General features: G+C 43.1%; 3 protein-coding genes across 4 annotated transcripts in view; all 3 read left to right on the top strand.

Annotated features, from left to right (window-relative positions):
* Positions 1-12,458, top strand: part of ercc3 (excision repair cross-complementation group 3) — a 21,281-nt gene extending 8,823 nt beyond the window's left edge. The window contains exons 8-15 of the mRNA XM_056278719.1: positions 1,452-1,766; positions 2,178-2,362; positions 4,657-4,859; positions 4,963-5,059; positions 5,486-5,603; positions 5,711-5,829; positions 8,354-8,503; positions 9,056-12,458. Of these exons, the coding sequence (XP_056134694.1) occupies positions 1,452-1,766; positions 2,178-2,362; positions 4,657-4,859; positions 4,963-5,059; positions 5,486-5,603; positions 5,711-5,829; positions 8,354-8,503; positions 9,056-9,193 (1,325 nt within the window). The 3' untranslated portion in view covers positions 9,194-12,458. The remainder of the gene's footprint in view (positions 1-1,451; positions 1,767-2,177; positions 2,363-4,656; positions 4,860-4,962; positions 5,060-5,485; positions 5,604-5,710; positions 5,830-8,353; positions 8,504-9,055) is intronic.
* Positions 12,459-14,961: 2,503 nt separating this feature from the next.
* LOC130111516 (cytochrome P450 27C1) lies at positions 14,962-28,370 on the top strand. The gene is made up of 9 exons (XM_056278738.1): positions 14,962-15,301; positions 19,422-19,612; positions 20,084-20,283; positions 21,167-21,376; positions 22,308-22,471; positions 26,373-26,539; positions 26,918-26,996; positions 27,349-27,552; positions 27,817-28,370. Exons 1-9 carry the CDS (start codon positions 15,008-15,010, stop codon positions 27,934-27,936), a joined length of 1,629 nt encoding a protein of 542 aa, XP_056134713.1. The 5' UTR covers positions 14,962-15,007; the 3' UTR covers positions 27,937-28,370.
* A 6,792-nt stretch (positions 28,371-35,162) lies between these two features.
* On the top strand, positions 35,163-60,608 carry rbm26 (RNA binding motif protein 26). 2 transcript variants are annotated; one of them, XM_056278300.1, is made up of 22 exons: positions 35,163-35,592; positions 35,860-35,978; positions 36,249-36,382; positions 36,568-36,659; positions 36,829-37,115; positions 39,755-40,033; positions 40,222-40,464; positions 42,280-42,420; positions 42,556-42,696; positions 45,870-45,972; positions 46,067-46,226; positions 47,379-47,582; positions 47,691-47,789; positions 47,867-47,935; positions 50,934-51,032; positions 51,170-51,244; positions 52,517-52,684; positions 54,669-54,773; positions 55,089-55,292; positions 55,531-55,617; positions 56,376-56,489; positions 59,110-60,608. In XM_056278300.1, exons 1-22 carry the CDS (start codon positions 35,534-35,536, stop codon positions 59,197-59,199), a joined length of 3,072 nt encoding a protein of 1,023 aa, XP_056134275.1. In that variant the 5' UTR covers positions 35,163-35,533; the 3' UTR covers positions 59,200-60,608. The 2 variants fall into 2 exon arrangements, with proteins under 2 accessions (XP_056134275.1, XP_056134274.1); XM_056278299.1 differs by having other exon boundaries at positions 59,033-60,608.
* Positions 60,609-71,461: the final 10,853 nt, after the last annotated feature.

Raw genomic sequence — 71,461 nt, 5'->3', positions numbered from 1 at the left:
TTGACTGCTGGGATAGGCTCCAGCATCCCCGTGACCCTGAGAGCAGGATAAGCGGTCTGGGTGATGGATGGATGGATCTTGTTACAATAATCTCTGTCAAGGGTCGGGATATATTAGGCAGCGAGTGAACAGTCAGTTCAAGTTGATCAAGTTGATGTGTCGGAAGCAGGAAAAATGGGCAAGCGTAAGGATCTGAGTTACTTTGACAAGGGCCAAATTGTCATGGCTTAGATAACTGGGTCAGAGCATCTCCAAAATGGCAGGTCTTGTGGGGTGTTGCCGGTATGCAGTGGTCAGTACCTACCAAAAGTGGTCCAAGGAAGGACAGCCGGAGAACCAGCAACAGGGTCATGGGCACCCAAGGCTCATTGATGCACGTGCGGAGTGAAGGCTAGCCCATCTGGTCCGATTTCACAGAAGAGCTACTGTTGCTCAAAGTTCTGAAAAAAAATTAATGCTGGCTATGATAGACAGAGATGCACACAGTGCATCGCAGCTTGCTGCGTTTGGGGCTGTGTAGCTGCAGACTGGTCAGATTGCCCATGATGACCCCTGTCCACTGTCGAAAGCGCCTGCAATGAGCCCATGAATGTCAGAACTGAGCCATGGAGCAAGGGAAGAAGGTTGCCTGGTCTGATAAATCATGTTTTCATTTACATCATGGGGATGACCAGGTGCATGTGTGTCATTTACCTGGGGAGGAGATGGTGCCAGGATGCACCATGGCAAGAGGGCATGCCGGTGGAGGCAGTGTGATTCTCTGGACAATGTTCTGCTGGGAAACCTTGAGTCCTGGCATTCATGTGGCTCTTACATGTACCACCTACCTAAGCATTGTTGCAGACCAAGTACACCCCTTCATGGCAACAGTATTCCCTGATGGCAGTGGCCTCTTTCAGCAGGATAATGTGCCCTGCCATACTGCAAAAATTGTTCAGGAACGGTGAGACATGACAAAAAGAGTTCAAGATGTTACATTGGCTTCCAAATTGCCCAGAACTCAAGCCAATCTAGCATCTGTGGGATGTGCTGGAAGAACAAGTCCGATCCATGGAGGCCCCACCTCGCAACTTATAGGATTTAAAGGATCTGCTGCTAATATCTTGGTGCCAGATACCAGAAGACCGCTTCAGAGGTCTTGTGGAGTCCATGCGTCGATGGATCAGAGCTGTTTTGGCGGCATGAGAGGAACCTACACAATATTAGGCAGGTGGTTTTAATGTTTTGGCTGATTGGTTTAATTATATTAGATATGAAAACTGAATATTGCACTCATTCTATTTTTTTGTTTTATTTCCTTAAAGGCCTTAAATGAAAACCTGTTGAAATTTTTTTTCAGTTGTATTTGAATATATTGACCTGCAATAAGGAGATCATGTTGTATTTTGTGGTGTAAGAAAATGTTCCAAAAGCTTGTCCTCCTCTGTGATTAAATTCTTTTTCTTTTCCAGGAGCGGGCAAGTCTCTAGTTGGTGTTACAGCTGCATGCACAGTGCGGAAACGCTGCTTGGTACTGGGTAACTCCTCGGTGTCAGTGGAGCAGTGGAAGTCCCAGTTCAAAATGTGGTCCACCATCGATGATTCCCAGATCTGCCGCTTCACCTCCGATGCCAAGGACAAGCCAATCGGCTGCTCAGTGGCCATAAGCACCTACTCTATGCTGGGCCATACCACCAAGCGCTCTTGGGAGGCAGAGAAAGTTATGGAGTGGATGCGTAGTCAGGAATGGGGACTAATTATACTGGATGAGGTCCACACCATCCCTGGTGAGCGGTTGTACCTGATTGCTCTTTTTTCTCTTTTTCTTTTTTTTTCTCTCCTTCTCATACTTAGATGTGTTATTTTTGTAAAATAGTGTTACGTTTTTCTGTTTTATTTGGACAACCCATCAAGTCAAATTCCTTGTTTGTTTAAATGTGGCAAGTAACGTTCTGATTCTGATTTCATACAACCAAATAATATTTACCCATATAACTTCTGAGCTGTGAAAAGTATTTTAAAGATGCATGGTTATTTCCTGCATCTCGTAACTGAGGACCTCCTATTCTCTTTTTTAAATGTTATTCAGGCTGGGTTTATTAAAAAAAAAAAGTCAAAATACCAAGATCATGCTTCTGTAGAATGATATGACTGTGGATATATGGGGGTAGTATAACTGTTCTTTGGTGTCTTTCTAGCTAAGATGTTCCGCCGTGTTCTGACCATTGTCCAGGCTCATTGCAAACTGGGACTTACTGCCACACTGGTCAGGGAAGATGACAAGATTGTAGACCTCAACTTTTTGATTGGGCCTAAACTGTATGAGGCCAACTGGATGGAGCTGCAAAACAATGGCTACATTGCGAAGGTCCAGTGTGCAGAGGTGAGTCCTGCTTTTACAGCCAAAATTTGGTACTAGACAGTTAATAAGACAAACAAAGGAGTTAAATTAATCTTTAACCTACTTTGATGGGTTGAAAATCCATTTTATTTCATAAGTCACATCAGAAAATTGTAATAATAATATAATACGTTAAACTTATATAACGCTTTTCTAACACCCAAAGTTGCTTTACAATAAACGGGGTGAAACAAGACAACAGATAAACGTAACACAGATATACAGGGGTGGATGGGATGGGAAAGGGCTACGAGAGGGAGAAGGGCAGCCACACACAACGCCAGCAGTACTCTGACTTAGACAGATACAAAAGGGGAAGAAACACATCATAAGTCATAGATAAAAGCAAGTCCTGATTAATGACTTGAATGTGGGTAGATTGCAGCAGTGTCTGATGTGCTTGGGGAGCAGAGTTGTAAAAACTAGGTCCAGAAAGTAAATGTCAAAACCGTGTATTTGCTCCAACCATGTTACTAAACCAGCTGATTTCATTAGCTAGTTTTCCCTACCTAGTTGAGGAGTGGTGTTGACTAGAATCTGCTGGTGTAGTGCATTAGTGGAGCAAATACATGGTTTGGACTTTTACTTTCTGGACCTGGTTTTTACACATCTGTTGGGGAGGGAGTTCCAAGAGGAGGGGGCAGCAGGTCGAATGCTCGGTCCTTAGTCTGCCTCAGATAAGGGTTGGATGAGAGGACAGGGGGGGCACAAGAGGCAATGGGGAAGAGGTGTATCTTGAGATGGGATTGGAAGAGTGGGAGGGATTCTGAGTCTCTAATGATTTGGGGGAGTGAGTTCCAGAGCCTGGGAGCTGTCCTGGAGAAGGCTCGGTCACCAAAGCCACGGTTTTTGGACCTGGGGGTAGAGAGAAGGGAGGCTGAGGTGGATCTGAGGGACCGAGAGGGTTGGTAGGGTGAGAGGAGGTTGGTGAGGTATGGGGGAGCCAGTTTATGAAGGGCTTTTTATGTAAGAACCAGGGTTTTGTAATTAATCCAGTGGGAGATGGGTAGCCAGTGGAGGTCTTTTAGGACTGGGGTGATCTGGTGCCAGGATTTGGTGAAAGTTAAAAGTCAGGTGGATGCATTCTGGACCAATTGGAGTCTCTTGATAGAGCTAGCACTGATGCCATAGAGGAATGAGTTGCAGTAATCAAGGTGGGAGAAGATGAAGGCATGAATCAGTGTCTTAGCAGCAGGGCGTGCGAGAGAGGGTCTTATTTTCGCAATGTTGCAGAGGTGGTAGAAGGAGGGTTTGACCATTTGGCGGATATGGGGCTCAAGTGGGAGAGGGTATAGTTTAGATTTCTTATCTCCCAAGTATTTCTCATTTTTGTTGATGACTAAGAATTTTTGAAAACTGCAGACAAGGTTCAAATGATACCTGATAGATGTTGTAACCCATGTATTTTCCACATTGTTTAATCCTATTAAACCCTATCATCATGCAGAGTTTTGCTGAGCAATGCTCATATTGTTCGACTGTCAGTTCAGTTTACACTAGTCTAATGTCTACAGTTTATCAGACTTGAACCCGGAGATATTATCAACGGTCTATGAACAAGTGATGTCTTTGTACTGAGAGAGTTATTTAGGAAGTGTAGAAATGAGATGTGATGACTGAAACCAGCTTAACATTACTAATTTGTGGAGCTATTGACCAAGTATGAACCAGTGATCTATGGCTTTAGCTGCGATTTAGGCTCATGCTAAAAGTGATTTGGGTTTTGTCATCCGGGCCCCTAGATTCTCGCATCTCATGCCAGAGGACTTAAGGTTTGCAAGGTCATGAGCTTTTATATCTCCATTTCAAACTCTTCTTATAGGTTTGCTTTCAAGATTTGCTGAAGATTTTCATAGATTTGTTTAAATTGGGATATTATTGAATTCATTTATTGTTTGATTTAGATACTTTATATATTTTTATATTAGTTTCCTGCTGCAGTCCCTTAGCATTTGGTCTTTACTTATAGTGATTGACCAAGTTAAGTTTACTGATACACGTGACATTTATCAGAACAATCAAGTTTAATTGTAATACCATAATTATTTTAATGTGCCCGCCGACAAGATGGTTGACCATCCGTTACTTAAACTCAGGTACATAGAATTAGGGGATAGGGGGTACTGAAAAAGTTCATAATAATTTTTCCATCACAGCATATTTGGATAATGCTTTTGGGTACCCTTTGTTCAATGCATATGATGATCACTCACAGTTTGAATATTGTACAACTACTTTGTGTATCTGATGATGAGAACTATGTATCTATTCCCTAGGTGTGGTGCCCGATGTCTCCTGAGTTTTACAGGGAGTATGTGGCCATTAAAACCAAGAAACGCATCCTGCTTTACACCATGAACCCAAATAAGTTCCGTGCCTGCCAGTTTCTCATTCGCTTCCATGAGCGTCGCAATGACAAGATCATCGTCTTTGCCGATAATGTCTTTGCCCTGAAAGAATATGCTATACGCCTTAACAAGTAAGTCATTTTGAAATGTGAAATCACTTTGTTGCTGTCTAACACCAAACTATAGTAACTCAATTAACTTGTGTAAAATTGCCTCTCTCGCTGTCCTCCCAAGGCCTTACATCTATGGCCCTACCTCTCAGGGGGAACGCATGCAGATCTTGCAGAACTTCAAGCACAACCCCAAGATCAACACCATTTTCATCTCCAAGGTAAAAAGACTAATGTGTGGTATTTTCCTTCAATTCTATTCCCAGTGTCTCTATAGCCTAGTATTTATTCAGTTTTGTTTCATTGCTTAATATTCCTACCCAAAATGACTTCCAAAAGGTAGATTTTTTTTTTAATTTTTTTTTTTAGTGTCAGTTTTTCCAACACATGGGGGAAATAAATATTCAAACAAAATGAAGGAAAGGAAAAGTGATAAAGTTTGGGATTTGCTGACATGGAAGGTAATGAGAGATTCTGTCTGACATTAACCATGGCTTGAAGGCCCAGAGGTCTCGTTTGAGGGACATCACAGCATATTTTTTTTCTCAGATTTAAGGGAAAAAAAACCACAAACATGTAAAACAGGTTTTTAATTTTCAGAGACATTATAAACTGATTTTTTTTTTCTAATATTGTGTCACCATTAGGTTGGAGACACCTCATTTGACTTGCCAGAGGCCAATGTTCTGATCCAGATCTCCTCTCATGGTGGATCACGGCGACAGGAAGCTCAGAGGCTTGGCAGAGTACTACGAGCCAAGAAAGGTTAGTTAACAAATAATTATGTCTAAAGAAGACCAAGTCTGCTGGTAAGGATATTTTCCATCATGCTCATGCATAAAGATATTCAAACTTGTTCCTCCCCTGTTTAGGAATGATAGCAGAGGAGTACAATGCCTACTTCTATTCTCTGGTGTCTCAGGACACCCAGGAGATGGCTTATTCCACCAAGAGACAGAGATTCCTGGTGGACCAGGGCTATAGTTTCAAGGTATGTTAACCCCTGCAACTTTTAAATTACAATCCTGAAATTTCAAATGCAAACAAATGTCCTTTGTGAGAGTTTCTGTTGCCGGCATATTTAACACAATAATGAATCCACAAATATCCAAATCATGAACGGTGTTAGGGTTGATCATTTTACTCGTAACTGGACCTTCCCAGAAAAAAAATGAAATGACGCAGTAGGGTTGGGCGAGATGTCAAATTTTTCCTACCGGCCACCATCAGCTCAATGATCAGTGATTACTGATATATTTGCGCACCGGCCATTTTCAGCGAATGCACTCACGGAGGAGCTCATTGCGAAAAAGAATACAAAATCCTGTATTTGGGATTATTTTGGTTTAAACCAGACACAGCCAGCAAGCTGAAGGACCTAAATGAAGTAATTTGGCATCTTTCCAAATGGGTAGAGCTGGCATAATATTCTAACACTACCAGTTTGCACAATCATTAATGTGAAAATCTAATTTTACTGAAACATCACAGCCTATAGGCTACTTTTCTCCACTTGCAGCCTCCAGATGAACAAACAGGTGGGGGTAAAAATAACTTTGCTATTAAATGATGAGGTTGCACAACTGCACATACAGTTTTTGGTCTAGTTCTCAAATAAATTGACATTGCTTTTCATCGATTGGACGGCAAACGCTAAAGATGGCTTGATTTGTCATTTAATAACTGCCCTGTTTTGTGAAAGTCTCATCGGAAATCAGTGCAACAAGAACATGCATATGGCCCAACTCCCAACTGCCTGTTCCTTTTCAGGCACGCTTCGAATTGCGCTTTACAGGTTAATTCAATGGTTGCCTCCTTGAGAATTAATCTCTATGAATAATTAACAAAATAAAAGGACAAAAATCACTTAAGAAATTGCCCCTCCCCCCCAAAAAAAATCACTGATTACTGATATATTCATCCATTTGCCCCAGCCTAGTGCATAGTGTGTTACGTCTTCACCATAGCAGCCAGATTCAGAAGAAGAAGGCAGGTAGTGATGAATTTATGTGCAGTCGTTGAGGCTAACACATAGATATGGCAGACCAAGCCCGCAGACGGCCTTTACCAACAAATACTACAGCAGCAGTAGCTAAAACTCAGGTTCTGCTGTGGTGTTTTAACTGAAGGTGCAGACAAAACAGCACTGTTGCAGCCATGGGGACTTTTTTTTTTTTTATTTTGAATGAACCACTGGGGATTTAAAATAGTTCAGTTTCAATCCAGTTACCAGAATCACCATAGTTGTCTGTACATTAAACAAAAATAATCTTAATGATTGTCGCTGTGTAGTGTCGGTATACCCTTCGATGAAATGCAGTTCAACTGTTTTTTTTAACAGGCAAGACAATGCATTATTCTTAAAGCAGCATTGCATTAACTTTCAGCCCATCAGACTGAATGGGTTTGCTAGCTGGCTAGCTGCCTGGGATCTTAGGCCCCATGAAAAGCTATCACATTGCTGAATAACAAGTTTAGGATGATTCCAGTTGGAACATAACTTCCCCCCATACGGCGTCACTTCACCAGCCCCCAGTTTACAATTATCTGTCGTAAGTTTAGTGTGTCATAAAGTTGGTTGTATTCATTTTTCTATACTTAGCATAAAAAGCAAGGAAAATTGTGTTTGGTAGATTATTTCTTTGTGGTAACAATGCTTCTTGGCAATAAATCTTATACCATTGGAAAGCCTGTTTATTTCCCTTTTAAATGGTGCCACATTTGTAAGGAACATGCATTTGTGGGATGAGCAGCAGAGCTGAGTATGTGGGTCGCGCCCATGAAAAGTTTAGCAAATCTTCTCTGCCAATGCCAAACAGCTTATTTTGCTGTTGCTATTGACTCTTGTTCTGAGCTTCTGGTATCCCAGGTGCTAACAATCAGGTGTCTGATATAAGATATATTGCCAAAAAGCATTGTTACAACAAAGAAATAATCTACCGAACACACATTTCCTTACTTTTTGTTCTAAGTTTAGTTCATTGCCTTTGTTTGCATGTCTGTGCTAACGTGATACCAAGCCACAGCAAGTATGCACGTATTTCCGTTTAACTCGAGATAACGTTTTATTTCGCGGCAAGTATACTTGGCACCCTTAGTGAGGGAGCGATATTTCTTTAGGCCCCAACACAATTCAGCATCCCCTTGCCAGGTCAAACCGGCTCAGATGTTTTACCTTACCAATCACCTCCATGAAGTTTAGACTCTTCATCTTCTAATAGGTCTCACAGTTTCACATCTCTACTCACCTACTTCACATACCAACTCACACCTTTGTGTCACAGGGCTTTGTGTAATCTCCAGCAGCCCCGTTTTATTTACTTTATTTCTGTGAATTTACACATGCATGACATTCCCTCCTGTGCTTCACAGTTGGGTACATTCACCCTGGACAACAAAGTCTCTTGAAATATTCACATCAGCCATGTCATGCAATTACTTTTCATTCATATGTATGGTCACATGTATCGTCCCATTTCCTGCTCACCTTGCTCTGTTGCTGTGTTTCCTTGTAGGTGATCACTAAGATGGCAGGTATGGAAGAAGACGATCTGATGTTTTCCACTAGAGATGAACAGCACCAATTGCTCCAGAAGGTCCTGGCTGCCTCTGACCTGGATGCCGAAGAGGAGGTGGTGGCGGGGGAGTTGGGCACACGTCCACAGGTGAGAGTGTGTGTGTGTGTGTGTGTGTGTGTGTGTGTGTGTGTGTGTGTGTATATACTATATATAGAGCGTTTTTTTCTGAAACCGTCAATGGTGTTGAGTGCTTGACTAATGAGGAGTAGAATATCAACACGGATACAGGAAAAAAGATTTTAATGCATAGCAGTACAGGCCTGTTTCGTGCATCTCGCACTCATCAGCTGCTAAAGTGCGAGTGCGAGACGCACGAAACAGGCCTGCACTGCTATGCATTAACATCTTTTTTCCTGTATCCGTGTTGATATATATATATATATATATATATATGTGTGTGTGTGTGTATGTATGTGTGTGTATCTTTTAATTTTATATCTGTATCGTTTAAAGTGCATTGCATTTTTACCTACAACCGTGCTATATAGAAAAAGATTGATTGATCAATTATGAATATACACTCGGAAAACAAAAGCAGTTTTTTCTTCTTTTTTCTTTTTTTTGGTTTATATTACTCATACTGTATTTTGTTTTTCTCTCTCCCTCTTTCCATCGCTATCTTCCATGCCACCAAATCAGTTTTCAAAGCGAATGGGCACTATGAGCTCCATGTCGGGAGCAGATGACACCGTCTACATGGAGTATCACAGTCGCGGCAGCAAAGCCTCCACACTAGGCAAGAACATCCACCCGCTCTTTAAACGCTTCCGGAAGTAGAAGCACCAACTGCAATTTGCACCCCTACTGGATTACTCAGGAACTGCAGCAAATTCTAGCCTGAGACAGTTGGTATAGTATGGACAAGAAGCAATACGTACCAAGGAGCAGGCTAACATCAGCATATATGTTAGTCCAGTCCGCTCTTAAGAGATGACTTAACACTGAACATTGTTCGAAGTTGGCAATAGGGTACATTGTTTTCTTCTTGAAATGATATTGACAATGGTAGCCGCTTAAGAAAACAGGTATTGGAGGCTCTGTGTAAAGACAAGTTCAGGATCTCTCTCATTACAGTGCCTTGCAGAAGTATTCAACCCCCTTGACAGTTATCACTAATTTCTGGATTATAAAAGATACTCACACATTTGTTCCTGAACGATATTATTTTTGTGACCCCGTAAGCTCTAACAGCATGTTTCCAAAGACAAAATAAGTTATGTTTCATTGACTTCTTATTAATAAATTGAAAACTGAAATACAGTGCTTGCATAAGTATTCAACCCCTTAAGCTCTGAAAGCTCCAAGTTTACAGAAATGACTAAAACTAAAATGAATAAATAAAAAACTAAACTGAAATGAATTACTCCTAAAACAAACTTGGGTGAACACAGTTGGACATAATTAGTGTGCACCTGTAAGATATTAAAGTAACGGTCTCATTTATGGGTATAAAAAGCACTCTGTGTAAAGTTCATTAGCTGGGCGTGAACTCCATCAGAAAATGAAGACAAGGGAGCATAATACTGAAGTAAGACAAAGTGATTAAAATGCTGAAGGTGGGAAAGGGATACACAATAATATCCAAGTGTTTGGATGTCCCACGGAACACTGTTTGATCCATTGTCAGAAAGTGGAAGCTGTATCACACCACCCAGACGCTTTGCAGGACAGGCTGTCCCTCACAGCTAAGTGTCCGAGCAAGATGTAGGCTGGTGAGGAAAGCCACAGATAATCCTGCAATCACTTTGAAGGATGTCCAGAGGTCAGTGGCTGAAACTGGAGTAAATGTGCATGAGTCAACCATATCACGGGCTATCCATAAGTCTGGCCTGTATGCGAGGGTGGCAAGAAAGAAGCCATTGCTCAAAATTATGCATATAAAAACATGCTTGGAGTTTGCTACCAAACACGAGAGAGACCCAGTTAGGATGTGGGTAAAGGTTTTGTGGTCAGATGAGGCAAAAGTTGAGCTTTTTGGCCAAAACTCAAAAGCGTTGTGTGTTGCAAACCTAACATTGCTCATGCCCTAAAAACACCCTCCCTACAGTGAAGCATGGTGGCGGCATAATGCTATGGGGTTGCTTTTCATCTGCAGGCACTGGAAACCTTGTTCAGATTGAGGGAAGAATGGATGGAGCTAAATACAGGGAAATATTGGAGGAAAACCTGCTGCAGTCTGCCATAAAACTGAAGCTTGGGAGAAGGTTCACCTTCCAGCAGGACAATGATCCTAAGCACAAGGCAAAAGCAACAATGGCATGGCTCAGCAACAAAAAGGTGAACGTTTTGGAGTGGCCAAGTCAAAGTCTGGACCTCAACCCCACTGAAAATCTGCGGCACTGACTGAAAATCGCAGTCCAGAGGCGCTATCCGACCAGCCTGCAAGACCTGAAAAAATTCTGCCAAGAAGAATGGGCAAAAATTATTCCAGAGGAATGTGCAAAGCTTGTACATACTTACCCCAAGAGAATCATGGCCGTTATTGCCACAAAAGGGTACTCTACAGTGTGTCTGGATGGCGTAGCAGTCTATTCTGTTGCCTACCAATATGGAGATAACCGGTTCCAATCCCTGTGTTACCTCCTGCTTGGTCGGGCGTCCCTACAGACACAATTGGCCGTGTTTGTGGGTGGGAAGCCAGATGGGGGTATGTGGTCGCTGCACTAGCGCTTCCTCTGGTTGTTCGGGGCGCCTGTTCAGGGGGGAGGGGGAACTGGGGGGAATAGCGTGATGCTCCCACGTGCTATGTACCCCTGGCAAAACTCCTCACTGTCAGGTGAAAAGAAGTGGCTGGCGACTCCACGTGTATTGGAGGAGGCATGTGGGAGTCTGAAGCCCTCCTCGGATCGGGAGAGGGGGTGGAGCAGAGATCAGGACGGCTTGGAAGAGTGGGGTAATTGGCCGCATACAATGGGGGAGAAAAACGGGGGGGAGCAGTCATAAAAACATAACTTATTTTGACTTTGGGAACATGCTGTTAGAGGTTATGGGTTCACAAAAATAACGTCGTTCGGGAACTGATGTGTGAGTATCTTTTATAACCCAGAAATAAGTGATGACTGTCAAGGAGGTTGAATACTTTTTCAAGACACTGTAGTTGTTCTTTGACAACTCTTATATCCCGTGTGTACCCTATGCCTTTCAAAAGGGACACCAAATGACAGAGGATGAGTGTTACAGTTTGATGTAAAAATTATACTGACCTTGAATGGAGTACTAAGGATTGGCTATAATTCTCATTATCTTTGTTAGCCTTTTGGGAGGGAATGGAATAACATGGCTGTATCTCAAATATTTGGGAAATCTCTGCTCATCCATTAAGAGCAAAACGGCAACAAAGTGTGTAAGAACTAGTGATGTGTAAATTAGAGCATCATCACCATAGACAGACACACCTCTTTTGTAAACGTTGCCATTTTTACAGATCAAAACAGCACAAAAACATTGTACACATAATTGTGCTCCATACTAACAACGCTCGGCAAAACAATTGTTTTTTTCTGTTCAGGAATTTTGTTTTGTGAATTGTCAGTGTTCAAGAATATTTCCCATTTGTGAGGGAGAAATCGTATTAACGTTGTTTTGCCAACTGTGCAAAAGCAGTGATGTTGTTGCCTTGAGATTCTCCAAACAATGTGAATCTGTACGCAAGTAACTTGTATCAACTGCTTTGACAAGTAGAGACCACTGATCTCTAAAAATAGAAATAAAATAATCGAAGCTGTGAATAAATTTCCCTCTAAATAGATAATGGTGTAAAAAAAACAAGCTTCTTGAAAGCTTTTTAGTAGTAATTAAAAGTGGCTTGAAGAATCGATACCTTCTGGGTTATAGCAGTAGTAAACTCACATGGAGTGCAGTACATCTGTATGTAGTGCACTATTCCACCAATGCAGATCCATTTTTGAGACCATGCTGTAAACTGGACTGCATTGGAGTCATCTTCATTAGCAAATTCTGCATTTAGTAAACATTTTTTTTAACAATGTATTAGTGTTTCCTATAATGCAGAACATATTTTAAATAAGATTTCCTTTGTTTGCCAGTCCACTGCTTCCTTTTCTTTAGCTGAGAAGAGAGGTTATACAGTTCGGCACAAGATGTGTTTTCCATGGTAGGAAAAATAAAGGAGTTTGGAGACACGGTGGCCTAGTGGTTAGCACTGTTGCCTCACAGCAAGAAGGTTCTGGGTTCGAACCCCGGGCCGTCCCAGGACCTTTCTGTGAGGAGTTTGCATGTTCTCCCCGTGTCTGCGTGGGTTTCCTCCGGGTGCTCCGGTTTCCTCCCACCATCAAAAAGACATGTATGTTAGGGTTAATACTCCTGTCTGTTCTCCTGACCGAGGCAGTGGAAAGAAGAACTGGAGTTGGTCCCCCGGCGCGGCAGCTGCCCACTGCTCCTATATAATAGGATGGGTTAAATGCAGAAAATGAATTTCATTGTATGTATGTGCAATGACATAAAGTGTCTTCCCAAGTGTCTTCTTTGAGCAGAGACTGGAGGTGGTGGTGGGGGGCTTCACCCTTTCCTCATTTTGTAGAGTTGAAGATTTTCCAGAAGAAACATCCGCAGCTTGGTGCCTTGTGCCAGCTGCTAAGAGGGTGAGCGTGGGATAATGCCCGCCTTTGCCCAGCCGCCCCATCCCTGAACCACAGTGTGACAAGAAGTGAGTAGGAAATCCTGAATAGCCTCTCTGCTGCCGGGCCCCCTTCAATTCAATTCCTGTTATGTGCCCCATGGAGACTTCAGAGGGGCTTGTTGGTTCTGGGGGAGGCTTGTTTTACACACACTGAGCTTATTGGATGAGAGAGAGAGAAGTGGTGTGGTCGGTGTGAATAAAAGCATCGCACAAGACGACGAGAGTGGGGCCGCTGAGTAAAGTACACGTGTCAGTGAATAGAAGGGAAGGCAGCCTACACTGGCCACGGTTTCTCAGAATACCCAGACTGGATTCATTTCCAAGTATTTTAATTCGTATTTATTCTGGGGGGGTTTTTTCTCCTTTTTTTTTGTCTTTCGAGTGCATCCTGGATCAAACCCAAAATGAAGTCCTGTCTTTAACTTGCATTTGATCAAACATGGCAATAAAAGCAAGCCATAGGTTTTTAAAGTGGCACTGAGGGCTAGACCAGCTAAATTTAGAGCTGATCAAGACCACATGCAAGGCTTGAAAGAACCGACTCGTGAGTCCAAAGTTAAGTGCGTCCGTCAATTTTCTAAACGGGCTTAATCCGATTTCATGGCGCATGTGGGCCTATCCCAGCACACACTGGGCCAAAGGCAGTGGACGCCCCGGACAGGTTTTCAGGACATCACGGGGCGGAAATTTACCATCGCTCCTACACCGTTTACACCCAATGGTAAACCAGGAGGTTCCAGTTAATTTGACATGTCTTTGTCCTGAGGAAACCCATGAAAAGTCCTGCAACATGCAAACTCCAGTCAAAAGCAAGACCTGCTTCCTGTGAGACCACAGTAGTGACCGTTCAACCACCATGCTCCCCTAAAGATGGACAGGTTTGTCGATTGTTTGACAACTAAATTTTCAAATATCGCAAATGTTAAAGCAGTGTGGTGGGTTGCTTAAAGGACTCAAACATGCAGTCATACACAATGAGATTTGGAGGCCCTGCATATCGCCAGATGCTCAGGACTGAATCCTGTTCCCTCAAAGTGTGCATGAAGTGTGTATTTCTCTAATGGGAGTCGAGTGTTTCAGCATGTGGCAAACTGAAAGAACGACTGAGTTGAATCTGAGTTGCATCCCGGCCCCTCCAGTGTGCGGTCTTCTGGAGAATGGGTCATGCAGTGTTTTCCAGAGCAGGTGTGCTGCAGTTCACATTTCTCTTGAGTAGCAGCCCGAGTTTTTGACAGGCCTTTTTGCAGAGACTTGCAAACCTGGTTTGATTATCTCTGAGAAAAACTGGAGCATTGTCATAATGCCAAACATCAGCCAGCCATTTCAAACATCAATCTTTTTTTCCCCATATCTTTGCAACGTCAATTCATGACTGAGTGCAAGGACGCAGTGGGGGAGAGGGAAACATTTTCTGTTTTTTTTCCTCGAAAGAGAGAAACCTGTTGGCGTTACAACACTTAAACTGGCGTTACATCGTTACACACTTCCTCTGTCCTCTTGTTTGCACACACCAACACACAGGTTGGTGGATTGCTGCTGCAACTGTATCTTGGCACGTTGCAATCCGCTCCCTCCCGATTTTCAGAATGAAACCAGCAGCTCTTTTCTTTTCTGTTTTTTTTAAAGGGGGGTAACGCCCACAGCCGAATTACAGAATCATCCCTCCCTTCTTTTGGGAGCGAACATCCAATCCTCTTCAACCCCCTTATAGGTTGCACAAGCAGCCCTTTAAAAGAATCCCTCTATACACTACAGTCTGATAATACCACACGCAAGGGGCCGGATGCTCACGTGCACGGAACATGAATTGGCACGTCAAGTAAATGTGAACACCGAATCAGTGAGGGACTAGACCAAAACTTTAAAAAAAAGCATACAAAAGCAGGGCGAGGGAGACAGACAGACAGACAGACAGACAGACAGACAGAGAGAGAGAGAGAGAGACTGTAACGATGGCCCCTCTGAATAATATTTTCAATTTGTGCTGCAAAAGTCTTCAGAGCGACCTGCTAAACAGGCGGTGGTCCCTCGCGTTACGCGCCCTGCACAAGACGGCGGCCAGCGAGGTGCTGCGGATCTCCACGGCGGAAGGAGAAGAGGGCATGGCCGAGACTCTGATCACGTCGGCGCCTGTCGGAAAGAAAACCGCTGCGAAGACGCTGAAGGAGATGCCCGGACCCAGTACCTTGAGCAACTTGATTGAGTTCTTCTACCGGGACGGGTTTAGCAGAATTCACGAAATCCAGGTAAACTTGCGTGGACTCGGTGCAAGTTGAGATTGTCAAAGTTTACCCTGTCTTTATTTTCCCTTGCCTCATCTCTCTCTGTCACTCTCTCGCTCTCTCTTTGTCTCTCTCTCTCTCGCTCTCTAGTTACCAGCCACATATCAAGTCGTTTTTGCTGTCTATGCGTAAATGGCACAGCAGGCTGTTGCGTAAAAGCGCATCATTGGGAGTTTTCGCCCCTATTAGTAAACTGGCCTAACGAGCTTTTGTAACAGCAACATGGCATGATCAGTTACAGCCTGGGTTGGGGCAGATTACTTTGAAACGTAGTCAGTTACTGAATTCAAATTACATGGCCATTTTTATAATCAGTAACGTAATCCATTGGATTACAAAAATAATGTGATCTAATCTGAATACTTTTGGATTACTTTTGGATTATTTCAAAATCAAACATTGAAAAATATTGCACCGTATACTTAAAAAATGGATACAACCACAACATTTTGAGTTCCACAAACTTACTCTTTAAATCTCTAGACATCAAAAACATTTCCAATGCAAATAAAATGTATTTATCATATTCAGCATTTACAAAACAAACAGAAAAAGCATTTCTTGTAACTCTTGTTACAAGACTTCTGCAAGAGGAGCTCTTACTCAAAAATCTTTCTTCCATTTTAAATGTAAATAAAAAGGGACGAATACTTCATTATCATTGTCTATAAATCAGTGAACCTGAAGACAAGGGAATTTACTTTGGTTTGGGAAATATTATTCACAAACTGTTCAATCGTTGCTAGTTGCGCTTCTGGCTCTCCATGAGTTGATCTGCTAGGTCCTGAAGTCTCTGTGTCAGCCCTCTGTGTGCTCTTCACAAATTTCCCAGCATGTTTTCTCTGAAAATGCATGAAAGGGACAAAAATGAAACAAAAATACAATTTTCACTCGAAAGTTTTTTCATTGTTTGATCAGAAATCATTAGAAATAATATTGTAGCGAATTCGGGGGGCAACCACAGGAACTGCCGCAGCCGGGACGCGAACCCGAGACATCGCTAACCGCTCGACTAAAAGGTCCGACCCGTTAGCCAAAGGCCAACGTGTCTACTTATCCATGCACATTACACTTACCCGTTAGCCAGGTGTAACGTGCATGGATAAGTAAACACGTTAGCCCTTAGCTAACGGGTCAAACTTCTTAGTCGAGCGGTTAGCGATGTCGCCCGCGGTGCGGGGGATACCGGTTCGCGTCCCGGCTGCGTCAGTACCTGCGGTTGCCCCCCGAATTCGCTACAGTATTGTAACGTGCATGGATTAGTAGACACGCTGGCCGCTGGCTGGCGAGTCTGACCCTTTAGTCGAGCGGTTAGTGATGTCTCCTGCGGTGCGGGCTATACAGGTTCGCTTCCCGGCCGCGGCAGTTCCTGTGGTTGCGTTGTCCCCCGAATTTCGCTACAGTATGCTTTATCCTGTTACTCCTGAAATAATTGGAATTTTGCTCATAAATTAGGCTACTTCTGACAGGTAGGCAATTACCCTTATATTAAAACTCCTAGCACTTAGATAAGACATTTCATTGGCATCAGTTAGGGTCGGGGGCACTTTTTATCATTCAGTAACTGAGTTGCTGTGACTGACATTCGAGCTATCGTTGAGTCAAATCATGGGATGGTATTACTGTTACAGCTGAGTAGGCTGCTTAGCAGGCGCTTTCGTCCCAAGCAGCTTACAAAACATAAAGAAGAGTTGCACCGACAGTGTGGGCGATCTTCACAGCGCGCTGGATAGGCTAAAGTTTCCTCATTTTCTAAACTCAACTTGTCATATGTTCAGTTTAGCTAGCCAGCCAGTTAGCTAACTACAGTGGAAATGAGTGATCAAGAGCATCAACATTCTATATCGACAGGAAAACGACTGAAAACTGCACACAGTACAGCAGACCACAGCTAGCAGCAGGAGGGCTCAGACTCCACACAGTCGTATTGGGTAACGCCATGCATGGCAAGATCAATGTTTTCAAAATCCAATATCCCTATTTTTTCGTATTTACTCGGTGTTATATGTTACCTAATGAGCTAAGGCATAAGTACCATTATCAATACTGATGTGGCAGACACAAATGTGCTTATGAGCACTGAAATAGTTTTAAGCAACATTCTTTATCAAAAAGCTGAACCCATCTGTTCACTAACGTTAGCTAACTGAGAGGGAATCTTACCCTCTCAGGGTGATGTCTTTACTGATGACAGCACCTGTATTTTAGGTTTGCACAAATTGCGCTCGACGTAATTGTTGTTGTTGTGCACATTCTTTAACTGAAAGTGATGGTGATATTGCCAGGAATAGAATGCTAGTTTTGGTGCTGATGGACCGCTGCAGCTTGCACCTTCCATCTTGACTCAGCGTGTGAACGTAATGGTTCTGCCAGCTGCATACAAGAAACAAGGCAGGCCATTGGTTGAGTAGTGATCTCCAGTGGGTGTACAGACAGAGCCGCTTAGATTCCCTCCACATGTATGCCGCGCCTTTTCATGAGTCAATAGCATTGGTTATTATATATATTTAAAAAAAGTCGTGATTTTGAAATTGCCACGTTTTAAAGACATAATCAAAATGTAATCAAGTAATCCTTGACAATGTAATTATAATCCAATTACACATTTTTTCAAGTGTAATATGGTCTGATTGTAGTTACGTATTTTTTGTAATCTGATTACGTAATCCAGATTACATGTAATCCGTTACTACCCAACACTGGATTCATATAAGCGGTCAAATGTGTGAATGCCTATGACGAAACGGAATAGGCTTGTTACACAAGTATTTTTAAAGCAATCAGCGCAGGGCTGTGAAACGTGCAAATTGAATGGCAATTATCATGACAGGGCCAGGTTACATACCTTTCTCTTCAGCACACGAATCAGTCTTTTACAAACAGCACAAGTATACCTTTCTGTCATTTATCAGGAGTAGCGGGCCCTTATCAGTGTATGTGTGTGTGTGTGTGTTGGGGGGGCATTGCACAAATGTTGCCCACCAGAGACCCTTTTCAGAGGTTTTATTCCTAAATTAAAGGCCAAATGTGTTTGTAAAACGGAAATGCATTATACTTTTTGCCTGAAAAGCGTCGTCTCATGAAGAGATCTCCATGGTGCATCAGTTTAAATGTGATCCATAATCAGTAGCCTGTAAGCGGATAATGCTGATTTCCCATTTCACCTATTTCTGATTTATTTGCTTAATGTTGGGTTTCTGCATCTCATGTGGAAATTTGGGCCAAAAGACAGTTGAGGGATATGACACAATTTGGATTCATAGCAAACTCTTTTTGACATTTGTCCACTGTTAAAAAAGGTGGCACATCTGGATTGAAAGGGTATCATAGACACACAAAAAAGTAGACTTTCTGAATGATGGCAGGTAAGCATGATTCTTTAAATGAGGCTGAATACTCTGTTGTAATGACGAATAATGATTTATTTTTTCTGATTGTAATTAATTTTCTTCATCCAAGATTACCTTCCCGCCCCAACACACATGCAATACACATACACAGAGAGAGAGAGTTATTAATTTCTTAGTTGCAACAAGATAAAACTTCCCATGTGTGTAGAAATATCAAAAGTCCAAGTTCTGATTGAACACTGGATTTGGGCAGGTGAGCTAACAACTAATAGATTGTGGTTCACCATTTATTAACCATAGTGGTACGCCCGCAGAGTGTTCAACCCAGTTAGAGATAGAAATTCCCTTAAAGACTCAAACAAATGATGAGTTATTTATCAATACTCTATAAAGTAGCCTGTCATTGGTGCTCAAGTCAAAGGAACGTGTTTGCCAAGTCAGGGTTACAGTCAATCATGACCAGCTTGTTGGGTCTTACAGGGATTGTTTTCCCAACCTTAAATATTGCAGATAGCTTATAACTATGATTAAGCTCAGTGATAATCCTGATCATTCCAACATTTAATGACTCAACCGATGAGTATGACTGAATTGTGACTTTGAAAGAGAGCTTTGGTTTCAAAATGGTGAGTAGGACACTGAGAGTTGGAGATGCAGATACTTTGCAGTATTTCCTTATTTATGCATCTCCTGGCAGTCCTACTGATTGTGCTTTGTTCTCACCTCATTGATAGAAGGAGCACCGGCAGAAGTTTGGGAAGATTTTCAAGTCCCGTTTTGGGCCCCAGCTGGTGGTATCAATAGCAGATCGTGACCTGGTGGCTCAGGTGCTAAGGGCCGAGGGCGTTGCCCCTCAGAGAGCCAACATGGAGTCCTGGAAGGAGTACAGGGACATGAGGGGCCGTTCCACAGGCCTCATCTCCGCGTGAGTCCATTTTGACCTTTGACCCCTGCCCTATCACCCAAAATAAACCTAGCTTGTGGAAACAGCCAGGGTTATATAGTCTAGTTGGTGTGTGTGAGTACACATTCGTAACTGTGTGTATGCGTAGGTGGGTACAAAATACACTCTGAGATTTAATCCTGACATTTAATGTGTAGGGGAAAGGGGATATTCTGGCCAGTCTTGTGGCCTCTCTGAACCCTTACAAGAAGCAGCGTGTATGCACTTTTGCTTTTCAATAGCAAACCTAGCATGAAGATGACCTCTAAAATATTGTACTCGCCTCCGATGGCATCAATATTTTGTGTCTGATGCATTATTTCCAACATTTTGGTCGTTGCAAAAAAAATCTCGGCTGCACTCAGCAGACTTTGAATTGCTCGCACATTAGGGAGTCCCTCAACTTTTGAGAGAGGTGCCCGCGATTCATGTCCTCTGTGTCCTGCTTTCCAGTGAAGGAGAGGACTGGCTGAAGATGCGGAGCGTGCTTAGACAGCTCATCATGCGTCCGCGCGACGTCGCAGTGTTCTCTGACGACGTCAACAACGTGGTCGACGACCTGGTGAAAAGAGTCTGCGTGCTACGCAGCCAGGGGGCTGATGGAGCCAGCATCTTCAACATCAACGACCTCTTCTTCAAATATGCCATGGAAGGTCGGTAAAGGGCAAAGGGATGATTGTGAGCGATATGGTTGATGGGCAGAGATTGGAAAGACATTTAGAGGAATGTTGTCAGTGACAAAGAAGGAAGAGAAAGAGAGAACAAAGATGGGATGAGAGAAAGATCAGTGTGTCTCAAGCCGCGATACCATATGTTGAGGCTTATTTTCAAATACTTTGAGACTCAGGATTGCCACATGGTCCCAAATGGCAAGTGCCCACATTCCATAGAGAAGTGATAGAATTGTCACTGTGCTGTATTATTTACTTTCAAAAAATCTGTTTCTGTCCAGGTAGCGTAGCGGTCTATCCCGTTGCCTACCAACACGGGGATCTCCGGTTCGAATCCCCGTGTTACCTCCGGCTTGGTCGGGTGTCCCTACAGACACAATTGGCCGTGTATGCAGGTGGGAAGCCGGATGTGGGTATGTGTCCCGGTCGCTGAATTAGTGCCTCCTCTGGTCGGTTGGGGCACCTGTTTGGGGGAGACTGGGAGGGAATAGCATGATCCTCCCACACGCTATGTCCCCCTGGTGAAACTCCTCACTGTCAGGTGAAACGAAGTGGCTGGTGACTCCATACGTATTGGAGGAGGCATGTGGTAGTCTGCAGCCCTCCCCAGTTTGGCAGAGGGGTTGGAGCAGTGACCGGGATGGGTCGGAAGAGTGGGGTAATTGGCCAAATACAGTTGGGGAGAAAAAGGGGGAAAAAATCCCCCCCCCCCCAAAAAAAGAAAAGCATTTGTACTCAGTTACCTCCATGTTAATAACTAAGACCTTCAGTCGGTCTTGGGGAGGAAATCATTATTCGCTCCCCTCCGTTAAGAGTAGAGAGAGTAGAAAAGGCAAAATTTGTCACTCCTCTGACCTCATTGCAGGTGTAGCAGCCATTTTGTATGAGTGCCGGTTAGGCTGTTTGGAGGATGAGATTCCCCAGGAAACTCAAGACTACATCAGTGCACTTCACCTCATGTTCAGCTCCTTCAAGACCACCATGTACGCTGGGGCAATCCCCAAGTGGCTACGGCCCGTCATCCCCAAACCGTGGGAGGAGTTCTGCCGCTCTTGGGACGGCCTCTTCAGATTCAGTTAAGTGCTTTGCATTTTGTTTCCTCCTCCTCTTCCATGTGCTCTTCTATTTTGATTATGCCGTTTTTTTTATTGGAGAGCGGGTGCTTGAGTTTGAAGGGGCCCAGGGAAATATTTACATTAACTCCCACTCCTGGAAACAAATGGGACAAAGAAGTGTTCTATTGTGCCTGTCTGCCTGCCTGCCTGCCTGTCTGTCTATCTGTCTGCCTATCTATCTATCTATCTATCTATCTATCTATCTATCTATCTATCTATCTATCTATCTATCTATCTATCTATCTATCTATCTATCTATCTATCTATCTATCTATCTATCTATCTATCTATCTATCTATCTATCTATCTATCTATCTATCTATCTATCTATCTATCTATCTATCTATCTATCTATCTATCTATCTATCTATCTATCTATCTATCTATCTATCTATCTATCTATCTATCTATCTATCTATCTATCTATCTATCTATCTATCTATCTATCTATCTATCTATCTATCTATCTATCTATCTATCTATCTATCTCTCTGTCTGTCTGTCTGTCTGTCTGTCTGTCGATGTCTTTGTGTCTGCCTGCAGAATGGCCCTCTCCAGTGCAGTGTGTTGGTGCAAAAGTCTGTTTAAAGGATCCCTGTAAAAGGGTCTTATGGTAATACAATCAGCTCTTTTAATTAGCTTTGTTTCATGTGGATCAAACCCTGCCGATGAGAATCGTGGGTTTCTGTCTTGCGGCTAGAAAGTTTAACATTAACAGAATGGCACGGCGAATTGCAAAGACCTCCTGTGGAATGTATGGGGGCTCCCTTTGTTATGTAACCTGTCCTCCCCTCTTCTCCTTTACACCCTTTACTCACCTTCTGTGTTGGCCTCCACTTCATTCTTCCTGTCTTCATTCACCCCCCCCCCCGCTCTCATTCTGCTCCCCAGGCCGGATCCATGTTGACCGAAGGCTGCAGGGGCTCAAGGCCCAGCTGGAGAGGGGAGAGGAGGTGAAGGGGGGGCTGCTCACACACATGCTAGTTACCAAGGAGATGAACCTTGAGGAGATCTACGCCAACATGACGGAGATGCTCCTGGCTGGGGTTGACACGGTTTGTATGTGTGTGTGTGTGTGTCTTTGTGTGTGTGTCGTCAGTCAAAAGAAGTGTCTGTGCATATATGTGTGCAGTGGACAAGTGTGAAGTGCAGCGAGTGAGTGCCCATGTGTTTGGGGTGGGGCAGGGGATGGGAAAGTGTATGTGTGTGTGTACATGAGTGTATATGTGTGTCAGTTTTGAGTTTCGAGGCTTGGGTTTCTGGCGCCACATCTATGGCTGTGTAGTTGTGCCAGCGTCAGGTCAGAGCAGTGAACCAGGGTATCCCGCCGACAAAGTTGTTCTCACTCAGATTTAGTTTCTTCTCATTTGTCTCTGCCTGTTAGATCCACACAGGGGGCTTTTGTCTTCTCCACCAGACAGCTGTGTTACACATTTGTGTGTGTGTGTGTGTGTGTGTGTGCGCGCGTGTGTGTGTGTGTGTGTGTGTGTAAGTGAGAAAGAGGGAGAAAGCGAGAGAGAGAGCGAGAGAGAGAGAGAGAGAGAGAGAGAGAGAGAGAGAGAGAGAGAGAGAGAGAGAGAGAGAGAGAGAGGGAGAGAGAGAGAGAGAGAGAGAGAGAACATTGCTACATCACGCTTGGGTGAAATGTGTGTTTTTCCCATTTTGTTCACCAGATTGGTTTGCGTCACCAAACAACACAACAAGGGCCTGGAAGTCAAAGACAACCACAGGCATTTATTTGAAAGTCACTTTAATTTTCTGGGGGGTGGGGCGGACAGAAAATTTATAGAAACACTAGGAATTATTTGCAAATGCTATTTAACCTGGGTCCTTTGTGTGCTTGCTTTTATGTGTGTGTGTGTGTGTGTGTGTGTGTGTGTGTGTGTGTGTGTGTGTGTGTGTGTGTGTGTGTGTGTGTGTGTGTGTGTGTGTGGTGTGTGGAGATGCAATGGCCTCTAGATGTGTTTTGGGGGCTGTCAGATTAATAGAGAGTTTAGATGTGGGGGGTGAATGCGTGTAGCTGGGGAAGGAGGAAGAAAGGATGTGTATTTTTGTTGAACTTGTGGCAACGGCCACATCCTGGTGGGGGGTGGCTTTTGCTGAGCCATTACCTGACCTCATGGTGCCTTCGCCTTCACTCAGTACACACAGGGGCTGTCAAGTCGCGTTAGCCACAGCCGGAGTTATGGCACCAGCTGGGCAGAGGTGAGGTGAGGGGGGAAGAGGAGGAAGGATGGTGGTGACGGCGAGGTTGGGGGGGGGGGCACTGGCATTATTATAGTGATGGCAGGGTAGAGGATGAGGTTGGTGTGACGAGGGAGGAGGGGGAGGGTGTTGTTGAGGAGCGACAAAAGCCTCTTCCAGCTGGGTTTGGATGAGTGTGTCGTGTGATTCCTCATTAGCTTTGTCTGAGGTGTTGCCAAAGACGGTGCCAACCGGGGCTGAATTGGAAGAAATGGGATGAGTGGAGAGAAGGTGAGAGAAGAGAGGGAAGGGGAGACTTTGGGGGGGGGGGTAAGGCAGGGGAGTGTGGGAGGTAGAAGCGGGAACAAATGGCAAGTGGGGTGGGGGGGTTGCATTGACCTGTGACTGACCGCTAGGATCCATCCAGTAAAGTGTGATTTTAGCAATAACAGTTTTCCATCTACAGAAATAGATCACATGAAATACACAGCTAGAAAAGAAATAGGAGTGGAGAGCGAGAGAGAGAGAGACTACAGAGAGAGACTACAGAGAGAGAGAGAGACTACAGAGAGAGAGAGAGAGAGAGAGAGAGAGGATGGTGTTAAGACATCTGGTTTAAACTAAGAGGAGCAGCGGAGCACGGTACTATGACACACTGTGCAGCCAGCAGAGCCGTGGTTTGACTACAGGGAAGATGTAATGGGTTTCATATCGCATGATCAATCACCCACATGGACTGGGTGGAATTTGAATTGTGTGTCACGCGAGATCGTCTCATCTCCATGGGACAGAGAGAACATAGGTGGGATTGTTATGTGCCGTGAGACGGGTGACCGAGGAGATTTGTGAGAGTAGGAGGGGTTGGTTTGACTAAAGGAAGGAGGAAAAGCCAAATATCGGAACGTCCGAGAGGAAAATAACAAGAGTGGGTGGTTATGGCGGAGAAAAACGGATAACGGGTGGAAGATCAAGTAAGGAATTGAACATTTGAATGAGAGGACACACAGCACGGGCTGTGATGTGGCCTTTAGGACGATGACCTGAGAACAGATGAGGGAGTTATCTCCGGTATTTTCTACTGGACCTCCAGTGAATGCATCAGTGGAGTGTATAGCAGTAGAGAGCAGTGCAGCTGGATGTGTTTGTGGATTGTGTGCGGTTGGATGAGAAGGGGTGAGAGCAGTGATTGACGTAAGAGAAGGGGACAGGAAAGCAGCTGACAGTGTGGACTTCAGTGTCTTTTGTGGATTAAACACACCCCCCGCTGGCCCCCAACCACCCTCTGTTTCCCAACACTTATGCAACATCCCACAGAGTCTTATATCATCTCGTATTCATACCTCCTTTCTAAACATCCTGCCATAAGATGAGGGGAACAGGGGAATATGGCTTTTAAAGGAACAACGATGCCACTTCATGAGCTTTTACTGCGAGATTTAACGAATCGATTAACTCGCCCCAAGCAGTCATCCCTACACAGTTTCATTTTGTCTCAGTCGTTTTAGAAAATCTCTCCATTTATTTTTGTCATACTAAGAAAAGGAAGGATGGAAGAAAAAAAGAAAAAATTGTTCTGTAATCTGGGCGTGTGTGTAGTTAGATGTTTTATTTCCCCTTTTTGTTTTTATATATGCTCAATAATCCAGATGAGGAAACCACAGAAAGGTGAATCAGTTCATCTGGACACAGCATTTAGTGGGAGAAACAAGTGACTTCATCGGTCTCAACTGATGACCGAAACCAATGATCGGTTTCACTCGAGATGTACTACCCTTTCTGAGTTCTTTGTATATGTTTCAGCTGCTGTTCAAGCCCGGTATCACTATTAGGGACGTTGAGCACACTGGTTTTTAGCACACTTTCTCCATTAGGTCACGAGTGGTTTGCATATGGTTCTCTACCAGAAAATGGTGGATCGCTCCCTCCGGGTTGGGGATGAGTTGTTGCCTCAAGTGAAGGAGTTCGAGTATCGCGGGGTCTTGTTCACGAGTGAGGGTAGGATGGAGCGGGAGATTGACGGGCGGATTGGTGCAGCATTAGCAGTAATGCGGACATTGTACCGGACCGTTGTGGTGAAGAGGGAGCTGAGCCGGAAGGCAAAGCTCTCGATTTACTAGTCAATCTTCGTTCCAACCCTCACCTATGGTCATGAGCTTTGGGTAGTGACCGAAAGGGTGAGATCGTGGATCCAAGCGGCTGAAGTGAGTTTCCTCCATAGGGTGTCTGGGCTCAGCCTTAGAGATAGGGTGAGGAGCTCGGACATCCTGAGGGAGCTCGGAGTAGAGCTGCTGCTCCTTCGCATCAAAAGGAGCCAGTTGAAGTGGTTCAGGCATCTGATTAGGATGCCTCCTGGGTGCCTTCCTTTGGAGGTTTACCGGGCACGTCGAACTGGGAGGAGACCCCGGGGTAGACCCAGAACTTGCTGGAGGGACTACATGTCGAATCTGGCCTGGGAATGTCTTGGGATCCCCCAGGAGGAGCTGGAGGGTGTTGCTGGGGAGAGGGGCATCGGGAGTGCCCTACTTAGCTTGCTGCCACCACGACCCGACCCCGGAGAAGCGGCTGATGATGAGATGAGATGAGATGAGATGGTTTGCATACGAAACCAATCGTTGGTTTCAGTCGTTATACAACTGTGCTGTTTATGAGGTTGGGGGATACCTGCAGTCAGTTGAGACTGATAAAGCCACTTGCATGTGTGATGGAACGTTTCTCCCACTAAAATTTTTATTTCTAAAAATTGTATCCCTATCTCCTCCTCTTGCCTTTTAGACATCTTTCACGCTCTCCTGGGCCATCTACCTGCTAGCGTGTAACCCTAAGGCGCAGCAGCAGATCTATGTGGAGGTGACCAAGACGCTGGGACACGCAACAGTCGCCACTGCTGACGACATCCCAAATCTGCCCCTCATCAGAGGCCTGGTCAAAGAGACTCTCAGGTGCTGTTTGCACAGACCAGCCCTGCTATCTCCCATTACAGTGCTTGTATCTGCTGTTGTCTCCCACATTATCTGCCCCCTTTCTCTCTGCTCTCGTTCCTGATCAATGATTTTAAGCAACTGACTTCTCATTGTGGGTATTGAAAGCCCTCGGCTACTGATTCTGTGATTGAGGTCTCTACAAATAGACTTGACTTAGCAACAGATTGAATATTAACCACTTAAAACTGTCAGTGCTAACCTCTGCCCCATCTCTTTGTCTCTCTGTTTCCTTCCTCTTCTTCTTTTTTTTTTACCTTGACATGAGAAATTTGTTGCTGGAGTAATGTATAGGGCTGTTGAATAACTGTCTTTTTATATGTCCCTCCCTGGGAGCAGGCTCTTTCCAGTTCTCCCTGGCAATGGGCGGATTACCCAGGATGACTTGGTGCTGGACGGTTACTTCATCCCCAAAGGGGTAAGGCTGATACAGTGCCTCTGGGCAACATAATAGACATGTGTAAGGAGTGTGTATGTGCGAGACAAAAAAGCGGCCTCTGAGAGCCAGCCAAAAACATTACAATGGAACCAGATGTAACGTGATCCTACATTACTCATGCATCGCTCTCTCTCTCTCTCTCTCTCTCTCTCTCTCTCTCTCTCTCTCTCTCTCTCTCTCTCTCTCTCTCTCTCTCTCTCTCTCTCTCTCTCTCTCGCTCCCCCTCTCTCTCTCTCTGTGTCCCTCGCCATCTCTTGCCTATAAACATGTGCAGAAGTCAGTTGTTTTCATTATTTGGCTAACCCCCCCCCTTCTCTCCTTTCACTCTTAGACTCAGCTGGCCCTGTGTCACTACTCGACATCCTTAGATGAGGAGAACTTCCCTGCTCCATCAGACTTCCGCCCAGATCGTTGGATTCGGAAAGACTCCACGGACCGCGTTGACAACTTTGGCTCGATCCCCTTTGGCTACGGCATCAGAAGCTGCATTGGCAGGAGGGTAGCGGAGTTAGAAATGCACCTGGCACTGACAAGGGTAAAGGATTACATGCACTCTTACATGTGCGCACTCCCGCCTCAGTGCACACATGCACGGTTATGTCCACTCACACACACGTTTTCGCAAGCTCTCACGCACACATACATACGCATGCACACGAACACAAGCTCCAGCAGCAATGCCAAACTATGTACGTATACTTGTAACAACAGCCCCCTGTGAATGCACCCACAGATAATATTGCACTTTGCCAATGACAACTTATATTTGACAGATGTGTTTTTTAATTTTGCCTTACAGCTTATCCAGAGGTTTCAGATTGGTCTTTCACCCCTTACTGCTGATGTCAAGGCCAAAACCCACGGTCTGCTCTGCCCGGGTGCACCAATCAACGTACAGTTCTTCGACAGGCAACGCTAGAGATGCACTACCCTTTCTGAGTTCTTTGTATGTGTTTCAATTGTTGCTGAAGCCCAGCATCACTATTAGGGACGTTGAGCACACTGGTTTTTAGTACACTTTCTCCATTAGGTCACAGATTATCATTGCCGATCTGTGACTGAGGTTTTACTCAGGCATGAAATGTTTTTCTTTTGTTGTTTTTTTTATCTTTCTGTGTTTGATAGTAGACATAAAAAATATTACTGGACCAATTATGTAAAGACAAATGTTGTTTTTTTATTTGTTCATTGTTTTTAATTACTGAAAATGACCTTGGTTCCTTTTTTTTCTATGTACTAATACTTCACCCATTATTCTATCTAAAGTGGTTGTAGACAACTTTTCAACTCCCCCCCTGTAGCATTTCTGTAGCATTTCGCTTTCAGTTTATTAGCAGCCTGGCTACTGTCCAAAGCAAGAAACAACCGTCTATTTGAACTAGAAACCCCGATCTGAGCGCTATGATACTTATTAATACTGCATGCAACCTGTGTACTTATTAATACTGCCAGTGTAAAACATCTGGCAGTATTAATAAGTACGCAGGTTGTGTTACTTACTGACCCAGCAGAAAGAATGCCAACTGAGTGTTGGTTTGGAACCCTCTCAAGTCCCGGGTGTTGTGTCGAACTCTGTTTCCCCGTTGAGATCTGTTTCCACCTAGCCAGTGTTCGATACAACACCAGGGCGCTTGATTAACCTAACCCTAAACTTAACCTAATGCTTACCTTAACCGAATCATAACCGATAGCTAACCTGTTTCCATGTGAACGCTTTTGTCTGGCTAGGGGGAAGCAGATCTCGATGGGGAAACAGAGTTTGGTGCAACACTGGAGCTCTTTCCATCGAGTGAATGCCCGTCCGAGGTTTACTCTTGTTTTACCTCTGTTTCTATCACTATCCCTCTTCATCCTTCTTTGCCTCCTCCATCAACGGGGTTCTTTTTCTCTTGCCGGGTAGAGTTTCCACTGTCACTCCGGTTGTTCCACTGTCTGCTGTTTCCGCTACTGGGGATAGCTCTTCCTATTTGGGTTGCACTGTGGTTGACTCACTTCCTTTGTGCCGTAAATGGAGTCTTCTTTTTCCTGCAGGATCGTACCCGGTGGCAGACAGAATTGCACAGTGAAAGTGAGGCTTATAGGGAACCAGACTAAATGCATATGGAGTCATTCTTTACATTACACTGCAACATTTACTTCACAATCAGAATCGTGTTTATTGGCCATGTAAGTTTGCACACACATGAGATTTGACTCCGGTTTTGTGGCTATAAGTGTACTTAACATAGAATAACAACACAAGAATCTTAAGATATATACACAAGGATGGACTATATACAGGTGAGATAAGATGTGATAAAGTGCAATGGTGCAGAGAATCAGAGATGCTGAAATAAATGTTAGCAGGTTACTTGCATACGTGCCTGAGGTAGATGGACATGACAGAGTTTACCAGTTTACGTGTGAAGTAGTATATACAACATGGTTGGATGGTATATACAACATGGTTGGATGGTTGGATTTGTGATGTTAAAGCACAAAAAGTTGTCTACAGCCACTTTAAATTAGTGATTGGAAAAATGGGCTACAATCTATACATTTTACACTACCTTTACACGTGAATGTATACTTGGCACACACACACACACACACACACACACACACACACACACAAAGATTATTGTAGATTGAAAAATTGTACCGCTTCCATTTTGACTTTGAGAGAAGTGATTCAGAGCGGACATGGAAGTTGACGTTGAATGTAATGTTTGTTTTATGAAGGAAATGTTATGTTGTCGTTTATTGGGTGGTTAAGTTTTCTACTCAGTGCAGCCCAGTAGGGTTGCCTCGGTTGCTTTTTCCTGGCAGAACGAATCTCGTGAAATTGGAGTAAATTTATGTCGAATAAATCAACATATATTTTTGGCAAAAAAAAATGCTTTGTGCATGAAACATATGGTTTATTATCAGAAAAGCTTTGACATATTGATGGCAAAGAGGCAGGGTGTAGAAATATTGGCTTACGTTAGTTTCTGAATTGGTCGGCTTTGTGTGTTTGAAGGAAATATATTGACCTTCTAGCCGCTGATTGTTTTCTGATACTTTTTTTTAAAAGATCTATAATTTTCATAGCCAGTGACTCACTGCGTAGAATAAAAGAGGAAATAAATGTACACAGGCAGACCTAGGTAAGTGACCTACTCTGGTAAAATGTGTGTACATCATATTTTGTTCGACGTGGCCCCATATCAAGCCAAGCACTCCACGGTCATTCAGCTGGTACCGGGTCATTCGTCAGACAGTAGTGTACATGAATGAACCATTTTCGACATTAAGCAAGGTTGCACCAGGAAAATCAACTACGTTGCTTGAACGTGTCGACTAAGTTAAGCCACATCTCAAATTCATGTCAAGACCTGTGATCGTCGTTTTTTTTTATATCGCATTTCAAAATTGTATCTCGAATCAGACCATTGCATTTGTTTACATAATCCATTCAGTGCATTGCTACAAAGCCAGCTTTTGCTGATTGTTTTTTGTTGAGATCCTTCTTTCTTGATGGATAAATGGTATGTTATTGGACAGTTTGAAGAGGGGGAACTTAAGAATTGCGGAAGTTTCCAATTTTGATGACTTTTTGCATAGGTGAGGAAAACAGAAACACCTAGAAGCCCATCGACGGATCCTCTCTCATGTCATTTTGTCATTGTTTACTTTTTTTTTTGGTAACATGTACGTTTTTACTGTAGTTCCAGTGAAACTTGGTGCAAATAAAGATGATCTAATCTAAAGATGACTCTGGCGTGTTGTTATTCAGTACAACCCCAAAACACTCAAGGAAATTATGTCTGTTGTGTAAAAAAAACGAAAGAAGATGGGACCGTTGAAGATGAAAGTAATGAAGGAAGAGAGGTCAGAAAATAATCAGGTCATGTCTTAGTGATCGACTTGGTCCCCCACTTCTGAAGGCCATGTTAGGACGAGGTCACAGCAAAATGTCATCACACTTGGTTGCATGACCCCAAGCTGCTGTGCCTGGTTGCATCAACTGGCAATACATGTAAAGAGGGCAACTGAAACATTACATTTCAATTGGTTGTATACTAGTTGTAGACCGTTCGAAATTGTGACACTGAATCATATTTGGAGACACGGCGGCACGGCAGTCCAGTGGTTAGTACTGTTGCCTCACAACGAGAAGATCCTGGGTTCAAACCCCGGGCCGCCCCAGGTCCTTTCTGTGTGGAGTTTGCATGTTCTCCCTGTGTCTGTGTGGGTTTCTCTGGGTTTCCTCCCACCATCAAAAAGACATGCATGGTAGGGTTAATGCTCCTGTCTGTGCCCCTGAGCAAGGCAGTGGAAAGAAGAGCTGGAGTTGGTCCCCGGGTGCTGCAGCTGCCCACTGCTCCAATACAATAGGATGGGTTAAATGCAGAGAACACATTCGTTGTAAGAATACAAAGTCGATTTAAGTGGCTTTCATTCATTTGGGGATGTGATTTTTATTTATTGGGCTATGACCATCAGGTGACAACTGGAGTTCTGAATGAAACATTATTTGCTTCTTTTCCTTTTTAAAGATACCCTTACTCACTGTATTTCAGATATATCTGTACGTGGATGGAACAGTCATAAATGTCAGACAGGAGCAAACAAAAAAGTGATTGCCACAGAGGTAAAGAGAGGCACTAATTCTAAAATGTGTGTGTGTGTGTGTGTGTGTGTGTGTGTGTGTGTGTGTGTGTGTGTGTGTGTGTGTGTGTGTGTGTGTGTGTGTGTGTGTGTGTGTGTGTGTGTGTGTGTGTGTGTGTGTGTGCAACATCCTTGATAGGGAGGAGTGCTGCTTTGAACGGGGAGTCAAAGAGGCCATCTACGTGAAGAGGGAACAACCATGCCGACGAGATCATAGCGTATAGATTATGACTAATTGATGACTTAATTGATTATGACTAATGACTATTGCAAACTGTTCTCTTCTCTCACATGTCTTTTCTCTCTCTCTGAATGATGTCTTCTCCTTTCTCTTTTTCTGTGTGTGAATGGTGTCATGTGAGTCTCCCTTGTGTGCACGGGCAGACGGTTCTCCTCCCCAGGTCTCCGTGGTGATGGTTGTCGCCACTTGGACACTGCCTGCCATTTCCCTCATCATATTTTCTTTTTATAAATGCACACACACACACATATATATATATATATATATATATATATATATTTTACATGATGATGCTGGTCGCATGGCTTGGGTGCTGGACTGTTCTGCTGGTGTCTGGACACTACTTGGCATCCTGCACATCATATTCTTCATAAATGTTATCTAAGGGTCTAAGGACTGGATGTTGTGTTGCTGTTAAGCTCACTGAGGCAAATTTGTAATTTGTGATATTGGGGGCTATACAAATAAAATTGATTTGATTTTTGATTTTAATCCCTAAACTGGGGGGGGGGGCGCTGGGAGTACATCTGTTCTGTCACCATTTTACAATGCTGTGATTGCAACTATTCCCCAGTCCTCTGTGAATAGTACACATGGCCTTTGTAATTCTAGTCAGTGCTCACGACAATTTGCATATGAAACCGGTCGTTATGCCACTCTGTTGTTTATAAGGGTGGGGATACCTGCAGGCAGTTGAGACTGAAGAGGTCACTTAGTGATGAAAAGTTTCTCCCAATAAACGTTGTGTCCAGATGAACTGATTCAACTTTCTGTGATTTCCTTACCTGCATTATTGAGCATGCATAAAGACAACTTACTTTGATTTAAAAATGGTTGTGTGACAAATTCTCAGAAATGACAAAATCATGTCCAGGATGGATTTTTTTTTTAACCATATTGAAGGCATGCTCATTTTTGTCTTTACTTTTAGTGTGTCATATCAGTTGGTTTAATGTGGTTTCTGAACTATTTTCGACTGGCCTTGTCTGTAAGACAGCAATGTGATCAAGTCACATGATCTGTCTCACCTATTGATAGAATTGTAGTCCACATTAAAGAGTGATATCAGCCTTGCTCTGCCCCTTTCTCAGCTTTGACAACTGTTAAAGAATGGAAGACAAGTAAAGAGGAGAGGTTGGCTGGGATCAGACTATTTGATCAGTGTGGCCGGTCACGCTTAGAGCTGTTTTACATGTGACGTCACATGTCTGTGGACAAAAATACACCGATCAGCCAAAACATTAAAACCACTGACAGATAAGTAAATAATATTGATTATCTCATTACAGTGGTACCTGTTAAGAGGTGGGATATATTTGGCAGCAAGTGAACAGTCACTTCTTGAAGTTGATGTGTTGGTAGCAGGAAAAATGGGCAAGTGTAAGGATCTGAGTGACTTTGACAAGGGCCAAATTGTGATAGCTAGACGACTGGGTTAGAGCATCTCCAAAGCGGCAGGTCTTGTGGGGGGTGTTCCCAGTATGCAGTGGCCAGTACCTACCAAAAGTGTCCAAGGAAGGACAACCGGTGAACTGGTGACAGGGTCATGGGTGCCCAAGGCTCATTGATGCGCATGGGGAGCAAAGGCTAGCCTGTCTGGTCCAATCCCACAGAAGAGCTACTGTAGCTCAAATTGCTGAAAAAGTTAATGCTGGCTATGATAGACGGGTGTCAGAACACAGTGCATCACAGCTTGCTGTGTATGGATGGGGCTGTGTAGCTGCAAATCAGTAAGAGTGCCCATGATGACCCCTGTCCACTGTCGAACGTGCCTATAATGGGCACATGAGCATCAGAACTGGACCATGAAGGAATGGAAGGAGGCCTGGTCTGATGAATCACATTTTTTTTACATCATGTGGACGGCCGGGTGCGTTTCCATCATTTACCTGGGGAAGAGATTGCACCAGGATGCACCATGGGAAGAAGGCAAGCCGGCAGAGGCAGTGTGATGCTCTGGGCAATGTTCTGCTGGGAAACCCCGGGTTCTGGCATTCATGTGGATGTCACTTTGACACATGCCCTTCATGGCAACAGTATTCTCTGGTGGCAGTGGCCTCTTTCAGCAGTATAATGTACTCTGCCACACAGTAAACATTGTTCAGGAAGGGTTTGAAGGACATGAAAAACAGTTCAAGGTGTTGCCTTGGCCTTCAAATTCCAGAATTCGAGCAAATTCGAATTCAAATTCGAGCATCTGTGGGATGTGCATGAAAGACAAGTCTGATCCATGGAGGCCCCACCTCGCAACTTACAAGACATAACGGATCTGCTGCTAATGTCTTGGTGCCAGATACCAGAGGACACCTTCAGAGGTCTTGTGAAGTCCATGCCTTGATGGTCAGAGCTGTTTTAGTGGCATGAGGGGGACCTACAAAATATTAGGCAGGTGATTTTAATGTTTTGGCTAATTGGTTTACACACATGTAGGTAAACATTTGGGACTGCACACCTAAGGTAGAGTTCAACCTGCAGGGGTGCAGATTCATGTGGGTATCATCACATCTGCATGAGTTCATCAGGAACTGGAGCCATATACCATAGTCAAAGAAAGTTGAATCAGTTCACCTGGATACAACGTTTATTGACAGAAACGTTTCATCGTTCATGTAACTTAGATGAGTGATGAAACGTTTCTGCCAATGAACGTTGTATCCAGATGAACTGATTCAACTTTCTTTGATTTTCTGACCTGGATTATTGAGCATGCATAAAGACATATATTATAGTACTACATTGAAAATATTACATGGGTGTGCAGGGTTAAGGCACTCCCAGAATATAACTTCCACATTAACATTCTTGTTGTCAGGTTTGAACCTTTGCTTTGAGGTAGAAATCATTTAAATCCGGTTTCAGTCAATTTTACAACTTTTTTTCTTTATAGTACAAAACACATGTACATTACATTATAAAAAAACAAAACTGTTCATGCCAGGGAGGTGAAGAATACAAAATAAATAAATATGGAAGAAACCCCCCCCCTTCAAAACAGTGTTGTAAGCCTATTAGAAATTGATCAAAAACACAATTAGTTCTAAATTATCTTCTTGTTTTTAAGTCCTCTCATCGTAGCGCCACATTGGTGCAAGTCTTGACGAAAACGTCCAAAATGTGTTTTGGCGTCCGTCCGTCCGTCCATCTCTTCTCATGAATGTTGAATTTTACAACTTTAAAGATGCGCTGAGGCGACGGAACCCCGTCTTCTCGCGATACTTCGCAAACGATAGCACCAACGGAAGTAAATAGATGCAATGGCACGTTAGCAGGAGAGCAGATTTTTTGGCAAGTGTAGAGCACTCCGAAAGAAAAAAAAAAAGGGAAATTATCACAACTACCGGCAAGTTTCGCGGATTTGATTGGGGGCAGATGTCAAGAAAGCAGACTCTCTCTCACTCAGTATTTTATATTTATGAAATTGCAAGACTCTGAAATCGCAGAGCACGCTTGGGCCTTCGAGGCAGCGGCTAGCTTAATTTAGCTAGGGGCAACATTGCATTTAGCACCACAGCCTGGCCGGAGACCACTGAAGTGTCGTGCTCGCCGGCTAATGTCGACTAGCCGCCTGTTCAGAAAGACAAGTAACGTTACACCAGCTAACGTTAAAACTGGCCATCGCGGAGGGAAAATCTAGCTGTCTAAAATGATAATTGACAACCTTGATGCCTTGAAAACATGGCTTTCTAAAACCCTCGAGCCCATGTAAGTATGTTAGTTAGCTCGCCAAGCTATCCCAATGTTGCTTGAACATTAACTGATCAGCCCAGGTTAAACATTGCTACCATTAGCCTGCCCCAAACATCTGTTTATATTGTGGTGAAGTGTAGCGTTATGCGTATTGACATGGTTAATGACAAATTTATTTTTTTCCCCTTTGTGATTGATTCGTTTCTGATTGGGCAGCATAGCTAATGTGTCGATGTACGTAACAGCCAGTTAACCCTGAAGCGCTTTCTCTTTACTTTCTAGCTGTGACGCCGACCCCTCTGCCCTCGCTAAGTATGTCGTTGCTTTGGTAAAGAAAGACAAGAGTGAAAGGGAACTCAAAGCTCTGTGTATTGACCAGCTGGATGTATTTCTTCAGAAAGGTAGTTTGTGATTCGCTTAAATAAACAATTTCATTGTGTGTAACCTGCGAGATACTCTCTATATCATCCGGGTCATGGTAGTCATTGTGTGGTACGCAGGATGACCCGGCTGTATCTTTGCTAAGGTGCTTGAAGCATCAGTGAGTCCAAGCTGATAGAAAAGACTTCTGCACACTTAACTCTAATTAATAGTAACTTTATTTAAGCTTTTGGTCTGTCAGACCTTCATCAGAGCATACAATACTATGTGGTGGTCTTGTCATCCTCCAGAGACTCAGACATTTGTGGATAAGCTGTTTGAAGCTGTGAACAACAAAAGCTACCTCCCTCTGCTGGAACAGTCTTCTGTGGTCAAAGCTGATATTTACGTGAAGCAAGAGAAAGATGATCAAAAAAAGGATGAGGTAATATTTTTATAATATCAAAATCAATTCTTGATTTAACACATTTAAGGCAAAGTTTTAGTTAATAATCCCGGTTTGTCGGTGCTATGTCCCTAAAATGCAGCATGGAGGGTATCTCAAATCTGTATCAGTATATCTTCTTTGATTCAGCTCTTTTCGATTGTATATATTTTTTTCTTGTTCAGACAAATCGAGATGAGGAACGAGAGAAAAAATTTCCCCGACGAGTGAATCACAGCCCTCCACAATCAAGCTCTCGCTACAGTAGAGATGGCAGGTGTGTGCATTAGCTTGATGTTGTATGTTTTGCTCTAGTCATGTGTTAAAAAGACTTAAGTGTGCCCATACTGCCTGTTGCTCTTCAAAAGTCCCAAGCTTTGTCCATGCTTCATCCTCCTGTGAGTAAGTGTTAAGCTTCTTTTCCATCATCTCGCTTGAATTTTTAGGCGTGGAGATGACCGGGGCAAGAGGGATGACCGCTCCAGGAAGAGAGATTATGACCGCAACCCTCCAAGGAGGGACTCTTATCGTGATCGCTACAACCGCAGAAGGGGCCGCAGCCGCAGCTACAGCCGGAGTCGTAGTCGTAGCTGGAGCAAGGAACGCATGCGAGACCGGGAAAGAGACAGGGATAGGGAACGGGATAGAGACAGGGACAGAGATAGAGACAGGGATCGAGACCGCAGTAGGAGCAGGTCACACAGCAGAAGCCGGTCAAGAAGCCGGACTAGAGGTAAGGACCACACTGATGTCTCTAACATGGATTATGGTTTAAATTTGCTTAACTCTTGCAAAGCAACTGGTGGGAGGATTCAGCAAAGCGTAAGAGGGTAATTAAGATTCAAACTGTATTATGTTGCGCTAATGATGGTTTTGCGCATGGTGGTTTGCACAACGTTTTGTAATTCTGTAGATTATCAGTGACATATTTGTCACTTTTACTTAAGTTTAATGTTTGTTTATTAAATGATATTTCCTGTCTGTATTTACCAGAGTTTATTACAGCGTTGAGTTTTGCTTTGCTTGTGTATTAAAGGTCTACACAGCACTAAAACAGCTTATTTTCACTGAATACTGATGTACTTGGGCATATCCCAGTCAGAGTGCAGTCTATACGACGTATGTGCAAAGCAGTGAATTTTAGCTCAGTCCTGCTTCTGTGGTTATTATGGCTGCGTTATTGCAACCATCAATTGTCATAGGCTTGGCTATGTGATGCGATACGAGCCACAACCCCCTGGCTACTCTCTTCCACCTCTACTATAAATAAAAAATATTCAAATTATTCCATTGAGAGGAGTATTTGCGCGAGAGACATATCGAAAGAAAAAGAGAGAACACGAATATTTATCGAGAGACCAACCAAAGTTACATATTTTTGTATTTTTCAGTAGTTCTAATTTGGTAGTGTTTTTTTTTTTACATAGTTTTTGTTTGATTACCTATAGTTTTATAAATAGTTATATGTACACTACCGTTCAAAAGTTTGGGATCACCCAAACAATTTTGTGTTTTCCATGAAAAGTCACACTTATTCACCACCATATGTTGTGAAATGAATAGAAAATAGAGTCAAGACATTGACAAGGTTAGAAATAATGATTTGTATTTGAAATAAGATTTTTTTTACATCAAACTTTGCTTTCGTCAAAGAATCCTCCATTTGCAGCAATTACAGCATTGCAGACCTTTGGCATTCTAGCTGTTAATTTGTTGAGGTAATCTGGAGAAATTGCACCCCACGCTTCCAGAAGCAGCTCCCACAAGTTGGATTGGTTGGATGGGCACTTCTTTGAGCAGATTGAGTTTCTGGAGCATCACATTTGTGGGGTCAATTAAACGCTCAAAATGGCCAGAAAAAGAGAACTTTCATCTGAAACTCGACAGTCTATTCTTGTTCTTAGAAATGAAGGCTATTCCATGCGAGAAATTGCTAAGAAATTGAAGATTTCCTACACCGGTGTGTACTACTCCCTTCAGAGGACAGCACAAACAGGCTCTAACCAGAGTAGAAAAAGAAGTGGGAGGCCGCGTTGCACAACTGAGCAAGAAGATAAGTACATTAGAGTCTCTAGTTTGAGAAACAGACGCCTCACAGGTCCCCAACTGGCATCTTCATTAAATAGTACCTGTTAGAGCCTGTTTGTGCTGTCCTCTGAAGGGAGTAGTACACACCGGTGTAGGAAATCTTCAATTTCTTAGCAATTTCTCGCATGGAATAGCCTTCATTTCTAAGAACAAGAATAGACTGTCGAGTTTCAGATGAAAGTTCTCTTTTTCTGGCCATTTTGAGCGTTTAATTGACCCCACAAATGTGATGCTCCAGAAACTCAATCTGCTCAAAGAAGTGCCCATCCAACCAATCCAACTTGTGGGAGCTGCTTCTGGAAGCGTGGGGTGCAATTTCTCCAGATTACCTCAACAAATTAACAGCTAGAATGCCAAAGGTCTGCAATGCTGTAATTGCTGCAAATGGAGGATTCTTTGACGAAAGCAAAGTTTGATGTAAAAAAAATCTTATTTCAAATACAAATCATTATTTCTAACCTTGTCAATGTCTTGACTCTATTTTCTATTCATTTCACAACATATGGTGGTGAATAAGTGTGACTTTTCATGGAAAACACGAAATTGTTTGGGTGATCCCAAACTTTTGAACGGTAGTGTAGTTTTATTGTTAGTTTATAGAATGAACCCTCCCTCTTCCCTCCATGGTCGCTGTTGACTCGGGCGTCCAGAGTAGACTTGAGTTATTTCCAAAGGTCAAAACCCCATCCCGATATTTTCCCCAGATTTTAGCATTTTTTAAACCTCAGATGGAGCCGCAGTCTATCTAAACTGGGTTGTTTTTGTTGACCTTTAAGATTAGTGAGCTTCTGCAGTGCATCCAGAGTGATGAAGTGATGTTTTCTAGAGCTTCCAGTTTTATAGCTTATCTGCGTGGTCACTCCTCAATCGTTATTGCAAATACTTTTAATATCTGCACGAACGCCAGCGTTGCTTATATGATTAAATTAGATTTACATTGGGGTTAAATTGTTGTAATACCTAGGTTGAAATAGGACAGTCTCATTTAAGATTAATACCATATCTATGTTGAATTTCTTGCAGCAATTCTAAACAAGTATTGAGCATTTCACAATAAGGTTTTTTTGGACTTAAGATGTGTTAAGAGCTTCAAATGATATAAGTTGACCCTGAGAGACAATGGATTGAACTCTAGTTCTCAAAAATGTGTCTAAAGTATTTCAGCAATCAATGTTGGTCCCTGGTGAGGAGCAAAAAAAAAAAAACCAACTAATTTTGGCATGATTTTTAAGTAGCCAGCTATGTCTTGTAGTACCAACCGTTGCTGTCCTCATCTCTTTACAGAACATGATTCCGGGAAGTTAAAGTATGAACACGACAGGACAGACAGGCCTGATGGTGGTGAGGGCTACACACCTACAATCTTGGTTTCCACTGCAGCGACTTCACATTTCCCTGTGCCAACACTAAGCAGCACTATCACAGTCATTGCTCCCACACATCACCATAGCAACAACACCACCGAGAGTTGGTCAGACTTCCCCTCCGAACACCCTGTGGATCGTGGCCCCTTCAGCAGGGCCCCACCTTCTCAACAGAGAAAACGTTGCCGTGACTACGATGGTAAGGAGGATGGATTTTTTTCCCCCAAAACACTTGCAGTGTAAAGAACGGCTTTACTTACTGTGTTTCCCATCATCTAAAAATGACCTCTTTCCACCATTCTAGAAAATATTTTGACATATTTCTGAAAATTGTAGTTATCACCCAGTGTTCTAGCATTCTAGCTTTTTTTGTCTTTTTTTCCTTAGAAAAAGGTTTCTGCATGCGAGGGGATATGTGCCCCTTTGATCACGGCAGCGACCCAGTTGTTGTGGAGGAAGTTAACTTGCCCAATATGCTTCCCTTCCAACCTCCGCCCATCCCGGGTGTGGAGCCACAGCCACCACCGGGCCTCCCACCCCCACCCCCACTCATGAATCCCCCACCAGTGAACCTGCGCCCACCCGTGCCCCCACCGGGCACCTTGCCACCTAGCCTCCCACCTGTTGCAGGTAGGATAGATGAGATTTTTGATTGTTTTCTTTGGAATGTCCTGTTTCGAGATGTACAATAATTTTGCATCATGCAAGCTACTAACGTTCGTTTATACAGCGTTTTATTAGATACTGAAGTAAAGGTACTTGAGACTTTGTGAGCTACAGTCTTAATCTTATTCAAGTAACGGAATTTTAGTTACTTATAATATTTAACTATTACAGTATTGTTGTCAAAGTGTACGTATATACATACACAACAGTAGTTAGGAAAACAACCAAATGTACCTTTCAAAATGGGGCATAGTGTGCTATACGGAGGGATAAAACATGCTTGATCATTCTCATTGTTTAGGGCAGGGGTTGGCAACCTTTTGGATGTCCCATGCCACTTTAAAAAGTAAGAAAAAAAGGATTACATACCTGAGTGCCAGTTCATTTTAAAAATGAGCATTTATCTATCTATCTATCTATCTATCTATCTATCTATCTATCTATCTATCTATCTATCTATCTATCTATCTATCTATCTATCTATCTATCTATCTATCTATCTATCTATCTATCTATCTATCTATCTATCTATCTATCTATCTATCTATCTATTTATTTATTTATTTATTTATTTACTGCCCATCTAGATTCTGCATGTCAAAATATCTGCGCTCTACACACACACACACACACACACACATACACACACACTTATTATTAGTGCAAATGTATGAAAAATACTATGGCAAAAAAGAAAATTAATTCAATCTTGTCGAATTAGTGCGACCATTGTTTGTCGCAATATCTGGTAACCACTGCTAGACGTAGAACATCGTTTACATCCACACTCTCATCAAGAGCTGCGTTGAATCAATTCAAATCAATTTCAAATCAAATACGACAGATTGAATACGACAGATCTCAGTTGAATACGACAGATCTTTCAATGCAAGAGTTTGCTGGTGCCCTATGTTTTCAGCCATGCCTGTAATGCGTCTCGCTACAGTTCTCACAGAAATGGGCATTTTGATCCTGGTGATGATCGTGTCTTTGTTTGGTAACCAATCAAATATGACCTCCAAACTGCTGAGGAAAGCCTCCTCTAGATGCTCTCCATCAAAGAACGGCTTCCCGTGTTTAGCAATGCACTGGGCAACTTTACAGCTGCCCTCTGTAGCTTGGTTTTGGGCAGCACCTCGGGTTGTAAACACGCTGCTTTGCTTCCTGTACTGGGCCACTGTCCTCTTGATTGAGTCAGCTTTATCAGCCCTCATCTTTGACGTTTCTCTCGGGTTTCAAAATGACGTTTGACACGCAACGTTTTCGCAACAGATTGCACACAGCTCAGTCCTTTCTTTCACGAAAGGATTTGTTTGTCCAAGATAGCTGAAAGAGATGAATACTAGACAAGCTACTTTTTTTTTTTGCTTCTGCCAATGTTATTTTTTCTCGAGCAAAAAAGAAGCTAGCTAGCTAGCCTATGTTTTCCCTTCCACTGTAATGCTGTGCTCGTCCAGATCGGGGAGGGGGGGTATGATGGACTTCATCAATTGTGTGCACTCTCTTGCTTTCAAAGACAATGGTGTATTGAGACTAATTAATTATTTCAATATTATTTTAAATCGAATTGTTCATTTAGTTCACAATTTGTTTATATTTTATGTTCAAAATGTTTTATAAAAAAATATTAAAAATTATTTTATTGAATCGCTCCACATGCCCATGTTAATGGTCTCGCGTGCCACCGTGGGCATGCGTGTCATAGGTTGCTGACCCCTGGTTTAGGGGAATTACTCAATGTTTAAAATCCAGTCTCTTGCTGTTCTCAATTCCCCCCAGGTCCCCCTCCACCTCTTCCGCCTTTGCAAGCCTCAGGCATGGATGCTCCACCCAACTCTATCACCAGCTCTGTGCCCACCATTGTCACCACTGGGATCCGCTCCTCACTCCCCCAGGCATCAGGCCCACTCTTTACCTCTGGTAAGACTGAAGTTTTGTGTTGTATGTGTTTTTGTCTAAGAACCTTGTGTGAGAGCAAACATTTCAAGAAAGCAATGGGTAAATGAATCTGCCTTGAATTCCCAAATGTAGAGTTGATCTCTTTTTGCTCACCAGACACCTACGAGCCAGATGTATACAACCCGGAAGCCCCCAGCATTACCAGTACCTCCCGGCCCATCTACCGCCACCGGGTCAATGCTCAGAGACCAAACCTAATAGGCCTCACCATGGGAGAGATGGACCATCCTCAGAGGGGTATTATTAATTACAGACGTTAAACTAAGGAATTAGATAAAATATGACTTCTTGCCTTTCCCCTTGACAAGTTTGTTCATAAAGCTCTAAATCACAGTTGTGGTCTCATAGGGCTTCACATTCCTACATCTTGAAACGGCTGAGGAAAAAAAACTCCACAGAAAGCCTTTTCAGGAAAACAAGGACATATAGAGGCTGTTTACACCTGGCATTAACATGCATCTTTGGTGATCCAATCACAATTGGACAGCTCTAAGTCCAGGTGTGAATGCACCCAAAGCATCCTCAGTGTGTCTTGAGATCCAATTGCTCAGGCTGCATTCGGGGGTGGCCTGGGGCACATTTGTCCACATTGCTTTTTTTTTTGTGTTTGATCCCCCCCCCCCTTTTCTCCCCAATTGTATCCGGCCAATCACCCCATTTTCCGAGCTGTCCGGTCGCTGCTCCACCCCCTCTGCCGATCTGGGGAGGGCTGCAGACTACCACATGCCTCCTCCGATACATGTGGAGTCAGTCGCCAGCCACTTCTTTTCACCTGACAATTAGGAGTTTCGTCAGGGGGACGTAGCATGTGGGAGGATCACACTATTCCCCCCAGTTCCTCCTCCCGCCTGAACAGGCGCCCCGACTGACCAGAGGAGGTGCTGTTGCAGCGACCAGGACACATACCCACATCCGATTTCCCTCCCGCAGACACGGCCAGTCCACATTGCATTTGAAGTGTAAACGCACATGTTTCTCGGGCCACATTGAAGGACTGAGGATTTCAGTTGACTATTCTCACCTGGAATTTCTGACACACATCAGACCCACAACTGTGGAAGTGCCCCCATCTGCTTGCACATTAAAGTTCAAATTCATTTATCCGCCGCAGTGTGGTGGAATAATTAAATAATCTGAGCCTTGAAGCGATGTGATCAGGTCAAGTCTGAAAGCGTTCAGGTTGAAAATTAAAAACTTTTCAGACATTTACATTTTTCACATAATGACTTTTAAGAATCAGTTTTAAATTTTGCTGTGCATTTTGAGCACAAAATGAAAGAATTCAAATAATCGGAGCCTGACGCTCCTAATTCACTGTTAATTTTCCTCATTAGATAATGTAATGATGTGAAACTATTTACCTACAATGGACTATTTTTTTAAATGCAGTATATCAGGTCTGGGGTCTGAAGGCTTTCAGACCAGATCTACATCATCATCATCATCATCATCATCATCATCATCATAATCACACTTATTTACACAGCACTTTTTAAAAACTTGTGCTTCACAACAAAGTGGAATGGAAATAAAAGAAAAGAAGTGCAGCTGGGATATGGGACGATTTATTTCTTTAAGAGCACTTCAAATTTTGTATGATAACATAATTTGGTAGAATGATTCACAGTCATAACTTACAAATGTAGGTTCCGCGGTGGTGTAACGGTCTAAGCATCAGCTTTGTGTCGATGCAGTTGCCCACTGGGGACCGGGGCTTGCGCCTCTGTCTCGTCAGATCTGACTATGGCCAGACTCAATGAAGCAGCAATAATTGGTAATGCTGTCTTCGGGAGGGGGGCGGAGTTGGCTTGTGTTCGTCACATGAATGTGTCTATGTGTGTGTCGGAAAAAGCAGTGGTTCGGCCTGGATTCGCCTTGTCACGAAAGTGGCGAGGTGTCTCCTTTGAGACTGCCGGCCGGAGAGATGCAGTTGGTGAATGCATGCAGTACAAGGGTGGGTGTTTGAACTAAAATAGGGATCGATTGGCCACTAAATTGGGAGAAAAGGGAAAAATCAGAAATAAATAACTTACAGATGTGTAATAAGTCATACTAATAGACGGCACATTAAAATGAGGCTCAAGTGAGCAAGGATGTCTCATTTTATTAGATGCCCGTTGCTCTGACTCCTCGCGGTTCTGTGTGTGTTTACGTGTTTATTTATGGGATTGAGACACATGCCACGGGGAGGGTTTGAGATGTCAAGTGTGAACTGACGTACTTAGAGCTGTCCACTTGTGGTCAGATCACCCAAGACGCATGTTAATGCCAGATGTAAACAGCCTCATAGTGTCATGTGAAGCAGAACTTTTTTTTTCTTTTTTCTTTTTTTTTAATTGTGTGTTCTGTTATTAGAGAGCTGAAGATGTCGAGAGCTTTCCAGTGCAAAGAATGTTATCTCATTCATGTTCATACACGCACACAACTAAAAAGATCCCAAACACTGTGTGACTTTGTTGTGAACAGAACGCTACTGGATTCTTGTCTTAAGTTTGCAGTTGGAAGTAGGCCTAGTATTGATTGCATATTTTCAGTTGAGTAGCTGTCAGTATATACTATTTACATCATATCCTGATTGTAACATTGGCATAGTAAAATAGATGCATTTGCATTACTTCGATGGAGCTAAAGTTAGCTTGTCTGAATCATGTTTTTAACTAACCAAAAACCCAGGAAAGAGCAGATCATCAAAAACGCTTAAAAACAGGTCTTATTTGCACTTCTGTTGATGGCATTTCTGTGAAATCCCACATTAAATGAGACTGCCAGGGTGAGTGATAAGACACGGGGATGAGGCTAAGTGAGAGTATATATTTAAGAGAGCATATATTTAAGATGTCCTCGAACATTTTTTTTCGGAGGGGTCGTGACCTCCCCCAAATCAACAGAAATGGTACAGCTAAACGATGGCTTGTGAGCGACTAAATGCAGATTTGTGAGTGAGTGAATTAGAAGCTAGGTTGATGAAGTGCTTTGCATGTAAAAATGGGAGAAACCTGTAGAAGAGCGTCAAAAGAAAGCATCTCTCCTTCAAATAGGCACACAGTAAGTGCTGATAGGGAAGGTAGACAGCTGTAATGGATTTAAAGATGAAACACTTAATTGAAGCACTAGCTGACTGCAATTAGTGATTAATAAAACACAGGGGGAAAGTATTCCTGATTTCATTTCCTTTACAATTGACAAGAAGGCAAAGTAGACAAACTTACACCAGTGTGCTTTGTTTAAATAGATAGCAAATACAAGAAACCAGGGGTGCATTACATAATGTGGTCTCTTGCTAAATGCTGTTAGTGTTTTTGAACATCCTTATATGTTTTGTTCTCTTGTTAACCAGTCTATCGCTGTAATGTTGGTACTGTTGTAGTCAGTATAAACTGATCCATTGAATCGTTGTTTTGTCTTCTCAGATAAGATGTCAAATAACAGGGTTGTGATGGAGTCTGACTCCAGGAAAAGACCTGTCGGGCCTCATGATAGCAGCATTCCCCCCAAGAAACCTTGGTTTGACAAGTAAGATGGCTTCCACAGTAAAAATATGAAAGGCTGTCAGTTGTTTCTATTTTAACAAAGGGTACAATTTTAATGATTTATCTTATCTCCTCAGACCCAACTATTGCAAGCCCAACCATCAGGGTTACCATAAGAGAGTCCCTTTCAATTCCCCTAACACCAAGCTACTAGTCCGGCAGATCCCGCATGAGCTCAACAACATCAGCAAGCTCAATGAACATTTCAGCAAGTTTGGCACCATTGTCAACCTGCAGGTCAGACTCTCTATCAGTAATATAAGCTAACAGCGGGTAGCTTTGGATATATAACTTTGGTATATTGGATGTTCATAAGTTTTCCGAAATCTGAGCTGGGGTAGTTATTGTTAAACATAATAGGAAAATAAAGAAGGTTGAATCAGTTCATCCTGATAAAACGTTTATTGACAGATGCGTTTCATCACTCAACTAAGTGACATCTTCAGTCTAAACTGACTGCAGGCGTCCCCTCCCCTTATAAACAATACAGTACAATACAGTCGCCTAACGACCGAAACCATTGACCAATTTCATATGCATATATGGGTGTGACCACTAATTAGAGTTCAAAGGCCATGTGTACTATTCACAGGACTAGGGGATGTTGCAATCACAGCATTGTAAGATGGTGACAGATGTATAACGACCGAAACCAATGACAAGTTTCATGTGCAAATATGGGTGTGACCATTAACTAGAGTTTCGATGGCCATGTGTACTAATTACAGAGGATTGGGGAATAGTTGCAACAATCACAGCATTGTAAGATGGCGACAGATGTACTCTTAGCCCCCCCCCCCCCGCTGATCTTTTCCTCTTAACATATGTTAAGAGGGAACGATTATTACAGCAATTTGGCCGATTCCCGAAAACCTGCTGACAGGGGTCTGACTAGCGCCGACGGTGTGGGACACACACCGCAAAAACTAGGGTCACAGACTCACCGACTCTTAGACTGAAGATGTCACTTAGTTGAGTAATGAAACGTATCTGTCAATAAACGCTGTATCCAGATGAACTGATTCAACCTTTATTTATTCATTTATTTATTTATTTATTTGTTTGTTTGTTTGTTTATTTTAACCGGGGTTATTGAGCATGCATCAAGACATAATAGGAAAATCTTTGGGTCCAAGTCTAGATGCTGCAGATGCTAGATTTTGCCTGTGAGCCACTGTGTAGGTCTTGTGTAATCTTTCAAATGAAGAGATTGTATTTGACTAAGCCACCTCTCCAAATGCAGATTTGTCCGCAGTGTGCCAAAAACATGTTATTATTCTGCAACAGCAGCAAAACATTATGAGTTGTTCAAAACCTTACTCATAAGGCTGACACGTATTCCATAGTAATGGCTCACAAAACCATCTGTTTCCTTGCTTCCTCTAACAGGTAGCCTATCGAAATGACCCAGAGGGGGCTCTCATCCAGTTTGCTTCCCCTGATGAAGCCAAGCGAGCTATGCAGAGCACAGAGGCTGTACTCAACAACCGATTCATTAGGGTACACTGGTATCGTGAGGATGGAGGAGAGGGTCAAGGACAGGGGCAGGGTCAGACTCCATCACAACAACAGCCACAGTCACAGCCAGGAGTGGTAAGCCTCTCTATTTAAGTCATTGCTTAGTGGCACCAAAGATAGAAGGCTGTAGCTCAAGTCAGTAGCTCATATTGTTGAAACTAAATTATTTCTCTTATTTGGCAGCCCCCAGCCACCACCTTGAAACAGTCTGTCAAAGATCGGCTTGGACCCCTGATTACAGCAAACTCTGAGCCCACCCAAGATTCCAGCATTGCGTCTCAGGTGTGTAATTTGTGTGTATCTATTTCTTTGTCATGGACAAAATTTGCAGGTGATCATGATCTTCTATTTCTGTTCAGAATGCTACCAAGACATCGGTGAAGGATCGTCTGGGATTCTCTGCCAAACCAACACTTTCTGTTAAGAAGGTAGGAATATCCATACACTTGGAAGCCTTCTTTGTTCATGTGTGTATTGGGGGCTTTTGTGCCATTTCTAGAACATTTTTTTTGCATTCTTAAACCTGTTCATTCAAAGCCCACATCAGTTTCTTTGTTTACATTATCATTCCTTACACAAAAACGTGCGATTTGCAAGGTATGTGCATCATATGACAGTTACTTCTGTGTTCCACTGGCTCTTTCATTCTACAAAGTTTTATTCCCAAGCTGCTGTGATTATTTACAGGCCTATTATGTAGTGTCGCCGAGCAAAGACACCAAACATTGAACAAAACTAGTTGTTTGCAGGTTTATGAAGTAGAATGATGAATTATTTAATGAAATACTAATGCATAGGAGTGTCCGGGTAGCGTAGTGGTCTACTCTGTTGCCTACCAACACGGGGATCACCAGTTCAAATCCCTGTGTTACCTCCGGCTTGGTCGGGCGTCCCCACAGACACAATTGGCCGTGTCTGCAGGTGGGAAGCCAGATGTGGGTGTGTCCTGGTCGCTGCACTAGCGCCTCCTCTGGTCGGTCGGGGCGCCTATTCAGGGGGGAGGGGGAACTGCGATGAATAGCGTGATCATCCCACGCGCTACATCCCACCGGCGAAACTCCTCACTGTCAGGTGAAAAGAAGTGACTGGCGACTCCACATCTATCGGAGGAGGCATGTGGTAGTCTACAGCTCTCCCCGGATCGGCAGAGGGAGTGGAACAGTGACCGGGGTGGCTCGGAAGAGTGGGGTAATTGGCCAAATGCAATTGGGGAGGAAAAAAAGGGGGGGGGGGGAGAAACACTAATGCATAAACAGTAAAATAAATGTGATTATTGTATGAGCATGTGGTCCAGATTGAAATGTAAAAGAAAATACTCATCAGAAATTTCTGTCTAATGGCATTGTTTGCTTTCATCACTGTTGCATATTTTTATGTCCCGTTTAAATATGAAAACTGCTTTTGTGCCACCAATAAATGAAATCAAGAGGAATTAGTTGAAAAATTCAATATATTTTCTATATCCTGACATCTCGTCATTTCTCTGAGTTTGTCCTGAAAAGAAGAATCATTCCTGAGATCCTGTCTGTCTTCATCCCTGATAGATACCACTGTGCATCAGCTCAGATCAGGCTGCACATTTTTATCAGCCTCTGTCATTTAGGTCATGGTTGATTTAAATGGTGTGACCCATCACCCATATTTGTACTTCTCTGCCTTCTGTTGCATCTTAACATTTTTTTGTGCCGTCCTCCTCTTGCACCAACACCATGCCTTTGGAAACCCCTTCCTCTAACAAAAAAAAGTTTGTCTCTTTTTCCGTTTTGAGAAACTGAAACTCACTAGGAGCCCCGTGTGTGTGTGTGTGTGTGTGTGTGTGTGTGTGTGTGTGTGTGTGTGTGTGTGTGTGTGTGTGTGTGTGTGTGTGTGTGTGTGTGTGTGTGTGTGTGTGTGTGTGTGTAAGAGAGAGAGAAATTATGCAAATTGCTTTCAGATGTAACTAAGCTGGGTTATTTTCATTTGGAGGTTTTGGCAGTGTAATTATCTCCTCCAGGCGGTAAAATGTTTGTGTGTCTATCTGTCCGCAGTTAATCTCGCTTACTACTGGACCTGTCAGTCTAATATTTTTTGTGCACAGTTATGACTGTATGATCAAGGACCTCTCAAGGTTGCGGTGATTCAAAACCTTTGAAAAACGTTTGTTCTCGCTATCTCTGCTCCCTCTTTTCATTCACTCTCTAGCTTGCTCGACCAACGCTGCTCTCTGTCGCTGCCGCTCGTTTCTAGATGGTAACCCTTGATTTGCGAAACTCTTGCACATGTGCAACGTAAGCATTAGGTTAAGGTTAAGTTGAGGTTAAGGTAAGGTTAAAAGTCCCACGAGAGTTTCACAAATCAAGGGTTACCATCTAGACACGAATGTCGCTGCCCAATCTAAGTCAACTGTAGATGTGAGTAACATGGTCCCATACCAAGCCTTTTCTTTTTGGAAAGTGCCAAGTTCATATTAGACTTGGTCACATTTATGCGAGGGTCCACCTAGGAGGCTGCACATCCACAGACTGACAGGCAAAATGTTTTTGTAAGGTAGATTGTTTTTTAGTTTGAGGGCTCCAAATTAAAAACTTTTTTCCATATGTCCCATTCAATCGACTTGGGCACTACACAAAAGCCTTTTATATTTCTGCCCCTGTGTGCATGTTTCTGTTTGCTGTTAATCTCGCATACTACCGGGCCTGTCAGCCTAATAAGTTTTGTGCACAGTTATGACTATCTCTTGTGGATCTCTTGTGGTTGCGGTGACTCACAACCTTTGAAAAACCTGTTTTGTACTGCAATTGAGCGCTAACTCCTCAGCTGGTTTTTTGCCTAAGTCCGAGCGCTGGAGAAGGGGAGCTCTATGCCTGGCAGAGATCTCTTCTAGTTTTGCATTGATTCTAAGCTTGCTGTCGCTCATTGTGCTGCAACTCATGTCAGCATATTGATTTGTTGACTATAATAGTTTGCTTTTAATGATTAATGAACATACAGTGATAATGTTGAGCTGGAAACAATATTATTCATTTTAATTTGTGAGATTTGTTTAATTGACTTGTATTAATTGTTACACTTTTGTTTACTGCTTTCCAAAAATATGGTTTATGTTTGCATTTTGCAAGTTGGTTGCCCACAATTGGAGATTATGAGTATTACGAGCGGTTGATGAATAAGGATTTGTTACTGCTTTGACATCGTATCCTGATTATAACATTGGCATAGTAAAATAGATTCAAATAGAGAGTCATTTGAGAATTGTGTGTAAGCAGTTTGAGGAGGAACTAAGAAGTGCAAGCGCTGCTTGTTATAAAGATTAACTAATCCCTCCCTCTGCCTGCTTGTCTGTTTTCCTTTACTCAGCCAATTCTTCTGGCAGTTTGTATTAAGGTGCTAAGAGAGATAAAAAATATTCAACACTTTTTGCTGAATTCTATTTATTCGTCTGTTTAGGTATTTACAACCTCCACAGGGTTGACCAAGACTGTATACAATCCTGCTGCCTTGAAGGCAGTTCAGAAGACCACCGAGGAAGCCCTGAAGAAGAAACAGGTGAGAGAGGTTAGAGAAGAGGGAAGCAAAGGACTTGAATGTAAGAAGATAATGTTTTGTGGTGGAAGTTTGCAGAAGGAGAAAGGTGCTGGAGGATGAAGAGAGTGCCTGATCGTGTTGCATTACTGTCTTTACAGGAAGCTTTACGACTGCAGCAAGATGTAAGGAAGAAGAAGCAGGAAATCCTGGAGAAGCACATTGAAACACAGAAGGTGAGATTGTCTCGATGTCTTGTGGTAACCAAGATATTATCAGAAGTGCACTTTTGTTGTGATATTTCAGTACTTCTGATTGCAATCTGGATTTTAAACTTACAATTCTGAAGATGTTGTTTTTAACTTGTTGCCTATGGTGATATGAGGTAATTATAACAGTATTTGAACTCTCCAAATCCAAGGGATCCATTCAAAATGGAACAATTCCTGATGCTTTTGCATCAGAACTAAATGGTTTCAGAACAGACAATGAGTATCCTTTGATAGTTGTACTCATAAAATATGGAAATGGGAAAATTGGTGATTAGTGAGATCCATAAGCCCTATTTCGGGGCTGTGTTGGGAATCTCAGTCATGTAATGTTCAGTATTCAGTCTTTGCTATGTCTACCAGTAGTTAGCCGCCTTTCTCAGTGACCTGACAAGAATATTTGAAAAGACTGTTAAAGTTGAACCACTTTTAAGTTCCAAGTTTTAGGTCTGCTCTGTTTCAACCTATAGTTAACTATTACCATTACACAGTATATGATGTTAAAGCACATTGTGCTCGTTGGGTTGAGCACCAGTGGATTATAGCCAGTTTGCAGAATTAAAACATTAAAATGTCTTATTTTGCTTTAAACGAAAGTAACCTATTGGGAACACTAACTGTTCTGGCATAGAATTTCCTGCTGAGTATTGTAGAAACCAAACTGTACCACGAAGATACAGGAGATGCCAAAACTTAAGGTGTATGACTACCTGCCTCATCAACCTTTGCTGTTCTGGTTATGCAAATATACCAGTTATAACTCCTTTCTTAGACATGGGGTCAATTCCTGTTTTTTGGGCACTTGACAGGCATCTTTCTTTTTTTTTAACCAGAGCTTCTGGAGAAGTTGCCTTGGTAATCCTATGTAATCTATGAATGCAAATTCATCAGCTACAAACTCAGCCCTGGCTTCTAGGTCAGTGTACCTTGGCTTCACCTGCTCTGTATTAAACCAGAACATACAAGATCAGGCCTTAGGCTGATACTGACTATCTCTGCTGAACTATAAGCAGCTAGTCTGTATCTATTCATATTTCTTGTCCCCAGCTTCAACTAACTGTCCTGACTTGCGCTTACTCAATATTAGGCCTATTTTTTTTCTCTAAAGTATTAATTTTTATATTTTAAGTAAATTTGAAAGTTTAATATCAGTATAAAAATGCATCAGGAAGAGGTGATGGTGCGGGGGGCATGAATATTCTGACTTAAAACACAAATTTTTGTTTTCATCCTCCTCAGCTGCTGATCTCCAAGCTGGAGAAGAAGAAAGCAATGACGCCAGAAGAGAAGTCAAAGACAATGGAGACCTGGAACGCTCTGACCAAGAGCATCACTAAACTGCAGGAGGAGATCATGGGAATCTCAAGTAGCAACAACCCACCACGTACAGCCAAGAGCAAAGCCCAGGTAGTACACTCTCTGCTGCACACAAAATCTGTTCTGTAATACTACACAAGTCAGACGTAAAGCCTGCCAACCAGGTACTGTTTGACATAAGTTAATGGATGAATAATAATGGATTACATTTATATAGCGTTTCATCTAGACACCCAAAGTGCTTCACATTGAAGGGGATAACTCACTTCAACCACCACCAATGAGTAGCATCCACCTTAGTGATGCACAGCAGCCATTTTGCACCAGAACCCTCACCACACATCGGTTTGAGGTGGAGAGGGAATCAATGAGAGCATTACACGGGGGGATGATTAGGTGGCCAGATGGAGAGAGCCAGGTTGGGAATGTTGCCAGAACACCGGGGGACCCCCTACTCTTTGCGATAAGTGCCATGGGATCTTTAATGACCATAGTGAGTCAGGACCTCAGTTTTAACGTCTCGTCTGAAGGACAGCATCGCCTACAGCACAGTGTCACTGCACTGGGGCATTGGGATTTTTGTTGTTGTTTAATTAGGACCAGAGGGAAGACTGCCCCCTACTGGCCCATCAACACCACTTCCAGCAGCAACTCAGGTTTCCCGGGAGGTCTCCCATCCGAGTACTAGCCTAGCCCACACCTGCTCAGCTTCTGTTATGCAGCAGAACCAGGGTACATGTTGGTATGGTTGCTGGCGTAAGTTGTCCTCTTGTTTGGGTTATCTGTTCATTTTTGCCCATAGTTCCATTTCTTCTCACCTGACATTTTGTAGGCATGGATCACATTTCACTCAAGTTTGTTTTGTAGTTTCCTCACTTTGCAAGCAAACATATGCAGTGTTTGTCCCCTTTTGTTGCTTTCCATCTTACCCTGGCAGGTAACAACATATTCAAACTAAAAAAAACTCAGGACAGAAGGCCTCCAGATGGCTTAATATTTGGTAGGAGAAACCAGTATTTTTGTCCACAGATCTAGCTTTTTGTTCATCTTACTCTTGCTTTGCCTTTTTACCCTATCGGAAATGGTTGAGGATCGCTGCTTGGACTTAATATTGAGCATATTCATTTAGTTGTATACACCGTTGCCTGAAAAAATATTGTAGACATACATCTAACATACTCACTGTGCTATTGTCTGAAAGACCTCTTGAACCTAAATATGCTATTGTATTATTCTGTCAAGACAGATGGATCCTTCAAGATTGGTTCCTACTCTGAAGTCAAAACTGTTTTAATAGTGGGTGAAGAATGACAGTGAAAGCTTAAGAGTCATGGAAAAAGACTTGCTTAGTTGTGTGGGTGACATGGTTGATTTTCAGATTAATTGCGGTTGATTGACTCACAAGATTAGTTAACTTTCATAACCATTAGTCATTGGTCTGATCAGTATCACCTCATCATAATTCAATTTTACCCTTGGTAGTATTTTTTTTCCCTCTCACTTGTGTATAATAGCATGTTTTGGCCCCATTAGAGGAGTCTTACTATGATATTGCTTTTGTGAGTTGAGCTTTCCCGAGTGCCATATGTCCTGGGACGTTAGGTCAGTTGGTCTAGGGCTGTTTTAAGTCGGTAGGTGGACCTAATTTGCTTTAGGCCTCTCTGTGAGAAGCTAAGTCCAAGGTGTGATCAAGAATGAAATATTTTGTGTATTTGGCACAAGATGTGTTTCATACTAGTTTTGTATTCAACATGTTCTGTTGATAGACATGTTGCGGGGGTTTGGGGTGTAAATAAAGCTCAAACAAACTTGGGCACACATTTTTCAGCCTCAGAATAGTAAAAAATAATCAGGTCTCTAATAATAATTGGTAAGTTTTGATACCTTGGTTAAAACCTATAGTTTCTTTTTTGTTTATTTTGAGACGGAGAATTAAAGCACGTCATAATTTCATATTAAGTTGGTTTGCATAAATTGCAAAAATATGCTGATTCTTTTCAGGCATTGGAAAAGCGTCCTGATGATGTCGTTGTGATTTTGTTTTGCACGATTCTTCTGTATGATATGCGTTCAGGCTCAGAAGGAGCTGCTGGATACTGAGCTGGACCTCTACAAGAAGACTCAGGCAGGAGAGGACACTGCTAAACTGAAGATTAAATACACCCAGCTGCAAATTGAGGTATGTACAAGATCTCTTACAGTGATCAGATTGCTGATTTTAAATTTTACCCCCGTAAAAAAAAAAAAAGCCCATGCACGCCACTCGTACAGCCACTCACAAGTGCAGCCACATGGGGGTGCTCATACTCTTGTTATCGAGAACTATGTTATATTAATCAAAATCTTTTGTTACTATTGGATGCTTGCATTTTCAACATCATTTTGAAAGTGAAACATGTTTTGTGACCTTGTTGAATTTTATGGTGACTGTTTTCAGCGAGACAATATGTTCTGTGTAAGTCGGCTCCCTCCCTTCATTTCCTCTCTTGCTCAGGCTGCTAAATGGGGTCTCCTAACACCAGGAAGAGGTCGGGGGGTTCATGCCCGGGGCAGAGGATCCCTCAGAGCACGTGGAAGGGGTGCTAGAGGGCGAGGAAGAGGTGTGCCACTGCATGCTGTGGTGGACCATCGACCACGAGCTTTGGAAATTAGTGGGTTTACAGATGCAGACCGGGTCGAGCTGCTGCCACACTTTGCTGTAAGTCACCTTGAGACTATCTCTGGTCACACATCAGTTGACAAACAAACATACACCTGTATAGCCCATGCAGTGGAAAAATATTACTTGGGTTTTGCATGTTTGACAAAAGTTTAGACCCTGAACCATTACTGAGAGGGACATAATTGCAATGATGTCTTGAAGTGGATTTGTACCTGAGCAAAACTGGTTTATTTAAATGTGTCGGTCAAAATGTTTATCCTTCCTTGTTCTTAAGCAATTTGGTGAGATCGAAGACTGCCAGATTGATGAACACACCTTATGTGCAACCATCACTTACAGGACCAGAGCTGAGGCAGAGCAGGTATATTACATCACAAGTACAGACGCACATATAAAATGTATGTACAGAAATACAAAATTCAGAACCCCATGGGATTCAAACATCGGGGACTCAGGTGTTGCAGTGGACTAATCAGCTTCCATTCCAAACCTGAGGTACATGATATGAATCCTAGTGTTGCCTCCGGTTCAGCTGGACATCACAGGACCACAGTTAGCTGTGTTCCTAGTCAGGGAATCAGTAGGATGTGTCCCACTGAACTGAATACTTCAGGTGGTGGGGGTGTCTGTTCAGCTTTGGGAGGTGAGAGCCTTCTCACACGTCACGTTCCTCCTGGAGAAACCCACAGCCGACAGGTGAGAAGAAGATGGCTGTTGGCTAGTTCCACTCATATGTGTGTATTCGTACTCGCTTGTATTGGAGAATGCATGGGAAGTCAACGCCCTCCCCACCTGTGGTAGAGATCAAGCGATGGTAGGGCTGTTGAAAAACAGGAAATTGGACATGCCAAATCAGAATGAGAAGGGGAGAAAATTGTCAAAATTAAACAAAGTTTTTTTTACTTTTTAAGGGACTAAATGTGTATATTATGCATCTTATTACAGAATCCCACCCCACATGTTCTTAAGTGTGCACATTTGTCTTGACGGCACTTGTTTCACACACACACACACACACACACACACACACTTCAATACTATAATTTCTTTCATGTTTTAATCACGTTTGTTTTTGCTGCATATTTCCCACTCTATTCGGTGTGTTATTTATCCTTCCAGGCAGCAGTACATGGTGTGAGGTTGAACAACCACAGTCTTCATCTGGCTTGGCATAAGCCTGTTATGACCCTAAGGACAGCAGACGCAGATGAAGCAGAGCCAGAGGATGATGAGGTCAGTGGGGGGCGGGGGTTCTAACTTTGCATGCAATGGGAAAGTTGTCTTTACACAGAGCACATGGGCTTATTGGTGAAGTTACGTTCCCAAAGATCACAGTTTTTTTTGTTTTTTTTTTTTGAGTGGCTATCTATGGTGATACATGGAAATTGTTGTAGTGTTTAAGCACCCAAGAAAAGGAAAATGAAGTCCGCACAATTTATGTGGATGCTCCCAAAAGTACAAATTCATGAAATTGACGTTTCATCCTCAGAGGGCTTTTGTCAAGATAAACAAATCAAGATGAGCAGGTGTGCGGTTGCACCTACACACACCTACAGATGCTGAGCACTCCAAATCCCAGAGATCCACTTGAATGACATGAAATTGAATGAAATGAAGTGGATGCCAGAGCTGTTGTGTCAGCACCGTTGCCATCACTAAGCAAACATAATGCACAACAATGTTGTAGTATGTTAGTAAAGGTCTTTGTTCTGTCTTAAACCTGCTTACTAGTGACCAAAACATTTTTATTCTCCAAACTTTACACTAGTGGTGCAAATATGTTTCCGAATAAAAGAGTCCAACAAACCGGTAACATTTACAAAATTTGTCTTATCAAAAATCTGAAAAAAATAAAAGCACGATTTTTCCAAAAATGTAGAAGGGTACTAGGCTCTGTATTGGGTACTATATTGAAGTAAACCTACGCAGTCATCCATGGCTGCAGAGCTGTGTTGGCTCGCCATACATGGCGCTGACACGGAGCGGACGACTTCACACAAACCGCACAGCCGAAGTAACTAGCGGTTCACTCCACTGACATTTTGCTAACAGAAATGTCATGGCTGCGAGCGTTCCACACGCCACCTTTCAAAGACTTGTGTTTGTGTTTTATCATTTTTATTCTATGGTAGAGCTTGTTAGGGAAAAGAAGAGAAAGTTTTTAATTTTCCCCAGACTGTGGCTATTTTTCATCAGGTTGCGTTCATTCCATTTTTTTAAATTGATCTACTCAATTAGGTTTCTTTTTTTTTCAGCCAAGTATTTTTTTTGTTTCATGTCTGCCTACTTGGCATTCATGTTTTTCTTCTGTTTGCTAGAAACGTAGCCTTAATCACAGGAGGAGTAAGAGAGAGATTTTTGCGTGTAGGCTACTTGTTCATAACACTGTTCGTGAAAAATGTTCAGCTTCGCTTCATCTTTGTCGTCTGAGTATACGTTTTATTTATGGATTAATAGATTTTGCATATTTTTTTTGTGTCTTTAAAAGAAATCCCTTTTACGTTACAGCCATCTGTGAAGAGGTACGACATCGGTCAAAACAAAGTGTCATGGCGCTCCTTTTACATGACGCAGTTAAATTGGAATCAGATTTTGTTCTGGGTGTAATTTTCATTTCTTTTCTTTTTTTTATTCATGGGCGAATGTATTCAACATTATAAGCTATTGGGGACTCTGAATCTGGCCAATTAGCCTACAGTCTCTGTTCAGCACTGAAGTTTAAAAGCCTGTCGTGACATCTGCCGGCGCTGTGGGGTAGATGTCATGACAGGTTCATGCAGGCTGCAGGGGATGGAGGTGGGGGGGTGGGGTACACGAGTACTTGTTGAGGAATTTAATGTGTATTCAATTAGAAAGAAATGTTGATTTCTTGTACCACTTCTCTGCCTTCTCCTACATGTAGCGAATACACTTTAACCCCTAAAATGTTGTGCAACTTGTTTGTCCTGACAAAGTCCTAATACCTAACAGTAACCATTAAAACAACCACTACAAAAGCTTTCCTGATTTGGATATTTATGGATTAGCTATACACCATCATTAGAAACTATCAAAAAGGACATTTGCTTGCCTTTGAAACGTCAGGATTGTAACTTTTAATTGGTTTGAATCTCTGAACATGATGAGCTGGGTAGTAGCAGTGTGGATATGGTTATCCCTGCTGAGCATCCCCCCAAACTTGTATAAAATCCTGCTCTTCACCTGGAATTTTTTTTTACTATACAACAAAAATGTTCATCAATGATTATTTGAATATTTTTTTGTTTGGTAACCAAGTCAGCAACAGGGTGACTCTTGTTCCTTCACTGCAGGGACAATTTGCACATGGCCCTTCCGGGGCATCAGGCAGGGGTGTCTGCCTACATTTACCATTTTACAACACATTTGTACCATCGGTTATTGACTGGCTTATTTTGCCATCGTCCCTACTGCACAGCACTGGGGAGTTGTTTACTAATGTCCATTGAGTATTTCACCGCTGTTATCTCACCCAACCACGAACGCTGTAATATCCTGGCAATTTCAGTATAACATTGCTTCAGGAGAATCTTTCCAGCAAATCCCTTTTAACATCCACTCAAACCACTTATTCATCAAAAGACTCTACAGTTTTTAGACACACAAGTTAAAATGAGTGTGTGTGTGTGTGTGTGTGTGTGTGTGTGTGTGTGTGTGTGTGTATATATATATTTATGTGTGTGTGTGTGTGTGTGTGTGTGTGTGTGTGTGTGTGTGTGTGTGTGTGTGTGTGTGTGTGAAAATGCTACAAAAAGCAGCGTCTCAATATTTCTAGTGCCATTTGTTCACTTGAAACCATGGAGAGAATTTACCTCAGGCTTTATTCTCAAACCAGTTCCAGGAAGAGTCGCTGAGTGATGATGCGTTGCTCCAAGATGATGACGAGGAGGAAGATGACAACGAGCCTCGGCCCTGGCGCAGATGAAGATCAGCAGAACAGTCTCTTGGGTTACATTGGCATAGATGACGTGCAGCTGACGCTACAAGTCAAGTCAATTTTATTTGTGTAGCCCAATGTGACAAATTTGCGACTTTTCAATGCCTGATTTTAAAATAGCTAGGCACATTTCACTTTGGCTAGTCTTCTTTTTTTCCCTGAAATATGTACTGGCAAAAGTACCATGTGTAGTTTTGATTCAGTTTAATGTGTATACCCCTTTCAACAATACTGTTTCTTTTCTTAATGCTCTTAAACTGTAGAGATGGTTTGATACATTTTTGCTATTTTGGTTCATAAAACATGGACTGGTTCGAAATGTGACATTCATTCATTCAGTATCCAAACCGCTTATCCTTACTCAGGGTCGCGGGGATGCTGGAGCCTATCCCAGCAGTCATTGGGCAGCAGGCGGGGAGACACCCTGGACAGGCCGCCAGGCCATCACAGGGCCGACACATTCACACCTAGGGACAATTTAGTACGGCCAATTCACCTGACCTACATGTCTTCGGACTGTGAATATGACAGTAGATCAGATTATGATGCAGACGTGTTATGTTTAATTCTTGGTTTGAGTTGTCAGAAAACATTACAAATCTGTGTAACAATACTGAAGGAAAGACCATAGAGTTTGCTGAATAGTATTAGACCACTGGATAGTTGCTCATGTGTAAATATTTTATGTATGGGTTTTAATGATTGGTATGATGGCTTTGCTTCTTAATTTTTTTGGCTTTACTTTGGACTTGTGTAAAAAAAAAAAGAAAAAAAAAGAAAAAATAAAGATTTGAAATGGTCTGGGGAAAAAATGATAGCTGCAACAAAATGTATATTAAAAATATTGCAGCAATAGCAAAAGAATAATAATTGTGGGAAAAAACAGCTGAAAAAGACCATTTCAAAAAAAAAAATAACTTAATTTTTCACAAAAGAGCGAAATTCCTGACAAAAAAAATCCCTGTTACATCCACATTTTTTGATATGGTAAGCGAAGGTATTATACAGTATCACGTCCTTTACCAAGGTAAGAGAGCGCCGCATAAATATCTACATACAGTGTTTGTGATGGTTTTTAGTTTCACCATTAGCAGTGCATGCTCCTCAGAATGCAGTATTTCAGTATGCATGCTAGACGTGGGGGAAGACATCTGTTTCTCCTTGCAGGAGCGTGCAGCAGAGTTAAAACCTTTGTGTTCTTCATTTTGCTCACAGGAGCAGTGTGGCAACAAGACCTTAAGTACGCCTTACTCCACGAGGCCTCAGCGCCGTCAAGACTGAAGACTTTTTATGACTCGCTAAAAGTTTTATTATGTATTTGCTGTAAATATCATTTTCCTACATGTTTTTACATACTCAACCCTGTGTGAAAAAAACAGAACAGAAATGAGAATATACTTGAGTCATTTGTAGTTTGAATTAAACTATTCACTTTTTTTTAACATTTTTTTTTGCTCTGGGTGATTATTTATGATTGGTTCTGAAGAACGGGAAGCAGAAAGGTGCTATTATAGACTTGGGATGTGTAAAGGTCTGCTCTATAAAGGTTGAGCTATGCGCCTACACAAATCTCATGAAATAGATATTTGCCTGCCTGGAGGACTGGGCTTAAACTACCTCAGTGTTGCATGTCAGACAGTCCCTCCGTGACTAATGAAGAGGAGCACTAAAGAAAAGCAAAATGTTAATTGTGCATCAGTAGCTGTTCCCCAAGCTGCAGAACAACCTGCCTCAGGAAATATGATGGCGAGTTTTAACATCGATGAACGCTTATTATGCTGTTGTGTTCCCAGTAGTGTGTAGTGGCTTGTGTGTATAGCCTTGGTTTCTGGATTTGACTCGTGAGGCTTCAAAACTGTAGCATCACTCATCCCCAACCAATATATAGTTTAGATTTTTTGTTCATTTTTTCCCCATCATACTACTACTACTACTACTACTGCTACTTTCAGCTGCTCCCGTTAGGGGGCGCCACAGCGGATCATCCGTTTCCATCTTGTCCCGTGCTCTGCATCTTCCTCTGTCACACCAGCCACCTGCATGTCCTCCCTCACCGCATCCATAAACCTCCTCTTCGGCCTCCCTCTTCTCCTCTTCCCTGGCAGCTCCATATTCAGCATCCTTCTGCCAATATACCCAGCATCTCTCCTCTGCACGTGTCCAAGCCATCTCAGTCTTGCCTCTCTTGCTTTGTCCCCAAACCATCCAACCTGAGCTCTCCCTCTAATGTAATCATTCCTAATCCTGTCTTCCCTCATCACTCCCAATGAATTTTTTTCCCATCATGTGACGTTTACATAGTTGTGCCTATGCTGGAAAAGCAGAACCAGTCGGGTCTTGTTTCTTAAACTAAAAGAGTTGTGAAGTAGTATCATTTCCATACGAACTCTTAATTTTGATTCCTCCCTACCTGTGTGGCTTGGGTTAAAACCGCCTTTCATGCAGGGCGTCCCCGGGTAGCGTAGCGGTCTATTCCGTTGCCTACCAACACGGGGCTCTTCGGTTCGAATCCCCGTGTTACCTCCGGCTTGGTCGGGCGTCCCTACAGACACATTTGGCCGTGTCTGCGGGTGGGAAGCCGGATGTGGGTATGTGTCCTGGTTGCTGCACTAGCGCCTCCTCTGGTCAGTCGGGGCGCCTGTTCAGGGGGGAGGGGTAACTGGGAGGAATAGCGCGATCTTCCCATGCACTACGTCCCCCTGGTGAAACTCCTCCCTGTCAGGTGAAAAGAAGCAGCTGGCGACTCCACATGTATCAGAGGAGGCGTGTGGTAGTCAGCTGCCCTCCCCGGATCGGCAGAAGGGGTGGAGCAGCAATTGGGACGGCTCGGAAGAGTGGGGTAATTGGCCAGATACAACGGGGGGGGGGGGACTGCCATTCATTAGGTTGGCTCACTGTAAATATTGGCTAGGAAGTGTGTGTAGGTGTTTGTATTATGTGCAGGTGAAAAGAGACTGTCTGCAACTAGTGCCCACAATGCACCTGCAGGGACGCCCCACAGAACAAACTCCCAGCATTCCTCAGCTTCTCTCATTTGAATACAGAAGGACAAATAACCCAATCAAGGCGTCTAGCCGTTGACTGCTGCAGGGCCCACCCGTGGTGCTTGTCAGGTCTGCGTGGGTAATTGTGAGAAATCAGATTTGCTGTTGCACACTATCTGCCGTTTATCATTCGAGCTTCCTTTCCCCCTGTCCCGTCTCTCTATCCCAAATATGTCCTTTTCCATCCCTCCATCTCTCTGTATGGTAGCATGAAATGCCTCCTCCGGCCGTGTCGTTTACCTACTGGGGCTGCACCAAACTCAGCCCACCGGTGAACGGTAGCGTGAGAATCATTTGTGATCTAACAAGCTGGGCCCTTGTGTTTTTGTACTGACACAATCAGGTGGCACATATGCGCCATTTTCCCGTAGCTTTCGTTGTATAGAAAATGAATGCATCACTTTTGACGGGTGCAGACAGTGTATTTCCTGCCACGTGTCACCTGCACTAATAAACAGGGTTCTGGGGAGTAAGGTGCAACGGCCCATTGAGTCTTAACAGCTGCTGCAATTGGTGATGTGGCCGGCATATTGGAATAACTCTTTGGGTGCGCTGATGTGATTATGCGGTGTGCCACAGCGTCTTGGCGGGAAGAGGATGTTTTCGTGCTCTATGTGAGCTCAGAAAATACAGGCTAACAAGTTTACGGGCGCTTCTCATCCGTTATATAGATATTCACGTTCTGATTTGTGTCAAGGAGACTAATGGCATGGAAATCAGGAAGGAGTTTGAGTAATGCCATTTGCTTATTTTTCAAATGTGCAGCAGGGAGGGGGGGGCAAGAGAAATTGATAGAAATGCCACAAAAAAACTTGATTTTTGCATTGCAAACAACGCTTTTGTTTGTCTTTGAGACGGGTCGTGTATCAGTGCATTAGATGGTTGATGTATTTCAGGTCCATGGGGGCTTTAGAAGTCGGTCATATGGATATGAGGCAACTAGAACAAGAGCATTATTCAATATATTTATATTTATTTGAATAGCATTGCTACACGCTCACTGTTGTCACCAATTACCAGTCATTCGGTCTGGTCAAAACAGACCTGCAAGACTCCTGCAGCTGAGAGTGTTATCCAAATAAAGGAGTGTGGCTGGACTGAGTTGAATTTTTGGTCAATTTCATCATTTGCACTGCTGAAGTGAAGCCCTTAGGTTTAAGGAAGGCTACGCTAAGTCTCTAAGTAAATAATGACCCCTCCCAACACGCTCCTCTCTGCCGTCACACCCCTTGCCCCCATCGCTGCTATGCCAGCTCTCTGTATAGCCATTAATATTTGATGTGATCATGGGCCTCCATAAGCAAATTTCAGTCCCTAGCAAGTTGAGCCAAAGCATGATTAATTTAGTATTTATGCCCCGACAACCCTTTAAACAACACAGGGCCCCCGGCCACAAAGCAAGGCACAGTTTGAAACAAAACTAGCAGCCCCTAAATCATAATCAGCACAGTCATTCATGATAAGTTTGGTTTGGGGACACCATTTTTTATTTATTTTTTTGTCTTGTTGGTAAACGCCAGCTGCAGTTTTAGGAAGGAACCGGTGTCTGTGTGAGAAATGCAGTCCCGGCTGACCACCTCACCAGTTAAATTCGGTGTTACTTAAAAGCAATTACGGTTATTATTCCGCTTCAAGATGAAGCCTTGCTTGTTTGTTCTAAAGCCCCCCTCCATCGTCCTCGGTTTGCCCGTTCGGTGTGCTTGTTGACAGGGATTGCCGCTGTGTTAGAGTTAAGGGGCCCTTTTAACCTAGCTGTGTCGGACCAATGACCCCACGTAACCCGGCGGGGAGGGAAAATGCCATCAATGAATCCAGACATGGCTGCCGATGCCCAGTTTACTGTATCAGCATAAATCTCCCACTGTCGGTGTGATGTCATCAGAGGTCTGCATCCAGTGGGAAGCTACCCCGTGTCTACAAAGCAAATATATTCGCTACAAATATGCAAAAAAAAAATTTCATTCGGACCCCCCCCCCCTTTATCTCCCCAATTGTAGTTGGCCAATTACCCCACTCTTCCCGGTCGCTGCTCCACCCCCTCTGCCGATCCGGGGAGGGCTGTAGACTAGCACATGCCTCCTCCGATACATGTGGAGTCACCAGCCGCTTCTTTTCACCTGACAGTGAGGAGTTTGGCCAGGGGGACGTAGCGTAGCGTAGACCGCTACGCCACCTGGACGCCCCCTTATATGCACATTTTAAGCAAATTTTTGCGCACAGAGATGAGAATCACAATGACACACCTAAAGGACGTAGGTCAAATTCAAAGCCAGTGATATGGGCCCTTGCCGAGTACACAGGCACACCATACCACCCATACCTTTCATTATATGTGTTGATGATAGGTCTTTCCCCACAATGGCCTGTGTGATGGCATTGCAAAATGGGCAAAGTCAGTCTCGACACAGTTAGGTGGGCTTTGCTAAATTGACGAGTTTCCCTTTGGTGTTAGTTATTTTAAGATATTGCCTCTATACTGTCTTTTCTGGATGGCCACTGCAATCTCCTTTGCATTAGAATGAGTGTCTAACTGGAGTTGAGTCGTTCAAAATGTAGTTAGGTGACACGCTTGCATGATCACTGTACAGTTCAACTTCATTAAGAGATTATCTGCGTGCACGGCGAGGCAGCAGATACCGCGCCTGACACGTAAGGCTCTCCCTTTTATCTCCCGCCATCGATCGGCGCAGTGATTTGCAGCAGGTAATCCAATGCTCTGTGACAGGCTGTAACCGAGGTTAAAGATGGCAATTTAATTATAGTGTCAGAGGTCACATTAAAGACTGACCCATGACCCATTACCAGAGGACCTGGCTGATTAGTAACAACAAGCTTTTGTTATTGTTCGAGATGAGCGGGATGAGAGCGGCCTGAGAGATGGCGAGCACGGGGTGATCGCAGTATGCCACAGCTTTTTAGGAGTACTGAAAGGGCGACTTAAGCATCTAATAATGAAAGAAATACAGGTATAGAGCTGGGCTATTGTGGCAGTTGGGGGGGGGGGGGGAATCACTTTTCATTTTGAACATTGTAATGTCCACAAATACTTTTTTCTTATTGCATTTTTATAGACACCTGTGTTGTGTTCATTATGTTTCATGTTTGCCCACCATGGTTTCTTCCTTACCAATGACATGGTCATTTTGGACATTCTGTATATGGGACCACCGCTGCACACAGCTTTACAACAATATGTTAGAGGGCAACCGAACATGGTGCCAGACTCGTTTCAACAAGTCCAATTTAGCCCAGTTATCTAAAACCACGTAATTGAAAGTGAAAACTACTGTGCAAGTTAAAAATGATTACCTGAAATATGCAATATTGTCAATGGTCAATCACATTACGCAGCTACTTCCTGGTTCAACTTGCAGGAATGACCAGCCTATGCTGACTGCAGGTCATAGTACTCATTGACAAACTACCCGGCCAGCGCAATAGAGGAGTCATAGATAACAGGAAATCATACATCGAACAGCCAATATATTAACACCACTGACAGGTAAGTGAATAACATTGATTATCTCCTCACAATGGTACCTGTCAAGGGGTGGGATATATTAGGCAGCAAGTGAAAACTCAATTCCTGAAGTTGATGTGTTGGAAGCAGGAAAAATGCACAAGCGTAAGGTTCTGAGTGACTTTGACAAGGGTCAGATTGTGATGGCTAGATGACTGGGTCAGCATCTCCAAAACAGCAGGTCTTCTGGGGTGTTCCCAGAATGCAGTGGTCAGTACCTACTAAAAGTGGTCCAAAGACAACCGGTGAACCAGCGACTGTCATGGGTGCCCAAGGCTCATCGATGCGCATGGGGAGCAAATGCTAGCCTGTCTGGTCTGACCCCACAGAAGAGCTATTGTAGCTCAAATTGCTGAAAAAGTTAATGCTGGCTATGACATACAGGTGTCAGAACACAGTCAATCGCACCTTGCTGCGTATGGGGCTGCGTAGACTGGTCACGTGCCCATGATGACCCCTGTCCACCACCCGAAACTGCCTACAATGGACACGTGAGTGTCAGAACTGGACCATGTAGCAGTGGAAGAAGGTGGCCCGGTCTGATGAATCACGTTTTCTTTTACATCATGTGGATGGCCGGATGCATGTGTGTCGTTTACCTGGGGAAGAGATGGTACCAGGATGCACTATGGGAAAAAGGCAAGTTTGCAGAGGCAGTGTGATGCTCTGGGTAATGTTCTGCTGGGAAACCTTGGGTCCTGACATTCATGTGGATGTTACTTGCATGTGCCACCTACCTAAACATTGGTGCAGACCAGGTACCACCCCTTAATAGCAGTGGCCTCTTTAAGCAGGATAATGCATTCTGCCACACTGCAAAAACAGGTCAAGAATGGTTTGAGGAGCATGAGAAAGAGTTCAAGGTGTTGCCGTGGCCTCCAAATTCCCCAGATCTCAATGCGATCGAGCATTTGTGGGATGTGCTGGAAAAACAAGTCCAAGCCATGGAGGCCCCACCTCACAACTTACAGGACTTAAAGGATCTGCTGCTAACGTCTTGGTGCCAGATTCCAGAGGACACCTTCAGAGGTCTTGTGGAGTCCATGCCTCGATGAGTCAGAGCTGTGTTGGTGGCACGAGGGGGACCTACACAATATTAGGCAGGTGGTGGTGTTTTGGCTGATTGGTGTATGAAGAGTCTGAGGCACTAGAATTTTTATTGTCGGTGTTGAAAGGACAGGTTCAGTTGCCTTGTTTTACCATTGCAGAGCTGTTTCTGGTGATGGTCCAGCATCCAGAATCACTACAGTGGAGCTGGTGAGTAAAATGATAACAATATAAAAGAAAAAAAACTGCAAAAATAAGACTTAGGTTGTAAAAAAAAAACGGAGATGATCTAGGACAGTGGTTCTCAACCTTTTTGGGGTCCTGGACCCCCTGCGTATTTTTGATCTACCCTGAGGACCCCTCCACCTGATCTTGGGGGAGGGGGGTTGCAATTTGATAGAAACAGTAGAAACTGCCTTTTAAATTGCATTATAGCATTTATTCACTCTTTGGGGCAAAAATAAGAGCTTTCAGTTGTAACTTAGATATAGTTAACAAAACAGAATTCTTATGCAGTAACTTTCAGATATATGTAACAAAACAGAATATGTATTCAGTAACTTTCAGATATATGTAACAACAGAATTTTTATGCAGTAACTTTTAACAATGCAAACGGGAGCGAGATCTCTTATTAAAGTACAATAAATTACACTTGTGAAACAGATGTAATTAGAGAAAAAAGTCCTGTTACCCTTTATAGTTTAGGTAGATAAAGGTCTCAGTCACATTTGAGTAAAATAATCCTATTTCTATAAATGTCATAGGATCTTTTTTTAAAGATATTTTATTTTCACGGACCCCTTGCAATTACACCACGGACCACTAGGGGTCCGCGGACCCCCGGTTGAGAAACACTGATCTAGGAGACCCCAGACCATTTTAGTGATTTTGCTGGCAGCTAGAGGTTAAAAACCATCTAAAAGATAAACACAGCTGCAGCTACTAACATTAATAATTGCTCTTTTGGTGTACCAAAGAACCAGCATTGACAGTACTATTGTTAGTGCTGGCTCAGTCTGTCTGTCTGTCAATGCCGATAGATGTGCTGGTACGCCTGAATCGAACAGAGCCAGTATTAAAATTTTATAATTTCACTTAGCAGACACTTTTATCCAAAGTGACATACATCTGAGAGTCAATACAACACAAGCAAGGATCTAGTCAGGAGACAACAACGCAAGTAAGCGCCAAACTAGGTTCATGGTTGCTGCACTAGCGCCTCCTCTGGTCAGTCGGGGCGCCTGTTCAGGGGGAAGGGGGAAGTGGGGTGAATAGCGTGATCCTACACGCTACGTCCCCCTGGCGAAACTCCATTATTAATATTAATGTTATAATGTTGTATTAATGTTATTAGCTGCAGCTATGTTCATCATGCTATGCTAACGCCACAGAGATCATGCTATGCTAACGTCAGAGATCCTGCTATGCTAACACCACAGAGATCCTGCTATGCTGACGTCACAGAGTACCAAGACCAGCCTGCTATATTTTTAACCTTTCATGGTTTTTAACCTGTAGATGTCAGCAAACTCACTAAAATGGTCGGGGGTTTACTTACCACATGAATTGAAAATAACTTGAAGACCCTTTCTTCAATCAGAATGAAATTTCTTATATTATTTGATTACATTTGTAGAGATCCATGTGTCCAAGTCATCTTAAAGTCAAGCAAAGCGTGCCAAAATGCCTCTGAGTGATACTGTAAATGAAATTTTATGAAATCCGATATGCTTGCTCTACGGTAAAGTATTTTTCAAAAGCTCAAGTGTTGCTCAGCTTGGGATAAGTTAGTGTGGTATTATGGCACATTACAGCTTAAAATCTCAAGATCAGTTTCAAAAGTGACGCTGAAGCCACAGCCTTCACTTAGAAAGAAAAAAATACAGTTGCTGCTTAAATTCCTTATCCGGTGGCCTATATGTGGCAAATATTCAAGGTATTAAAGATCACAAACATTGTATTTAATATAACTTAAATTATTCATCTTATATCGTGCTTCCTCTGGAGAAAAAAAAGAAAGTTAAATGGCTTGCACTTGGTTATGACTGTGTGAGTAAGAATAAAGTTGTTCTTGTTGGGCCCATGGGTGCAAGCAGGGACTAACATTTCTATAGCCAGTCACATATGCAAATGATAGGGCAATTGTAGATATACAAATATGTACCCATGGTCCACAAGGCCTAATGGCCCTTCTCCCTCCCTCTGGCTGGCTCAATGGCTCATTTAGATATCTGCTTGGTTTATTATGTGAATAAGTCACGCCTGGCTTGTTACGACCCTCTAGGTTCTTGTTTCTGCTGTGTAGCGTAGATGTGTGGCCCTCAATTAGGCTGCCTGGCTGGCAGGGTTAAGCCTTTGTGCCAGATAAGCTGTTTTCTCTTGGCCAGATGGAGTAGGTACAGTATGGGGGTTCCAGGCAGGGGTCAAAAGATCAATCCTAATACAGTGCTACCAAACTGACCCCTCAGATGTAATAAAGACACCATCTTTTACCCTTGGGGCCTATTGAGAGCCCGCCGCCCCCATGAACAAACCCGGTATCTCTAAATTAGCTGACTTGGTTGCCCTGCAGGTAATTGCATTAGTTTATCAGTGTTCACCACAATTTATTACTTACACCAGAAGCAGTAGGACCCCGCTGTTAATGATGGCTGCGAGGAGACAGCAAAGAAAGGGGGTATTTGGAGTAAATGTGTTTATTTGTGTGTGCATGTGCAATTGTTCTTAGCCAATAAAGACAAGTTAACACAGTGACACCCGGAAATGTTCTGAAAAGTGTTTAATGCAAAATATATTCTTTATCCATACATCCAACTCTAATACTAGGGGAAGACCTTCCATCTAGAGACACTTTATTGTGGCCCATAAAAAGCCATTATTTATATGTAACATCTAACAACACCTTTGCATTCATGTTCTATCATTAGTCCCCGTAATAGCACCCTAATTCTCTCACCTTTGCCTAATATCCATCATTATTGCTTGTGCAAGTTTTGCAACTTTATAGGCCGGCAAACTGGAGACGTATGCCTTAATAATAAGTGCCCACATTGCATTGTCTTTCATCGCGCTTAAGCTGTATTGCTATCTGTGACATTCTTCCGAGTCCTCTGGCCAGAGGCTGCGGCACGCTTTGCTCACATTTGTATGCATTATGGATCTTTCTGAGGTTGTAATAAACAGACCCTGCACTTATTCCTGCTTCCTGCTATCATTATTTCTTGCCCCTCAGATGGATTATGGCCTGCTGCGCAACATGTAGATGAGTGGTGCTCCTCTGATTGCCTTATGGCCATCAGGCTTTGCATATTTACTGCCCATGAATCATTGTACACAGAAAACCCAGAGTAGCATATTCCAAGCCTCCACTCTATTTCACCTTCTTTTCTTTTTTTTTTTGTCATCCGGCCTCTCGTTCTCTCTTTCCTACAGTTCTCCCTCATTCACTCCGTCTCTTTATTTCTTTCCCCTTTCTTTTTCCCTCAGCCGCTTCTCTCTCTCTCTCTCTCTCTCTCTCTCTCTCTCTCTCTCTCTCTCTCTCTCTCTCTCTCTCGCTCTCTCTCTCTCTCTCGCTCTCTCTCTTTCTCTCTCTCTCTCTCTCTCTCCCCGCTTATCCCTGTGCCTCGGTCCTGCTCTATGCATTCCCAGTCGCTTAATTAAAGCATGTATTATTAATACTGCCATATCTTTGTCCATCCTTCTTCCCTGCTCATATGACTGCTACATTAAGTGTAAATTGTTTCGCTGTAATTCCCTTTTAATGTCCCTGTTATAATCAGTGTTTCTGGTGTGTAGGGGGAAAGGGAAAAGGGGGGTGGCAGAGAGAGAGAGGGGGGGAGAAGGAGAGAGAGAGGGAGGGAGAGAGGGTGAGAGAGAGAGAGAGAGAGAGAGAGAGAGAGAGAGAGAGAGAGGGAGGGAGGAGTATAGAGTGAGTTTGGAAATGGCTCCTACCGTAACGTACTGTTTGATGTGTGGATTGCATATTTAGGGCTCTCTAATTAGGATCTGTTTTACAAGTCAAATGTAAATGGCACTGATCTGGGAAATATGAGGCTAATAAAAGTTGTTGGGTGGAACTTCCTGCAGGATGTTGGCGGTCTTGACCGAGCGCCAGTGTCGGAGATGCCGCCTCAAAGCTTAAAATGTCACTTTATGATGGTGTTTTCCAATTACCCCATGAAAGCAGTCATAACCCTGACTTTGACCCTTGCAGAACTTACTATGTCACTGTAGTATGACAGAAAAATGTTGAACGAGAGACAAACAATCGTTGTTTATACCGATGTGTTTGTTTTTGCAACTTTCTCTTTTTATTTCCGTCATTGCTTTATGATATTTGAGGGCCCTCATAGATACAGGGTAAGGTGCGTTGACCCGTGAGGTCTCTATTGCACGTCAAAGGCACCTTTCCCTAAGCTAGTCTAACGCTCCTATCCAACGAACCGGCACTGGTGCTGCACTATTTATCAGTCACAGGGAGCACAAGTCCACCATTATTGATTCTAGGGGGCCAATTGGCTGGGAGGGCCCCGTAAACCAGAGGATTTATGGCAGAGGCGCTTCATCGTCGAATGATGGCTGCAAAATGAGATCGTAAGAAGCTGAATTAGTGTAGTGGCAATAAATAAACAGAACCA

Source organism: Lampris incognitus, chromosome 4, assembly GCF_029633865.1.
Source record: "Lampris incognitus isolate fLamInc1 chromosome 4, fLamInc1.hap2, whole genome shotgun sequence".
Taxonomy (NCBI): domain Eukaryota; kingdom Metazoa; phylum Chordata; class Actinopteri; order Lampriformes; family Lampridae; genus Lampris; species Lampris incognitus.
The sequence above is the reverse complement of the archived record's forward strand: the minus strand, read 5'-3'. Positions and strand labels throughout refer to the sequence as shown.

Bases quoted from the DNA above. Each gene is read 5' to 3' on its own strand.
- rbm26 (XM_056278299.1), top strand. From the start codon at position 35,534: ATGATAATTGACAACCTTGATGCCTTGAAAACATGGCTTTCTAAAACC. The intron at 42,421-42,555 runs GTAAGACTGAAG...TTTGCTCACCAG, and splicing joins AGGCCCACTCTTTACCTCTG to ACACCTACGAGCCAGATGTA. The intron at 56,490-59,032 runs GTCAGTGGGGGG...TACAAAAAGCAG, and splicing joins CAGAGCCAGAGGATGATGAG to CGTCTCAATATTTCTAGTGC.
- LOC130111516 (XM_056278738.1), top strand. From the start codon at position 15,008: ATGGCCCCTCTGAATAATATTTTCAATTTGTGCTGCAAAAGTCTTCAG. The intron at 20,284-21,166 runs GTCGGTAAAGGG...ACCTCATTGCAG, and splicing joins CTTCAAATATGCCATGGAAG to GTGTAGCAGCCATTTTGTAT. The intron at 21,377-22,307 runs GTTAAGTGCTTT...TCTGCTCCCCAG, and splicing joins GGACGGCCTCTTCAGATTCA to GCCGGATCCATGTTGACCGA.